We start from the raw sequence: 70,342 nt of genomic DNA, 5'->3' as shown, positions 1-70,342 counted from the left end.
CATGCTGAAGAATGGAAAGCCAAAACTAGCACTTACAGCATCATTCCACCGACAGATAGTAAAAACCCAATCGTGTTTGAAGAAGGTGAAGCTGCTGCAAGAACTTGAAGACCCGTTGAAGCAGCCTGATAGGAAAAAGCAGTGAAATGCAGAGTCATGTTATGCATGAAAGTGAATAGTGTTAAAATCATAAATGCATTAGGACTACTAGCAGCTGGGTATATGAATCATGCAACTAAAAAATGCTAGATATCATATCCATTAATATGCGGTAGCACAGGTATTTAGCAACAACTAATTACACAACTGCACAGGTATCCGGTACATAAGCTCTCTGCTACCTCTCAAAACCAGATGTCGTGTAATTCCAATTACCTTGCGTAATGGAATCACTGAGATAATATCTAGTGGTTCACTTTTATTAGCTTTGTTATTTTTATCTAGGTTTTTCAGACAACGGAAAGAGGGTTAAGAAACTGGGACTGATCAGTAAGAGAAGTTTAAGATGCAGTGAGAAGCAGTAAGTTCAATGGCAACAAGCTGAAACTCCCTCTTAGAAATAATAAGCAAAAAGTTTACATTATCTAAGCAGGCAAAGCAATGAAATCATAACAGCTCTGAGCATTTGATATTTTATTAATAGGTTCCTAGGAGATTCAAACATCATCCTCGAATCACATTGCTCAAAAAGCCAGATTTCAACCCAGAAATGTCAATCATCTAACCATGCCAAAGAAGCTCCACAGCAGGAGCGCCTTCCTTCCTAGCTTATCCATCAATGCCAGAGCGATAAAGGAGCCTGTAGAAAATACATATATTCAACATACAAGAATGTGAGTGAGAAAAATAAACTGAAAATGCAAATCATGATGTTGTGCATAAGAAAACACATATTACCTATTAAATTTGTGATCCCCACACAAACATTTGCTAGGTTCGAGGAAACTCCAGCACGTCTAAATACAGTAGAAGAGAAATAAAACACAGCATTTATTCCAGAAAGCTGTTGTAAAGCAAGTAGCGTTGATCCAATAAAAACAACTGCAAAAGAACTGAGTAAAAAACAACGCATTTTTGGGTAAAACTAAAACATAATGCTTCAGATATTATTCCTATAGCTTCAGCTATACGATAAGCAGGTCATCATATGTACCTCTTGAGTGCCGCCCACAGAGCAATTCCGCAAGCTTTATGGTATCAGTTTCATCTTCTCTCTGAGTCTTTGATAGCTCTACTATTGCATCTTTTGCATGAGAAGCTCCGAGAAGCTTCTCAAGTTCATTCTCAGCTTCACCATGTCTTCCTTGCTGCATGTCAAAGATGATGAAACTGATGATTAGAGTTACAAATCGTCTATTGATATCACAATGATAAAATACTTAATCTACAGGGCACTAGCCTGCTCTATATATTTAATAACCGAAGTTGTACTTCTAATTTTCTAAAGCAACTGGTCATCTGGAGACTGATTCTAGCCTACTGGATGATCGAGCATGAAAGGAAAAATCAGACCCCTCACCCCTTCCTAGTTCTTCAAGGTCAAAGTGTGTAGTAACTTTTGAAGTCACTTGAATCACACAACACATATAACTTGCATAAAGTTCAGAAGCATACACTAAAATAGCTTTGCATGAAGTATATTGGACAAGCTACAGCCAAAAGAATTCCTAGTGATAACATACATGGAACACTGCAACATAATAAATTAAAATAAAGCACAAAAGATTTCACCAACGACAAACCTGAAGCAGACTTGACAGAGGGACTAGGCTACAGATTACCATAGAAGAAACAACTAAAGCACTTTGGGTAAAGGGGGAAGGAACGTGATAGCATTTAAATACATGTATAAGTTTACTATTGATTTCTAAAATTCCAAATAAATTCCTAAATCAGAACATGGAAGCAATTCAATTAAGAATATTAAAATAGTTGAACCTTGTATAGCCAGTGTGGAGATTCGACACAAAACGCCATTAAAAGAGATAGCATTGAAGCAGGAAAGATCGATATCCAAAAGCAGATGCGCCACCTAGGCAAATACATGGTCAAGACCACATAGATGAGATTAGTTCGGTAACCTTCCTTTCCCATTAAACATAACGATCTTAACCAAAAACGAAAAATATTAATCATTTTTCCAGAATCAATCTCAGTAAAATCGTTTACCATCCAAAAATACTCCTTACTGGAATTCCAACCACTAGAGCGGCCATCAGCCCAATACAAGTGGCTATCTGAATAAAGCTGCCATAAGTACCCCTCACATGTGCAGGTGATATCTACTTGAAAGAAAACAAATAAGCGCATAAATAAATGTAGAATCCAAGAAGATAAGCCCATATCTGTTTTACAGAGCAATGCTAAATGCACATGAAACTGAAGGTGTTTGTACCTCAGTTATGTAAAGAGATGCAACTGGAGGACCAATACCCAAGCCAATGCCAACTAAAATTCTTCCCAAAAGCATTCCTGTCAAATTTCTAGATGTGGCACTGGAAATACAGAGTGTAGCACCTCTTTCAAAATCAAAGATAAATATGAAAATGGAAAAATTGAATAGTATATCAAGTTATACTATGAAATATGATCATACAGGACACCTGCAAGACCTTAGCGACTATGGTTTGAGAAGAATAATGCGCCCCTTCAGGTCATAAAGAAAACCACCAGAAAGAATATTTTTGGCAAAATGAAAAGAGGACTCTACTTCAATACTTGAATAATATATTTTTATATAGGCCAGCATTGAATATCCTAGTTTCCACTCTACCACATCAAGTATCAAATAACATATTCTGACGTAATGTGGAGATTCCACTAAAACATTGTCGATTTAGACTTGTCAATCCTTAGATAGCTTCCCATCTTGTTTTCAGCTAATGAGTTTTTTTTTCTTTTATTTCAGGGGAGGGGGGTCTCTGCCATTTTACATTGGTCTAAATTTTACTGTCCCACTTCTGCATATACCAGCACGAGTCAAAGAGAAATGCACAGCCTTTAGATCAACAAATTGCTAGACTGGTTTAATGCTGAATTAGGTTTTGTCTTTTAAGTTGCTTCCAAATTGCACCACTCAGTAGTTACTAGTCACACAGTTTTATGGGTGTTGCAGGGGAGAAATAAATTGTTACTCCCTCCGTCCGCCATTAGGAGTCCCATTTATCGGTGGCACGGGTTTTAAGAAATGTTAAGAAAAGTGGGTTGAAAAAAGTTAGTGGAATAGGGGTCCCACTTGTATATATTAGTTTTAAATGAAATGTGAGTGGAATGAGTTAGTGGAAGGTGGGACCCTATTACCATTTATCGTAAAAGTGAACCCGGACTCCTATTCGCGGGCAGACTAAAATGGAAAAACGGGACTCCTATTCGTGGACTGAGGGAGTAGTTCTTAAATCTGCTTACTGTTTATATGCTAGTTTGCAATAAAATTACTGCAGAAAAGGCTGGTCTACCGTAGCTTATGCATGAAAACTGGAGTACCTTTTTATCTAAGATATGTGCCATATGACTAGCATAATCTAAAAAAAACGGACCACAAGGAGGGAGCATTGGTTAACTTCTTCATACTCCATGATGTGCTTAGTGAAACACATAGTAAATCCACAATGAATACCCATATCACCAGAATCAAAGAAAGACAAATGCATATAAAGCACAGCAGCATATGGTCTTGAGGTCATAAAAGGGGGCTTTAAAGAAAACACATTACCATATCGGAGCACCGATAAGCATAGGCAAAGCACACAACTGAAAAGCTCTACGGCGTCCAACTTCATCAGCAATCCAACCACTTATCAGTGATCCAACAAAAGCTCCAGCAAGACAAGTACTAACCACCAAGCCTGTAAAATATATAGTATTAAAGTCAATGTGCAGTTTATAGCACATATATTAATAACAAGTTGTAAAGTTCAATCAACCTTCTTGCAGGATATTCCCATGGAAACCAAGATCAACAGAAATTGTTTCAAGAGGCTCATTGACAACTCTGAGGAAAAATAGTAGATATCAATTCAGAAGAAACAGAGATATCAGAGAAAGACGGAAGAAAAGCTGTAAGAGAACAAACCCAAGATGATAGCCAAATAAGAAGGGAACTATAGTAGCCACCAGCACATGTGGAATGGAAAGCTTCCAAGGTGGATTTTCAGTTTCTTGCTCCATACTACTCTCTAGAAGCTCTGAAACAACCACAAAGGAATCATTGTATGTCTAGAACAAAACCAATAAAATTGATCGAAATTTTTCTTAGCAACATCCTATAGGCTCATTCTGTTTGAACTTTGAAGGATTATGACAATCATTTTCAAGTCATGATAACGAGTCCACCAACCTGTTGAATGGTTTTTCACTTTGAGATAGTGATTTTGCCGGATTCAAAACTTATCCAATGTAGAGTAACTAGAAATACTTAATATGATCTCCTTCAATTCAGATTCAAAACATAGCCAATGTAACTTAGCAGTAAGCATTCTTTTGTTTAATTTCTATCAGAGAACAGAACACATATCTATGCAGCACTAAGAAGGACAATGTGGAAGTCGGCTCCAAGCTAGGGCACAATATTACTCAGAATGAATGGACTATACAAATTAATGGTAAAAAAACAAAAAAGATGTTAACATTTTAAGTTTACCAGTATCATCTACAAGATCAGTGGATTCATCGTAGTCCCTAGGGTCCATTGCTCGTTTATGCGCTGATGATCTTCGCAAGTCTGCCAACATATCTTTACTCCTTTTCTCAGATAGTGCTAGAAACTTCCCTTCTTCTCATATGACAATTGCTACAAACTTCCCGCCACAATAATAATTGATTAACGAACCATTGTCAAAGCACAGCCGAAAATGTATAATAAATCTTTAATTTCGTCCACACTATCACATGATTCACACCAACAGATTGAATTTCGTAACAGAATCATACTGATAAAGCAACAAACATCGTGTTTTTTCTCCCATTCTCCAGTACTTTTTTACTATCCCCTCATGCCTAAAAATAATCAATTAGCATTTGTATAAAAATTAAATAGAACCTGGTAAAGTGAAATTTCAACAGATTCAAGAAGTTACTTGGAGTGAGATCACAAAAGTAAATGCAGACGAATTTAGAGAAAGCCCGATAAAAATTTTTTAAAAAAGAAGGATAAAGACGACAGTAAAGCAGCGGAAGTGGAAAACCTACCAGAGTTGATAAACTAGGCGCTAATCTTCCTTAACTCTGGATGTGCAAAGGTGGTTCTACTTTTATCATGTGGGTTTGCTCAATTCGTACGACAGCGACGGGTTTTGCGTAATTAATTTAAATCAAGATATAACCAACAAATTTTGTCTGGAAAGTGCGAGTATTTATTTGGACCCGTATTCGTATGATGATGCCAGCTGTCGCCTCTTCCTGAAAACTGAAAAGTGAAAACACGACACAGCAATTAATGCCACAACGTATCGTAGAGGAAAATTTTCATTTTATGCCCATTATTCCATAGCCCAATTTTTTGTCCATAGCCCCAAAATTCTATTTCCGCCACTATAGTGGACAACTCCAATAGCCCCAAAATTTTATAATCAATTTTCATTTTTAAATATTTTTTAGTTTCAATCAATTATAATTTAAATAATCGCAGTGTAAATAACTAGAATACGAGGTAATTAGGCCGAATATTCGTTGTATTGCATACCGGTAAAATTATACAACGAATAATGAAAATAAAATACAACAACAAAACTCCGGCACCGTCTACTCGGTGTCGGAGTCGGCTTCCTCGTCTTCCTCTTCTTCTTCTTCTCCTCCTCCTCCTCTCATGCTGCTGCCGGCCGCGGTATCCCCAGGCGCATTATCAACCAACCCCAGTCGACTCCCAAGCCGATTGATGAGCCTCTTGTAGACGTTCCTGGCGTACGGGTCAGTTTCCCCTGCGTATGACCTGCATACGTCTTGCAGTTGTTGCATCAACGTTACGTCTATGCTATTGGCCAATACCTCGTGGGGTTGCACCGTGGGCTGTGGGATTGGGGCAGACTGGGGGATGCGCGATCCGGACGCGGCCGCCGTTTGGCGGGAAGCCCCAAATAGCTCCGCCCCAGCTTTTATCTATAGCCCCAATTTTTTTATTCACAGCTCCAAATTTTTGTTGCACCACTATAGTGGACACCAATAGCCTCAAAATTTTTATTTTAATGTTTCAAACAATTATGAATAAATTTATCGGACTATACGTAATTAGAAGAAAATGACTATACGTGAAGAAATTAGAATTAAAGTACAAATTTTCATCGTATTAAAGTACACGAAAAATTATATAACGAAAATTTAATCTGATAATGAATGGAATTGTGTGTATTTATAGGTGAATTAAATTGAATAAAAAAAATTTTGCCGCCTACCGCCGCGCCGAGCACCGCTCCACTATAGGAGCCCCGCCTATCCGCCGCGTCCGCCCCGGAGTCGCCGCCTACCGCACCCACACTCCTCGTCCGCCCCGGGGGCGGACGTCACCTCCACTATAACCGCCCCGAGATCGCCCCGGCGGGGGCTATACCATAGTGGACACTCTTAGCAATGGGGCGCCCTTAGGCGCGCCCTATGCAACACCACGTTATCATTTTTATCCTTCTACCATCTCACCTGCAATGAGGCGCCCTAAGGCGCGCCCCTATGCATTTTCTTTTATTTGAATATTTAAATAACTACAAAAATTGGGAAAAAACTTCATTTCATCTATAAAAATTAATACATTACAATACGAATTAAAAAAATACACAAACTCAGCGACGGCGGTTACGGGCCCACACTTCTTCAATCATGTCGTTCATGAGCTGAGCATGCTCTTGTTGGTTGTGCATTGAGGCATGTCTAGATAGAACCTCATTGAAGCCCGTCGGTAATCCTCTAGCGGTGGGCGCGGTCATCGTGCCGGACGAGCTAGATGCACCTTCATCATCGTTCCAGTCGGTGATGCTCTCACCTTCATGCTCGACTATCATGTTGTGCATGATTATGCACGCATACATGACACCGGAGATGACTTCCTTGAACCAGAGACGAGCCGGCCCTTTCACTATTGCCCACCGTGCTTGGAGCACACCAAATGCCCGCTCGACATCCTTCCGCGCCGCCTCCTGCTTGTGTGCAAATAAAACCCTCTTCTCACTAATTAGGCAGCTGATCGTCTTCACAAAAACAGGCCACCGTGGGTATATGCCATCGACCAAGTAGTACCCCATGTGGTATTGGCGCCTGTTGGCAGTGAACTCGATGGTTGGGTCGTTGCCATTGCATTGCTCGGTGAAGAGGGTGGATGAGTTGAGGAAGCTGATGTCGTTGTTCGACCCGGCTACACCGAAGTAAGCATGCCAGATCCAGAGCCGATAGTCAGCGACGGCTTCGAGGATCATCGTCGGGTGGCTGCCCTTGTATCCACTAGTGAATTGGTCTCTCCACGCCTTCGGACAATTCTTCCACTCCCAATGCATACAGTCGATGCTCCCTAGCATCCCAAGAAAGTCGTGCACCGTCTCGTGCATCTTCATCAGGCCCTGGCAATCAACAGCAGTCGGCCTACGCAAATATGTGTCCCCGTAGGCCTCCACAATTCCCCTACAAAATCTCTTCAGGCACTCCCGGCCTGTTGTCTCCCCGATGTGGAGGTACTCGTCGAAAATGTCCGTCGTGGTGCCGTAGGCCAACTGACGGAGTGCAGCCATGCACTTTTGCAATGGTGTAAGGTCGGGTCTGCCGACGCCATCTTCCCGATACGTCATGTATTCATCACGTGACTCCAACGTCCGGACAATGCTGAAAAAGGTAACGCGACATTCTAAACCGGCGGCGGAAAACAGTCGGGCCCCACCGTGGTTGCTCGGCAAAATAGTCTGCAACCAGACGTTGGTGAGTTGTCGCGTGGTCGCGTCGGACAACCGTCCGACGTCGAATAGGCCTGTGGATCCGATCCGCCGCCACCTCCTCGCGCTGCAGTTCGGCTAAGCATTCCGCCATGGCCTCTTCAACGGCTGCATCTAAGCCATCCCCGGTCGGACTACCTTCCTCCGAGGAACTAGTGGTGTCGTCGTCGTGGTTCATTTTGGTATGTAAGAGAGGTAGAAATGTGAGAGATGAGAGAAATGAGAGAGACGAGATATTCGTATGAACAAGTGAAGAGGTTTAAATAGACAAGATTCGGAAAAAAAATTCAAAACGCGTCTCGTCGTCCGTGCCTATCGTACGCGGAGCCCACAATGGCGCGGACGATGGCCTATCGTCCGCGCTTATTCCGCGCCCGAAGCTTAGGGCGTGGGCGTAGGGCGTGCCATCGTCCGGGCACCCATAATGGAGCCATTGGGCGCGCCCGAGGATGATGGCACGCATCGGGCGTGCCATCAGGCGCCCCATTGTGGGTGCTCTTAAAATGTCTCTTCTATTTCATTTTATATTTAGTACGCACTCACAATGGGGGCCGATGGCAAGGGTCAAGCGATCGGCTCCCATTGTGGAGAGGGAGCCGATGGCCACTCTCTTCCGCCTCCGCCCCAAGGCTGCTGCATCGCCCCAGCCGATAGGGTTATCGGTCGGCTCGTCTATCGACCTCCATTGCGAGGTCTTCAGACCGATGCTGGGTCGATATCTATTTTTTTAAATTTAAATCATCTCATCTACACACTATATATACGTCATTCCGCAATTCACATTTATCCCTCTCCAATCTCAATTTTTTAATTCTCTCTAACAAAATGAATTCCGATGAGTCCACTAATTCCAGCGATGGGAACCAGTTTGCGGGAAACCAATTTCCCGGGAGTAGCTAATTTCCCGAGGGCGGTCAATTTCCTACGGGAAACGTCTTCGGGGTGGGAAACCAATTCTCCTAGTTTGTGATGGGGGGAAACCACCTTCCGGACCAAGGAGGTCTCCCTTTTTTCAACGGCCCCTAATACGTCGGCTTTCCACAAAGCGGCTACGTCGGTGCTGGTAGACCGATGAACACACCGACTTTCGGCGACAATGTCTACCGCCCAACTATGAGCCCAAACGTGTTTGGTACTCCCGGGTCTGACGAATCCACTATTCAACCGACCGAAGTTCCGATGATAGACGCTAACTTCAGCACCGACGAGTACAAGGTGTCCGACATGGAGCCATCTCCTCCTAGGCCGAAGTCGAAGGTGGCGAAGGGGAAGAAGAAGGAGAAAGTGGGGGAGACGTCTGCGGGTGGGCGGACGAGGAGTACCTACTCTATATAGGAGTCGATTACTCTTGCTCGTTGTTGGGCAGATATCTCTGAGGACCCGGTTGTAGCTAACAATCAGGGCGAGGGCGGTTTCTGGGGGCATATCACGCAAAGATACAAACAAGTCAAGCCCAAAGAAGCCCCGACACACAAGCCCGACGATCTCGCAAGCATTAAAGACGCGTGGTGTTCGAGTGCGCTAAATTTAACTGTATCTACGATGGTAACCTGAGGGACATGCGTAGTGGAGAGAACGAATTTACTGTCAGAGAGTTGTCGCTGAAGGAGTTGTCGGAGGCGTTGCAGACAAGATTGGTGAGGACGCACCTGTCAGAGGACCCCTATCGACTTGTTAGAGGAACAAACGCGCAGTGAGCCTACTCCCCAGCGCCCAATTGGCGGGAAAGCAGCGAAGGCGAAAGCGAAGGGGAAGGTAGAGTCCAGCGGGGCAGATGCCCAATCCGCACCGGTTCAGGACGACAATGCATTGGGCAATGTCGCCTTCGCGCAATCGATGGTGGACCTCTACGGCATGCACATGAAGAGAAAGATGAGTCTTATCGAGGAGGACGAGCCGGAACCCTAGTCTGATTGATGTGCGTTCCCGTTGTTTTCTATGTTTTTTTATCTATCTTTATCTTGTGTTTTTTAATGTAGGATATTTTTTCTTTTTAATGAAATTTGATTTTTGTCGTATATCGTTGTCTTTAATTAACACCAATAATTAAAAGTGAAATATATAAAAATAGTGATAATGTGGAAATGAGATAGGCTCTAATATAAGCTTTGGGATGAGCTCTCATTGCAGGAAGATAAGCTCTAAGATGTGCTAGCTGATGTGGCAGGAGAATATGGAGATAAGGTTCTGAAAATAGAGATAGGTTTATTGTAAGGCTCACAAAGTCATAAACTGACTTTAAAAATAATTTCACGTGAATTTTGATAGTTTATTTAGTACTTCAAAAATAACTTTATAATATTTTTATTTATATTTTAAAATTAAAATAGTGGGTAACCAATCGAAATTTAATTCAGAATTAGGTTGCATTATTTTTATAACCGAGATAAACTATACTATGGTAAATTATTTTGTTAATTTCTTTATTTTAACTAAAAATTCTATTTTAGAGAAAAGTTTGTTAAGATTAGCTAAAGCTATTTACTTAAGAGCATCCATAATGGGGTGGACGATAGCCTGCCCGATGCATCGTCCGCCCCATCGTCCACCACTGTAGCACGGCGGACGATGGCTTCTCCTTCCTCCACGCCATATGCTTTCTCCGCGGACGATGGCCTCGGATTATGCATCATCCGACCTATCGTCCGCCTCATTGGGGTGATGCGGACGATAGGTCCGGACGATGCGACGCGTTTTTTTTTATATTTTCTTATCTATAAATATACCTCATTTCTCATTTCATTTTTCACACCAATCTTTCTTTCCCATCTCAATTCTCTCTCACTCTATAAAAATAAATCCCGAAGACAACTGGAGTACCTCGGGGGGGCATAACTTGGTAATGTGAATCTTAATGATTCAAGACACATATGTTTGCCTCGTACTTGCTCTTGCAAATATTTGAACAACCCAAACAAACCCAACAAGAAATGAAACAATAAAAATGGTGGAAAGGGAAGAAAATGAAGGTGTTAAGATTTAGATAGATGCTTGAAACCTATGGACCTTCTATAAAACAATGAAGACAACCCAATGCAACTTTTGCTTAAACAAAAATCTAATGGCTCCACAAAAATAACAACACAAGAACTAGAATTGCATACTTTAACATTTAATCCAAGCCCGACAATAGATTAAGTGCACCCACCAGGGATTTTGATATATCTTCAATGATGAAGAAGGATGGACAATGTTGAGGGTTTTTTTGTTTACAAATGAGTTCAACACTCCCCAAGAACAAACCCTAGTGTAGTGTTTATACTAAGGAGAAAAATAGTTCAAAAAAACTAAAAACACGGTAAACACGCCTCCAAACAAGTCCCGTAGCTGGTGACCTGTTGGTGAAATGCTCAAAAATCTCGTAGGCAGCTGGCGGGTCGCCATGGTCGCATGCTTGCGAATCTGGCCGGTCGTTGGGTTTGCACTGCTCCGCGCAGCCTTCGTCACACGGCCATAACTTTTTCATCCAGGCTCCGATTGTGGCGTGCAAGGTACCTAAGTGAAGATATTTCCAAGATGAAGATAATGGTGGTAAGATAAGTCCATTTGGACGCCGTCATGATAGATAAAGAACGGTTTGAATCAGACCCCAACTCCGGTTTGACTCATTGTATGTCTTCACTCCTTCTATTGGTTTGGCGTTTTCCGGATTCACATCATCCTCTCCTTCTTTTAGAAAGGATTTTTCCTCAAATCCGGTTCTTTTATTTTTCTTCAGGACACCCGGATTCACATCACTCGGGCCTTGACTCAGGCCTTATTCGATTGCGTTCATGAGGCCGCGACCGATTGCTTGACCGAAATGGAGAGTGAGCGTGAGCATGAACTAGTTGAACAGGTCCCGAGGTCAATCCGATGTCGGACCTTTGTCCCCCGTGAGCATGACGTAGCTCACCAACGTCTGTTCGCAGATTATTTTGCCGATGAACTACGGTGGGCCCGATAATTTTTCACTGCTGATTTAGAATGCGGCGAGATCTTTTTCTCCGCATTGTTCACACGTTGGAGGTACGTGATACATACTTCCAGTATCGGCCTGATGGCATCAGTAGACTCGGACTTACGCCGTTGCATAAGTGCACGGTTGCGCTCCGGCAGTTAGCGTACGGTTCCACGACAGACATGTTCGACGAGTATCTTTACGTCGGGAAGACAACTGGCCACAAATACCTGAAGAAATTTTGTGAGGGGGTTGTAGAGGCTTTCCGCAACACATATTTACGAAGGCCGACCGCTGCCGGAATCGCCAGGCCCTAATGAACATGCACGAGTGGGTGCACGACTTTCTTGGAATGCTAGGAAGTATAGATTATATGCACTGGGAGTGGAAGAATTGCCCGACGGTATGGAGAGGACAATTTACAAGTGTATTTAAGGGCAGCCACCCGACGATGATCCTCGAAGCCATCCATGATCATCGGCTCTGGATCTGGCATGCTTACTTCGGTGTGGCGGGGTCGAACAACGACATCAACGTCCTGAACACATCGTATCTCTTCACCGAGCAATGCAATGGCAACGGCCCGACCATCGAGTTCACTGCAAATGGACGCCAACATCATACAAGGTACTACTTGGCCGATGACATATACCCGAGGAGGCCTACTTTTCTAAAGACGATTAGCTACCCAATGGAAGAGAGCTTTATTTGCGCAACGGCGGGAGGCTGCGCGGAAGGATGTGGAGCGGGCATTTGGTGTGCTCCAAGCGCGTTCAGCAATAGTGAAAGGTCCGACGCATTTCTGGTACAAGGAAGTTATCGCCGATGTCATGTATGCGTGCATCATCTTGCATAACATGATAGCCGAAGACAAAGGTACAAGAGTCACCGATTATGGCGATGAGGAAGCTGGACCTAGCTTCGGTGCGGTGATCCAGCCCCACGTTCGAGGATTACCGATTGTCTACAATGAGGTTCTAGCGACACATGCCTCAATGTGCAACCAACAAGATCATGCTCGACTCATGTCCGACATGGTTGAAGAAATTTAGGCATGTAACCGCCGTTGAAATTGTAGTTTTTTTAAGTATTTTGTATTATACTCTTTCGACTTTCAATAAAATGATGTTTTTTTTATTTTGTAGTACTATTAAATTACAATTTTATTATATTCAAATACTAATAAAAAGTAAAATAAATACAAAAGATAAATAAAATGCTATAGGGCGGACTGTAGAGCGGGCTATAGGGAGCCCGATTGCAGGTGAATGGATAGGAGGATAAAAATGCTGAGACTATAGGGTGCCCCATTGTGGATGCTCTAATTACTATATCATTAATTGATGAAAAATAGTCTATATAAATATTACTATTGAATAAATTGTTAAAAATTTTCATGAATTTTGGTCAAATTCTAGTTCGTCTTATGACTTTAATCCGTCATAAAACTCATGAATTTTAATATTTTTCACAACTTCTTGCTGGTCTAATTTGGGTGACATTCGAGAAATTCTACGAGGACGAGGCTGTCCATAAGTTTATCATTTTTTCTAACACACTTATGCAAATAATTCAACCGCGTCACCAATTTGAACATGTACACATTAAATTAACATCATATTACAAATAGAAAATCATAATATTTCACCAGGAAGAAATTAAAAAATATATATTAAAAATCATTGTTTTTTTTATAAATTTTAAAATTATAAAATAGATCACAAGTTGATCAAAAGTCACAATTTTTCCAGCAATTTTGTTTTCATACTGTGTGTTACAACCACAAAGCAATGTAAAGTGATTTTTCACCAAATTTTAATTGGTTACGCACTGATTTGTATTTTGAAAATTTAAATAAATACATAGAGTTATGTTTTGGAATACAAAAATGAACTATCATAATTTGCGTGAAATTATTCATGAAAGAAAGCCCATGTGGCTTTACTAAAATATATCATCAAATATATATAAAATCATTACGTGAAATAGGAAAATATATCAAATAAAAGAAGTATTTTAAAATAAAATAACAAAACAACTGAAAAATGAATTAGAGCAACCACATTCATGCTATTTGGCAAGAACATGAAAGTGAGTCCCGAACCCACTTTTACTCCATGTTCTTTGGCAAGAGCACAACAACCACAGCATGCTCTTCCGCAAGAGCATGCTCAAGGGTCCCACCATTCTATTATGCAATTTAAATAAAACCATTTCCACAATATAATAATGCATTAAAAATACCCGAAATATTATTACAAATTACTAAAAAATTAAAATTTACATAATTAAAATCCTAAAAATTAAAAGTTATATAATTTAAGTCCTAAAAATTAAAAATTACATAATTAAATTCATAACATTAAAAAACCCACTACTCGTGGCCGAATTTCGCCCAAATCTGTTGGATTAGGTCTTCTTGTAGCTCAATGTGGGCTTTAGTATCGCGCATTGTGTGTCTTGTTTCGATCCTCTCGCGCAACGTCGTATGCACACCTCGGCGTGGGGGAGACCGCGGTTGAGCTTCCGGCTTCATCCTCATCGTAAAAGTTAGCCGCCCTCGGTCCTTCGTCAGCTATAATCATGTTGTGCAAGATAATACACGTGTACATGATGTAGGCAATATTCTTTGTGTACCACCACAGCCGAGCCGGGGTCTTCACAATGTTGAATTGGGCTTGAAGGACCCCAAAAGCTCTTTCGACGTCTTTCCGAGCGGCCTCTTGACGTTGCGAATAAAGAACCCATTTCGGGTCTTGCGGATTGTTGAGCTCTTCACGAAAGTCGGCCACCTTTGGTAGATACCATCGGCGAGATGGTACCCCATGTGGTATGGATTTCCGTTGATGGTGAAGTCGATCACCGGTGCTACACCATTCAAAACATCATTGAAGAGTGGTGAAGAATAGAGCATGTTCAAGTCGTTGTTGGATCCAGCAACACCGAAATATGCATGCCAAATTCATAGGCAGTAGTCGCCGACCGCTTCAAGGATAAGCGTTGGGCCGCCGCCTTTGTGGCCGCTTAAGTGTTGCCCCCTCCAAGCATTCAGACAATTCTTCCAATTCCAATGCATGCACTCAATGCTGCCAAGCATACCGGGAAATTCGTGGATTGTTTCGTGAAGATGAAGCAACTGTTGACAATCTTCGGTGGTGGGTGCCCAAAGGAATTCCCCACCGAAAGTAGAACGAACGTCGGTGCAAAAAACTTTGAGGCATAGGATTCCAGTTGACTCACCAACATGTAGATCCTCGTCGAAGAGGTCAGTCGTTTGCCCGGTAGTAAGTTGTCGGAGGGCACAGGTACACTTCTGCAACGCCGAGAGACTTTGCCGACCGATTGCATCTCAACATGATTGGAAGTATTCAACACGGGCGGACAATGTGTTGACAATACGCATAAACAACTGTTTTGACATGCGGAAATAGCGCCGGAAGTAATCTGCCGGAAACCGCGACTTGTCGGAAAAATAGTCGGCAACGAGCCTTTCGTGGGCTCCCTCCCGGTCACGAGGGATGTAGCAGCGATTTGATCTCGTTGGTCAATGAGGAGGGGCGGGGGAGCGACGGCGACATAGGCTTCATAGGCGGCACAATATTGTGGATAGTATTCTTTTTCTTCGCGCTCCGCTTCCGCAATGATATCATTCATATTCATTTTTGAATTTAGAGAGTGTTTGAGTGAGAGATGAAGATGTAGGTGATGAATTGAGAGATAATTTGATGTGAAAAACAAATGATGAATGTGTGTATTTATAGATGATTTTGGGATTAAAAATTTTTTTAAAAAATTCTAAAAGACGGTAAAAAACACGGCCATATTTTTGGGAATCCGAAAATATATTTTTTTATTTTTGGTATTATTTTCGATTTTAAAAAAAATATATCCAACGAAATTACGATTGGCCAATGCCGCCACATCACCCTGCTCAGCGGCACGGCGGTGCTCTATGCATCGAGCAGGGCCGTGCTGCTGGCAAGAGCACAGGGCCTGCTCGATGCTAAGAGCATCTGCAACGGTGGACGGACGACGTCCGTCCGTCCGTGCCAGCGGCACGGAAGACGTCGTCTGCCGCTGCGCTCGCGCCGCTGGCATGGCGCTGCTCGATGCATCGAGCACGTCCTTGCCAGCGAGCAGGTACATGGCCGGACGTGATTGGGCAACGGCATAACCGTTGCATTTGAATTTTTTTTTTATAAAAAATCGGTTTTTAATTAAAAAAAAACGATTAAAAATAAAAAAAATATTTTCCCACTTCCCAAAAAAAATATATCCATTTTCTACCGTTTTCTACCCACTTTTAATTTATTTTAATTTTTTTCCCCCAAAAATACATATTTTCATCTATAAATACCCTCACTTTCACACCAAAAAATTAACACCACACTATACAATTCTCATCTATATTCTCTCATTTCCATTCTCATCTACATTCTCTCATCTCCATTCTCAATCTTTCTTCCACTCATACAACATAACAATGTCCGGCCAAGGCGATCACCCTCCAGGCTCCCACGGTTGGAACCCCGATTGGTTCGGTTCACAACCGTTTCCTAGTCCGGAAATGGAATATTCGGGCCCTCCTCAAACCCAAAGTTCGGGCGTTTCAGGTGGCTACCGGCCTTACCCGATCAACGACCAAGATGCCCCCGAAGGGCTATACGTGTGGACACCCGAACCTAGAGCGAGGTCGACCGCCCCCTCCCAATCTCCGACTCCTCCTACTCGCGGTGTCCGCACACTGTACACTCCGGCGGAGATGGGGCAATTGTTCAAGGCGTTCTTGTCAATCTCCGAAGATCCGGAGGTAGGCACGAACCAATCCGGCGATCACTTTTGGTGGCGCATTTGTCGCTGGTATAATGAAAACCGGTCGGAGGGAACAATCGAGCGCAACGAGAGTATGGTGTGCAACGCCATCTACAGAGCCAACGAAGAAATCTAAAAGTTCCAGGGGTATTACCTCCAGGAAGAGCGGTCGGCGGGGAGCGGCCGGAGAGAGGTCGACATCATCAGTTTCACCATGTCGACCTACCAATCCATGAACTACAAGGCGTTCAAGTACCTCAACATTTGGCAGGAGACGCGGTCGCATCCGAAGTATAGGGGAGGCGTAACATCCTCCTCTAGCGGCTCCTCCAAATGGTCAAGGTCGGTATCCCTATCCGACGCCGGTTCCGAAGACATGGTTAGCCAACTCGCCGGAGCTAACTTGGGTAGCCCCGACGCTGGCCCGAGCGGTTCCCAACGCCGACCGCAAGGAACGAAGAAGGCGGCGGACAACCGCCGTCGCGCCGTGACTCCATCCGGCGATGCTCCTGAACCCGCTCCCGTTCCTGTTCCCGTTCTCATGCCCTATGCGCCTCCTCCACCCCACACCAACTCGTTGTGGGCGATTTTGGCCCAACTCAATATGGCTGATAGGTCAACTAAGACCCTCGCAACTTCGATCGCACGAGGCCATGATATTGGGCCTCCAAAAATAATTGGGGGTAGTGCCGCCGGATGAATAGTCTTCCACGGGGATATTTTTAGCTTTAATTATGTAAATTTTAATTTTTAGTATTTTAATTATGTAATTTTTAATTTTTAGGATTTTAATCATGTAATTTTTATTTTTAGGATTTTAATTATGTCTTTTTTATTTTATTTGTAATATTATTTCAGTTTTTTTAATGAATTTTAATATTTTGGCTGCAAATGTTTATGGAAGTGAATGTGGAGGTCAACATATAGTTCTTCGTCTGTTGTTTATCTACATATATGCACATTATAATTGCCGTAGTTGATGATTCAATTCTCGACGCTACACTTTCTGTAGCTGTAGCGTCCATTGTAACTGATTGTGCGAATTTTCCGAGGAAGAAAATATTAGTGAAAATAGTACTACTGATTTATGATAAGACTAAAGCCGGAAATTGGTTTGGTACATTTGCCAAAAAAAACTTTGATTTGGTCATATTTAACTCATCAATTGGATCAAAACACGGTTGACTGTTAATTTTAATGGAACCGTTAAATATAGATAAAAACCTATGGTTTAGATATAGAAGCTAAGAGCATCCACAATCGTGCTCTTACCAACGGCATGGTTGTAGGCCCGGGCGGTACTATTCATGCCTGCTCTCTGGCAAGAGCACAACACCCACAACTGTGCTCTTCCGCAAGGACGAGCACAATTAATATAAAATTCAATTAAACAAAAACATTTCCATAATATTAAAATCCATTTAAAAACCACAATAAATATTACAAATTACAAATAAAATTAAAAAATACATAATTAAAATCCTAAAAATTAAAAATTACATAATTAAACTCCTTAAAATTAAAAATTACATAATTAAAATCCTAAAAATTAAAAATTACATAATTAAACTCCTAATAAGACTACGCATCCGGCGGGATCAACCCCAATTGTTTTTGGAGATCTTTTATCATGGTCTCGTATGTTTCAAGTTGCGTGGGGGTCATAGATGACCTATCGGCCATATTGAGTTGGCTTAAGAGCATCCACAGCGAGTTGTTCGGGGGTGGAGGTGGCACATAGGGAGCGGGAGCGGCTTCGGGAGTCGAGCCGCGACGACGGTTGGCCGCCGCCTTCTTCCTTTCTTGGGGGCGGCGTTGGGAACCGCTCGGTCCGGCGTCGGGGCTACCCAAGTTAGCTCCGGCGAGTTGGCTAGCCACTTCTTCCGAGCCGGAGTCGGATAGGGCTACCGACCTTGATCGTTTGGAGGAGCCGCTAGAGGAGGATGTTATGCCTCCCTTATACTTCGGGTGCGTCCGCGTCTCCTGCCAAACGTTAAGATATTTGAACGACTTACCGTTCATGGATTGGTAGGTGCTCAGCATGGCGGTGATGATGTCGACCTCGCTTCGGCCGCTCCCGGCATTCCGGGACTCCTGGATGAAATAGCCGTTGAACTTGCCAATTTCTTCGTTGGCTCGGCCGATGCAGTTGCGCACCATACTCTCGTTGCGCTCGATCGTTCCCGGCGGCCGGTTTGCATTGTACCGGCTAGAGACGCGCCACCAAAAGTGATTGCCGGATTGGTTCGTTCCAACCACCGCATCTTCGGAGATTTCCAAGTACGTCTTGAACAATCTTTCCATCTCCGCCGGTGAGTACGGTGTGCGGACACCGACGCGAGATGGAGGAGTCGGCATTTGGGAAGGGGCGCGAGGCCTAGGCTCTGGTGTCCACCCGAATCTTGGGTGAGAGGAGGGGCCGAATATTCCGTTTCCGGACTAGGAAACGGTTGTGAACCGAACCATTCGGGGTTCCAACCGTGGGAGTCCGAAGGGTTATCGTCTTGGCCGGACATAGTGATGTTGTAGGGTATGAGAGAATGAAGATGAAAATGGATATGAGAGAATTGAGATGAGAATGGATATGAGAGAATGATGATGAGAGTTGTGTAGTTTGATGTGAATTTTTAGGGTGAAATTGGGGGTATTTATAGATGAAAGTTTGTATTTTTGGGGTAAAAAAATGAAAAAAAAAAATTAAAAAGGTGTAAAAAACGGTTATATTTTTTTGGGGAAGTAAATTTTTTTTTATTTTTTATTGGTTTTTTAATAAAAAACCGATTTTAAAAAAAATAAAAATAAAAAATGTTTAAACACAACGGCTATGCCGTTGACGAATGAGAGCGCGCCACGTGTGCGTCCACTGGCACGGACGTGCTCGATACATCGAGTAGCTCCGGCGCGAGCGCAGCGGCGGCGGATGGCGTCCGTGCCAGCGGCGCGGACGGCGGTGGCGACGGACGCCACCGCTGCGCATGCTCTAACACACTTAATGTCTAGGACTGAAAAGTTTTTCTGGGCAAATGTATGAGACCAATTTTGGGCTTTAGTGTTTTACTACATATGCTTAAAAGTAATACTTACATAAACAGATATCGTACTTGTTATTTATGTGAATATTATTATTAATTCTTTGGAAAACTTTCTTTTTTTCTTTTTAATTCAGAAACTTATTTCATAAATAGTTGAAATTATAACAAAATGAGATTTTTCTTCACTCAAAGTCAAAAGTCTTTCGAATAATCCAACTCAAAAAGCAAGGCGTGGAATCTAGTTTTTTTTTCTCATGATCTTCAAACTATCAAGTAAACCAGACCACTTATTTTCCATGAAGCATTTTTGCCCAAACTTTCAAGAAAAAAAAAGCAAAAAGATGAATATTAAAAAAAGAATAGCTATAAAATTTCTTCTTGTTGTTTTACTGTGCATGGAATGTTGTGATTTCCGGTTTGTTTCAGGCGAAGTAAGGTGCGTGGAGAGGGAGAGAGAAGCTCTGGTGAGGTTCAAGAAAGGTGTTATAGATGAGAGAGGTATTCTCTCATCGTGGGGAAGTGAAGACAGCAGGAAGGATTGCTGCAAATGGAAGGGTGTTGTATGTACCAACACCAACACCAACACCACCTCTGCTCATGTGATCGCTCTACTACTTGGTTATGACTACAAATATTATCGTTACACCAAACCTTTGAGAGGTAAAATTAGTGATGCCTTGCTGGAATTGCGTCATTTAACTAAGTTGGATTTGAGCATGAATGATTTTGATGATCAGTACCCACAATTTATGGGTTCCATGAAACAGTTAGAGCACTTGAATCTTCGTGGATGCAACCTTCATGGGACTCTTCTTCCTCAACTAGGAAACCTGACCAACCTGAGGACACTTTATCTCTGGGGTGATTATAATTTAAGGTCTGAGAATCTTGATTGGCTTTCTCATCTCTCTTTTCTGCATCGACTCGATCGAGCTTCATTGACTTAAGTCATACGAGTTGGCTACAACAAATACTAAAGCTTCGTTCATTGCAAGAATTGCACTTAGCTTTCTCCAACATTGGAGCTGCTATACCAGCTAGACCACCCTCTGCTAATTCTTCATTTGCATCTCTTTCCATCCTTGATTTGTCATTTAACGAGTTCGTGTCTTTCAACCTTGACTGTTTATTTAACACAAGCACGAGCCTTTCTAAATTATACACTCTAGAGAATAAATTAGATGGCCAAATCCCTCATGTGTTTGGGAGACCTTGAGGATCTTGATCTTTCTAGCAACATGCTTGAAGGTGGCATATCTGAATCATTGAGGAATTTGAGTCATTTGCAAGCCTTAGACTTGTCCAGTAATAACTTTAGTGGAGATCTTGAGGACTTTTTATTTGGGAATCTATCTACTAAAGCAAACATGTCAATGGGAAGTTGGAGATTGAAGAAATTTTCAGCATTGAAAAAACTCAATGTAGGAAGCAACAAGTTTGTAGGATTAATGCCTCAAAGTCTTAGCCAGCATTCAGTTCTTGAAGAAGTTGATGTATCTTTTAACTCATTGCAAGGTATCATCTCTGAGGCCTACTTCACGATACTTCACAACTTAAAGGTGCTTGCCTTGTCCTTCAATTCGCTGAGTTTGCAAATCGTCCAGGACTGGAGTCCGCCTTTTCAGTTGGATGTTATCAGGTTAGCAGGATGCAACATGAACCCTCATTTCCCCCAATGGGTTCAAACTCAGAGGAACGTTCGTTTCCTTGATCTTTCTTATGCCCATATATCAGATGAAGTACCTAGATGGCTGTGGAGTTTGTCTGCACTTTTGAGTTTAAATATATCTCATAATCATATTAGTGGGACTATCCCTCATCTCCTGCCCACTTCCATCGAATATTTAGATGTCAGCTCTAACAACCTTTCTTGGCCTCTACCATTGCTTCAACAAGACATGTTGACTGTTCAGTTGAGTCAAAACATGTTTTCAGGATCAGTTTCATCTATATGCTCAACATTGCTTGTGGAAATGAGGATCCTTGACCTCTCCAACAACCAATTGGATGGAGAGATACCAAATTGTTGGGAGAAAATAAGTAACTTGGAATATCTTAATATAGGTAACAACAGTTTTTCTGGTGAAGTTCCACGTACTTTGGGCAACATGTCAATGCTAAACTCTTTGAACTTGCATGCCAATAATCTGTCTGGCGAGTTGCCTTCTACTTTAAGCAAGTGTGGAGAATTGATGTTCATTGATGTCGGAGGGAACAAGTTAACAGGAAATATCCCTGCATGGATAGGTGCATATAAGAACTTGGTATATGTAATCCTTAGACGCAATAGATTTTATGGCAGCATCCCGCTAGAAATCTGCAGTATTACTCACATCCAAGTGTTGGACCTCTCCAGAAACAATATATCAGGAGAAATTCCTCACTGCTTCAACATATTTACCTCACTGAGCAAGAAGAATACAACTGTGCTCGGAGTTGCCATCACCTTCTACCCTACACTATACGAGCCTCTGAAAGTGTTCGAGTATGCATTTGTTGAGTGGAAAGGTGGGGAATTTGAATATCGGAAGATTCTTCAACATCTCAAACTCATTGATCTGTCCAACAATAGATTAGTAGGGAGTATTCCTAGATCATTTTCCAGTATGAGGGCATTAATTTCCTTGAACCTATCAAGAAATATGTTGACAGGGACCATAGTTTCAGATATTGGTGAAATGGAGATGCTAGAAGTGCTTGATCTGTCTAGGAACCAACTCTCTGGTCACATTCCCAATAGCTTAGCAAAACTAAAATTTATGGCTGTTCTTGATCTGGCAAATAATAGTTTGTGGGGCAGAATTCCAGCTAGTACTCAACTACAGAGTTTCAATGCATCTGCTTATGCCGGGAACGATGGACTTTGTGGACTCCCTCTCAAGTTATGCCCAGGAGATCATCCACTCATCACTTATCAAGGAAAAAACATCTAGAAAGATGGCAGCATTGTGAGCCAAGAATTTGGCATATCAATGGCCTTGGGTTTTATTATTGGATTTTTGGGAGTTGTTGCTGTTGAAGGGATCATGGGGAGCCGGAGAAGCATATTTTTACTTGTTGTGCAGATATTTTGATTAAAATATCTCAAGACTGGTAACTCTCTCACTCTACCACCTTATGTATCATTTTGATTAAAATCTGATTTCTAAAGTATATTAGGAAGGGATTGCATTAACTTTTTGGATCCTTCTAGAATGATACAAACACTCAATTTTCAAGCTAAGATGTCTACTTCAAATATGTACTGAAAATCAATCTTATGCTGTTGTAGTATTACTCACTGATTGAAAATTGGACCTGGGGTTAGCATTTTTAATTGAAAGGTGTTAAGCTGTGTACTATTTCTTGATTTTCAGCCCATAAAATCATCTATGATAGTTTCTTTTGTGGAACTTGAGAGTACTTATTTGTATTTCCTTTCTCCTTGCAGCCAGCAAAACAAGTAAGAACATATCCGAAACTTCTGAGTTAGTTTCAACGTTAGGCTAGCATGTTGCAGTATATTCTCTCTGTTTTTGTTTTTATGAATGAACTGGTGAAATAAATCCTTAGTGATACTAGTGTGACTTCACATAAGATGATGAACTTATTGTATTATGTATTTGTGTTGTTTCTTTCGGTATGAACTAGTTAAATAAATCCTTAGTGATACTAGGGAGTATTATGTAAGAAGATGAACTTAATGTATTATGTGTTTGTGTAATTGTTTAGTGCAGATGAAGGAAATTGGAGACCAAAGTGTATTATCAATTATAGAATGAATCAAGCAGTTAATACAGTAGAACTCTCTACATCTCTATGTTTTGTCAGGATATGTACTGATTAATCTAATGAAATTTTTACACCAAAAGCTCAATAATTTATTGCATAATTTCTGTAATCACATCAGCTACTATTTCACTCAAAACTTGCTCTTCCACTTCATGCATCACTTCATCAACTGCTTCCATTGCATATCCCTTCCTCCAGCCAGAATCCCAAGCACCTGTCACCTCTTCATTCCGCCTTAGGTCTTTGTCCAGCATCGGGTATATGCTGTCTATGACAACTATATTTCCACAAACTTCACTGTAGTTTTGCAAATCTTCAATGATATCAGCTATCTCCTCTACCAACTGCTCTATAGATGAATGGTATTTCGGCCTTCTCAAGGGGTTTTGTGACCAAAGATTTCTCGTGCCCCTGCAGCTTAGGCTCTTACGCTCTAGTATTTCTTTTGCACAGTCGAGGAGAAGAGCATCATAAAGCCCTTCACTATCAACTGAACTTTGAAAGACTGTAGAGTCATGAGTGCCTGTGTCGAAGAGCTCCTCTACATGATTGAGAAATGAAGCACTTCTTAGGAGTAAATATCTTGAATTCATTAGGATTTTGCAGCCTTTGATCTGATCTGAATCTAAACTTGGAAACAAAGTGTCATTTTCAATATGATGGGGATCATCCTTGGTAGTTACGTCCGAAGCATCTCTAGGAGAACTTGCTGCATTCGTTGAACTATCTGTATTGAATAGAGAATCACTATGTAGATACAAAAAATAGTTGCATCTATCTGATTAATGTCTTCGTGTAAATCAACCGCCATAGTTCTAACAATACTAGTATGCTTTGGGTGTCAACAATACAGAGTACCACTTTCTATCACCAAGAGAGACGATTCAAGGTTCCACTAGAATTCCACTAGTTTTGTGTATAAATAGATTGTAAGATTTTTACAATGTTTTGAAGAATATAGTTACTTATTAGCAGATGGCATTCTATGGTTTTCAAAATAACCAATAGTCCTCTAGAATATAATGAACACAGTTCTAACCATTATAGCAGAAACAAAAAGCATTACGAAAAATCATATTGATTGGATTTAGTGATTTACCAGACACATTATAAGCTTTAGCCACTTCCTCAGTAGCTTGTTTTGGTTCTGTATTCTTCAGCACGAACTCGCTGACGATAGTTTCAACCTGCATCATTTTGTTAGCTCAGTATTAGTATGCAGACTCCATTAATATAACAGCCTAAATGCTAACATAGAAAGATGAAACTTACTACATGTGGTGAGGGCTTGCTATTGGATTCACCTTTCCGCGGACTCTTCTTTGGAACAGTTCGACTAAGAGGTGTCGGTTTCATGTCCTTATCTGCGGCTGCAACCTTTCCTCTAGCAACCAGACTTTTAGAGACATTGTTTCCTCTCACAGTCTTCACTGCAGAAAGTTTGGTTACATCTTGAGTTTTATCAGACCTTTGAGGCTTAGCATCTTTTGGTTTCCTTATTTTGGGAACTTCTTTCTTCTGTATTTGTGGAGGAAGAGGCTTCGGTTGGCTCGTCCTCGTCGTAGAGAGGCTATCTAGTGCTGCTTTCTTTACTGGCCTCGCTAGAGTTCTCTTATCGAGCTTCTGTTTTGAAGAATGATCTACTGCAGATTTCTCATTAGGCTTCTTTGCCTTCAACTCTGGTCTAGGTGGAAGCTCTGCCCCCGTCTTTCTTGGCGTTTGTCGACTCTTGAGGTGCTCCCCACCATCGGTACACTGATCAGCACGAACACGAAGAGGCTCCATGATCACGATAGGCGGGGTATCAACAGGCGATTCATTCCTCAAGAACAACGCATTAGAATGCAACTTGTAATCATGTAAAGACTTTCTCCCCAAAATCCCCTTAAACTGCATAGTCTCAATGATCTCTTCTAACGTTCTTGTCTCTCTTCTAGCTAGCTTGAACTGAGGCTTGTTGTTAGGCCTCGGCAGATGAATATCAAGGAAAGGGCTTCTCCTTTCCTTCAAAACGCACCATCCCCTGCTTTTAAGGGCATTGCTTCCTCCAACCCCATGAGCTTCGCAATCAAGTTTGACTTCTTCTCGAGCCAGATGCTGGGAGACCCCGAGGAGCCCGAGTGGAGCAGCGAAGACGAGGTCTGGCTCGAGCTAGAAGACGGCAGATCGACACACAACTCAGAGTGCTTTCTATCAGCATCACAAACTAGTTTCTCCTTGGGCAATAAATTCAGCCTGGCGAAGCTCTCCCTAATTACATCCCTCAGCTCATCATAGCAATCTCTGGATGCAGAAACTCGAGGCTTATGATTATCATCTAGTAGATCAAGAGGCCTCTTCTCCTTGTGCAATTTCCCAAACATAACAAGGGAGTGCTGCAAATGCAGAGCGCCTCTCAGCAAGTCGGTGGCGGTGTGCGGCCTTTCCACCGCTTTGCTGAGCCTCTCTGCGCCTCTAGAAACCTCCATCACTTGAAAACACAAGCCGCCCTCCTCCTTTGAGTTTGATGATGTTGATGTTTTATGGAGTTTTTTTTGTCGGGCTTTGTTGGTGATGGGGTACGAACTAAACCCTAATGGCAAGCCCAATAACAGTGACGGCCCATCAGCCCAGAGCCCAAGAAAGAGTATCTGTTCGGCACGACCAAAGAGTTCGGCACGACCAAAGAGTTCGGACTCAGCCTACAGCTCGGTAAAAGCCGACCAGTCAAGCTCTCCTCTCAGATCGGCAAGAGCTGATCGGTAAAGTCCAACAGTTCGGTCTCAGCATTCGACCGAACTAGGAGTTGGTGGACTCACGAAAGGCCTCCACGACCTCCACTATACCCACGATCTATTTAGTGGTATGAAGCAGTTATTGAGCAGTTATTGCTCACCCACGATCTTGTTAGTGGGGCTGCAAACCACGATCCTAGTTCAATGTATAAATAGAACTTAGATCTGATAGAAAAGGGTTAAGCTCTCTAGAGATAAAATAGCATATAGCCAGTCTGTGTTGTAAGCTGTATTTTCGCAGATCAAGCAATACAAACCTGCCCTCATTTCTCCCCGTGGACGTAGATTTACCTCAGTAAATCGAACCACGTAAATTCATTGTGTCATAATTCTCTACCAGCATTTACTAACATCAATAATTCGCGGATCCATCACTGGCGCCGTCTGTGGGAAGCAGAGAACAAAATTTGTGATAAAGCGAATTTTTGATCCATTTTTTCCACCCAAAAAAAAAAAAAAAAATGCATACCAGATCGCAGAATACCCGTATTCCGGCCCGTGAGAACCAGGAGGAAGCCAATCCATCCCATAGGTCGGGAAAACAGCCTAGGGATAAATCCACCACCAGTTCTCATGGCGAAGGAACAAGCCGCTCCAAAAATCGCCCCACTGAGTCTTCCCAGCAGCCCGATTTGAATGAGGCTGTCAAGCAGTTTTTGGCTGAAAAGCAGGAGGAATTCTTAACCTTCCTGCGAAAAAGCCAAAAGCAGCCGGAGACGAAAACGACGGATTCTCCTTCTCCCTCCGCACAAGAAAGTCACTACCGCAGTAGTGTCGCATCTCCCAGGAGAAAGAATCCTCAACCCCGACATATTCCAGCTCCTCCTCGGTACCGGAATCACAGGAGAACTCAATCTCCTCCATACCGACGAGATATCGGATTCGCCGTGTACGGAGCACTGAAGACTCCGTTCTCGGACGACATCACCCGAACTCCCCTACCACAAAACTACCGAACTCCGTCGATGACTTACGACGGGCTCGTGGACCCTCACGATTTCTTGGGGCGCTATCAATATAACATGGCGAACCAGGGTCTCAACGAGGTCCACATGTGCAAGCTGTTTCCTGAGCTGCTCATCGGGAACGCGAGAAGGTGGTTCGATAGCCTCCCCCAGGGCAGCATCAGATCTTACCGAGATCTAATGGATGTCTTCCACAGGAGGTTCTTTCAGAAAGCGGAAGCCCGAATCACTTCGGCTCAGCTGCTTTCCATTCGTCAAGGTCGCGACGAAAAAATCAGCGACTTTATGACAAGATTCCACAAGGAATGCCTGCAAGTAGACGATCTCAACGATCTGCTTGTCATCTCGGCATTCCAAAATGGAATCCTGCCCGGAGCTCTCTACAGGAAGCTCGTTGAGTGCGGTCCGCAGACAGCTCAGGAAATGTGGGACATTGCGGACCAGTACTCCCGGGCCGATGAGGCAGACCGTCGCAAACGGTCGTTAGACAGCTCATCGTCCCGAGGAGACAGAAGGAAGCCCGATCATAGCGATCAGGGGCATCCTCGCCGGACTCCATTTGAAAGAATTCAAAGGGCTCCGGTGCAAGACAGATTGGGACCTCGTCTCAATCCCGAGAAGCCGCCCGCTCAGTTCGTACCGCTGAACAAGCCGAGAGCGGAAATTTTCGAACTGCACTCTGACCTATTCGAAAAGCCAAAGCGGATGACGAAATCAGCCGCGCGCCGACCACAGGATAACTACTGCTCCTACCATCAAGACCACGGTCACGATACTGAGGAGTGCAGAAACTTGGCTGCAGGTATCGATGTTCTTGTGAAGGCAGGGACATTGAAAAAATACCGAAGTAAGCAGCCAAAGAAGAATAAAAAGCAGAGTGGTGCAAACTGCGCTCCTCAGGATCCGAAAAGGCAGCCGGATCCCGAAGACGATGACGAGCCGCAATATGATGGAGTAATCCAGACTATTGACGCGCTCCCTGCCGGGAAGACCAAGTCGTCCCTAAAGTCAGAACGCAGAGGCTCCAATCGAGAGGAGCCAACGCATAAAAGGCTGAAGCAGGACGAAGTGATTACGTTCTCGGCTGCTGATCCCGTCCCGGCCATCTCTCCTCACCAAGACGCCATTGTCATCCAAGCCGGAGTGGCAAACAAACTGATCCATAGGGTGTTTGTGGATACAGGAGCGTCGGTTAGCATTCTTTTTAAAGAGTGCTTCGACAAACTAGAAGTGGACCCAGCTCGGCTCAATCCGGCTCCGCTTCCCCTGAAGAGCTTCACTCAGGAGGACACCCGCCCTGAAGGTATTATCAGCCTTCCGATCACGGTGGGGAAAGCGCCTACTAGCTCCAGTACGATGATTGAGTTTTTCGTGGTGAAAGCTCGGTCCCCGTACAACGTCATCCTGGGAAGAGACTGGCTCAACACAGTTCGGGCCGTTTGCTCCACCTATCACCTCACCATCAAGATCCCTACTAAAGGAGGGATAGCGGTCATCCGAGGTGACCAAAAGAGAGCAAAGGAATGTCTGCAAATTGCGCTTAGAAGTGCCGAGCAGTCAGATCGGCACCACCAAGCATAGCAATCACAGCAGCCGGAGTCAGAGGCGATGACCGAAGTCATACCGGAGCCGAACTCAATGACAGTTCAGCTGTACGAAGACGATCCCTCCAGAACGGTTAAGATCGGCTTCGCGGGAACGCCCCTACTTCGGGAAAAAACCATCCAGCTCCTCAAGGAGTATAAAGACGTCTTTGCATGGTCTCCGTTGGACATGACCGGAGTGCCCCCCGAGGTAATCACTCATCGGTTAAATATTGATCCTTCAGTCCGGCCGATAAAACAGAAGCAAAGACTCTTTGCGGCAGAACGAAGTCAAGTCATCCATGACGAAGTCCGTCAATTATTGAAGGCGGATGTGTTATTCGAAGTGAAGTATCCTTCGTGGGTGGCCAATCCTGTCATGATCAAGAAAAAGGAAGGAGGATGGCGGATGTGCATAGATTTCACCGATCTAAATAAGCACTGTCCCAAAGATTGCTATCCCCTTCCGAACATAGATAAAAAAGTAGAAGCTTTGATAGGCTTTGAAATTTTTTGTTTTCTTGATCTGTACAAAGGATACCATCAAGTTTTAATGGATGAGATTGACGCTTCAAAAACGGCCTTCATTACTGATTTCGGCATTTTCGCTTATAAAAAGATGCCATTCGGTTTAAAGAATGCCGGAGCCACTTATCAAAGGATGGTAGACAAGCTTTTTCGGCACCTGATTGGAAAGGAGGTCGAAGTGTATGTTGACGATATAGTCGTCAAAAGCAAAAGCACCTCGGAGTACGAGCACAACCTCAAGTCCACTCTCGACGTGCTCAAGAAAGCCAACCTCAAACTTAATCCCCAAAAGTGTACCTTTTTGGTAGATTCGGGAAAGTTTCTGGGTTGTTGGGTTTCAAAGGACGGACTCAAGGCAAACCCCTCAAAAGTTCAAGTCGTTCAGAACATGGCAATGCCGAAGTCCATACATGACGTGCAAAGGCTAACCGGATGTCTAGCCGCACTGAATCGATTCCTTTCCCAAGCAGCCGAAAAGCAACTGCCGTTCTTCAAGGTGTTGAAAAAGGCACCAAAGTTCAAGTGGGGAGCCGAGCAGAAAAAGGCCTTTGACGAACTCAAAAGTTATCTAGCCGAGCTTCCTATTCTCTCTGCTCCAACCGAAGCCGAAGTGATATTCTTATACTTAGCGGCATCGGATCAAACCATCAGCGCGGTGCTTGTACGAGAAGAAGGCCTAAAGCAGCTTCCCATCTACTTTACAAGCCGAGCATTAAGAGGTCCAGAAACCAGGTATCAACCTCTGGAAAAAATTGCTCTGGCATTAGTAAATGCAGCAAGGAGACTGCGGCCATACTTCTATGCTCACAAGGTATGCGTCTTAACTGATCTGCCACTTCGGCAAGTGTTGACCAAACCAGAAGCATCAGGCAGAATCGCCAAGTGGGCTATAGAGTTGGGAGAGCACACAATTGAATATCTACCTCGGAAAGCCATCAAGGGACAAGCCTTGGCAGATTTTCTTGCAGAAGCAAAGTTCGATCAAGCAATTCCTGTTATTGCCGAACAGAAGAATTCTGCCAATGCCGAACTAGCACAGCCCTTGGAATCCGAAGTAGAACCGCCGGACTGCTGGAGCGGATTCGTAGATGGGGCTTCAAACAAGATGGGAAGTGGAGCTGGCATTTTACTTGTCGCTCCCGACGGACACGAGGTAACCTACTCACTTCGGTTCCTATTCCCCACTACTAATAATGAAGCCGAGTACGAAGCCCTCCTGGCCGGACTCCAGTTAGCGCAAAGTCTGCTCGTCAAATCTCTCAAAGTCCATTGTGATTCACAAGTCATAGTAAATCACATGTTGGGTACAAGTGAAGCCCGTGACGAGAGAATGAAGAAGTATTTGGACAAAGCGCAAAGCATCAGCCGAAGTTTCTCCTATTTTCGGATAATCCGCATTCCCAGAGCGGAAAATAGCCGAGCAGATACCTTAAGTAAGTTGGCCTCAGATCCGAACTCAAAGGCGGAAGAATTAATGCATCGAAGCGTTGATGAAGCCGAGGTACATTCAGTATCCAGCTCGCCGAACTGGATGACGCCGATCTTGCAGTATCTGGATCAAGGACAATTGCCCGAGGATAAGAGAGAAGCTCGGAAGATCACATGCCGAGCACTTCGGTACGAACTTCATGAAGGAGTCCTCTTTAGAAAGTCTTACCTCCAGCCGTTATTGCGGTGCGTAGGACCAGAAGAGACGGACTACATCCTCAGAGAAGTTCATGAAGGATCGTGCGGTAGCCACATCGGAGCCAGAGCTTTAGCTAAAAAAGTTCTGAGATGGGGATATTATTGGCCAACCATGGTACAAGAGGCAGTGCAGCTCGTCAAGAAGTGTACGAAGTGCCAAATTCATGCAAATGTCCCAAGGATGCCGCAGACCGATCTATACACTATGCAAAGCCCTTGGCCTTTCATGCAATGGGGCATAGACATAGTGGGACCACTTCCTCAAGCTCCTCGGCAAATGAAATTCCTTATCGTTGCCGTGGACTACTTCACGAAGTGGGTGGAGGCTGAACCATTAGCTACGATAACGAGCTCAAAGGCATTGGACTTCGTCTGGAAGAACATAGTGTGCCGATTTGGCATACCCCACATCCTCATCTCGGATAATGGGACTCAGTTCACCGACAAGACGTTCAAGAATTGGTGCCAAGAGCTGAACATTCAACAGCGGTTCACTTCGGTCTCCCATCCCCAAGCAAACGGACAAACGGAAGTAACGAACCGGATTCTGGTGAAAGGGTTAAAAGCTCGGTTAGAACAAGCCAAAGGACAATGGGTAGAAAATCTCCCTCAAGTCCTGTGGTCCTACCGAACTACACCCAAAACCTCCAACGGTGAAACCCCGTATAGTCTGGTGTACGGCACTGAAGCCGTAATTCCGGTGGAGATCGGCGTACCCAGTCCCCGAACTCTAAATTTCTCCTCAGAAATGAATGACGACGGACTGAGAGCAGAGCTAGATCTCGCCGAAGAAAGAAGAGAATTGGCGTGCATAAAAGCAGCCAAGTATAAGGAGCAAGTAGCCCGGTATTATAACCAAAGGGTGAAAAAGCTTCAATTTCAAGTGGGAGATCTCGTCTTGAGAAACAACGAAGTAAGCCGAGCAGAAAAGCTGGGCAAACTCGAACCCACATGGGAGGGTCCATATCGGGTGTCAGAGGTCCTCGGCAAAGGGTCTTATAAATTGACTCACATGTCAGGAGAACAAGTACCCCGAACATGGCACGTCTCCAACCTCAAGAAGTTCCACTTGTAAGAGACAAAGTCCGGTCAGTCTGTCTTGTGTCTAGTTCGGTCATAGGGGTACATGTTTTTATTTGTTTGTTTTTACTTGTACTTTTTACTTGTCGTTTTATGAAAGGTTTATTAAAGTTTTTTTTCTTTCGTCTTTTTCATTTTTTCTCTATGTGTTTTGTCTCTATGTGCTTGTCGTCTCTTACAAATGGTACCAAGGTATATCGTTCTTTAAAGACTGATCCCCTTTTTAGATCGATTATTAAAGACTATTGTGAGTCCAAGCTTCCAAGGAGGATATAAGACCACAAGTCAGCTTAACAAGCAGTCCGTCTGAAACGAACTGCAATAAGCCAACGATTGTGAGTCCAAGCTTCCAAGGAGGATACAAGACCGCAATTCAGCTTAACAAGCACTTCGTCTGAAACGAACTGCAATAAGGGAAAGTCCGATCCACGCGATAAACCTCGCCGAATTAGGACGACCAAGTTCGGTCAAAGAAGTTTACCTCATAAGACAGGGGACGACCATGTCTGGTCAAAGAGGTTTACTGCATAAGACCACTTCGGTTAACTGGGAAAGTCCGATCCACGCGATAAAACTCGCCGAATTAGGACAAGGGAAAGTTCGATCCCGGCGACAAAAATCGCCAAATTAGAACACAAACCAAGTCTGGTCAAAGATGTTTATTTCATCAGACCAAAGACGAGTCCGGTCAAAGATGTTTATTTCATCAGACCAAAGACGAGTCCGGTCAAAGATGTTTATTTCATCAGACCAAAGACGAGTTCGGTCAAAGAAGTTTACTTCATAAGACCGAGGACAAGTACGATGAAATTTTTTCGCTAAGCTGTAAATACAGTGTTAGAAGCGAAAACAAAATTTCATTTTTCAAATCTTGTTCGGCATACAACTCAGCTACCTTACAAAATGGCGTTACGCTATTACAAAGGACTATTCTACTGTCCAGGATTGCTGAAGTTAAGCCACCTATCTGCAAAATCCTCTGGAAGCCGAGTTCGGTTGTTCCGAGCAGATGAAGAATAAGCAGGTCGACGAGATGCTATCCTCGACCCAGCGCCTCTTCCCCGAGCCCGAGAAGTCCTAACACCTCGGCGATGAAGAGTCTCTGCAATAATCATCTGCTGATCTTGCTCGCTCATAGTCACAACTCCTCGGCGAATGTCAGTCCGTCCCTGTCTTGACGATTCCGGTTGCTCCTGAGCCCGTTCTCGTCTTGACGTTTCCGGCTGTTCCGGAGTTCGTTGATGACTGGAAGTAGGATTTTGAACAAGGGAACCAGAGGCTTGATCTGGAGTGCGAGCATCTGTTGGCACTACATGCCGAAGGAATCTTTCTATGGAGGGGCGCCGAGAAAGAACAATGTCGTACCGAGAAGCCCAGCGCCGTAACGATTTCACAACTTGTTGGCAAGCCGAGCTCTCCAGCGCATTGTTCCTCCGGAGTACAAGATATTCCTCCCACAGTTCGTCAACTCGACTCTGAACATCTGATATGGTCAATCCCCCGCGCACACGGATGTAATCCTCGTACGCAGTCCTCTCAGCAATGGTCGTACTCAGCTCGGCCTCCAGATCCTTCTTATCGGACTCTAAGTCCTTATTATCGGCCTCCAGCTTCACTAAACGAGCCAGAAGCTCGTCATTCTTCGTCTGATCGGCTATAGCTCTTTTCTCAGCTTCGTCTAAAGCCGAAGAGTACAGCCGTTTCCAGTGAAGTAACTCCATCTCCTTGAGTACAAAGCAGCTATGTTAGTTCGGCAGCTGTACCGAGCAGATAGTAAAATACAACAGGAATAAAGGCGAGTACGAAAAGCTATACGAAGACAAGTGTAGAGAATTTTTCATTCACAAGGAAAATTTTTTACACTAGGAGGGCTTCAAGGCCATTTTACAAAGAAGAAACTAGACTAAGAGAAGGGAGACGAAATCATACTCCGCCAGCTTCGTCTCCGGCTCCTTGGTCTGTTTCAGCTTCTTTCTCCTGAACTACCTCAGCCTCCGCCTCGCCTCCTGCCGGCCTCGCCTCCGCCTCCTGATCGGCCTCCTTCTCCGGATGCCCGGCCCGCTCGACTTCGGCCTCCAGCTCCAGCGGCTCGGCCTCACCCTCTCCGTTGTAAGTCGAAGCGGGTGAAACGGGTCCCACGGAGGCAAAGATAGCCTCCAGGTTCTCGTCCCGATCAGCTCGGCAACTCCGAACTCGGTTTGCAGAAAGCAGGACCGAAGATGAGGCGAGCTCCTCAAGGAGCGGCAGATTCTGAAGCCGAGCTGCTATTTCTCGGCTGTACAGAGGCAGCACGACGTCGGCCCCCTGCTCGCCCTTATCGGCAATTAGCCTTACCAGGCTACCGACAAAGGCCGAGAACTGGCTGCTCAAAAAGAGTTTCTCCGTGTAAACACGGAGAGCCTCCCCTTGGGCAACCACGGCAGCAGCATCGCTCCGCTTCGTCTGCTCTCGCTGGATGACGAGCTGGTTCTTGGCAAACTGAGCTTCATCCTGGGCCGAAATCCTAGCAGCTCTGGCCTTCTCAAAGTTAGCCTCAGCCTGTTCGGCCCGATGACAAGCAGCCGCCAACTTCCTCTGCATCTCGGCATAGTCATTGGACGCTTTGGAGAGTTCGACGGCGACGAGCTTGGAGAGCATATCGTTCCTCTGAAAATGAATAAAGAAAAAAGTCAACAAAGGGGCCACAAAAAATACAGGAAAAAAGCAAGGCCAGAAAATCAAGAAGAGAATTCACCTCGGCGAAGTCCGTGGGCCATAAAAACGGCTCACAGATATGTTCCGAAGGAGGCGCCAAGACCACGTCTTTCTCTGGCGCTCTCGGGGGCTTCTGGGCCTTCCCCTTCCTACTTGCCGAAGTCGACTCCGGCTTCTTCGGATCCGAAGAGGTTTTTTGCCTTTTCGGAGTCCTCTCGGCATCAGACGCCGAGCTGGCGGTTTTCGGCCTCTCCGGCTCCTTGGACTCCGAAGATTTGCGGCTAGCCTTACTCAGCATGTACACTGCCAAAAAGCAAGAAAGCAAAGTCAGATTTTCTTCGTTAAAGCAGTAGAGCATAAAGATAATGAGAAATCCTCACCCTCGGCCTCTTCGTCCGAAGACGAGATGTCGAACACGACGTCGCCCTTGACGAGCTCAGACTCCGTGTATTGTTTCCTAACTATGGGAATCTTGTTGAGCTCGCCATCGAGCTCGTCCAACGGTTCAGGCCGAGGGTGACGGATAACGGACTCCGGCCCTCTCCAGGGAAAACTAGGAGCCGCGGTCCTATCATAGTAGAAGAAGCGATTTTGCCACTTCGGCCACTTCGTTTTACAAAAGGCCCTAAAGGGCTGTAAAGGGATCAAGTAAAACCAAGACCCCTTCCTCTTAAATTGAAAGAATTTAAGGATCGCCTTCAAAGACAAATCCCTTCCTAACCTACGGAGTTCGGCAGCGAAGGCCGACAAGTGCCTCCAAGAGTTCGGAGTCACTTGGCCTAAAGGAAGCTGAAAAAAATCTAGTAAATCTATAAAGGCAGAAGGGAGGGGGAAACGAAGCCCGCATTCTAAGCAGGCCTCGTACACGGTGGCGTACCCCTCCGGCGGGGAGTCAGCCCTATGGTCACCGTCAGGTACCACCGCCTTTCCCCCAGGAAAAAAGTATTTTTCGGGTAGGGATACCACAGTATCCTTACTCAAAATACTATGGAAATACTCTACGGTCTTCTCCCCGGACCCTTTCCGGCCAGAAGACCCCTTATCCCCTTTCCTACCGCTACCCGACTCCGAAGAAGAAGAAGACATTTTTCTTACTTTTTGAAGGTGAAGATAGTCTGAAAAAATTCTTGAAAGCGGAGAGGGAATTTTCGCAAGAAAGAGAGTATAGAAGACGCAACAGCAAAAGTGCTTCAATGATGAAGAAAGAGCGTATTTATCAGATACGGGAAAGATTTCGAAATCGTTGCGCCGTTTCGAATCCCACCTTTTCAGGAATCAATGGCCGGATTTTACTGTCGCATTTAATGCAGGCATGCGCTAGGCACGTCCCCTGACGTCAGCCTCCCCCTTACCGTTATCCAGAATGCCGAAGTGACTCACCTCGCCGAAGTGATCCACTTCGCTTTTCGGGGGGGGTAGTGATGGGGTACGAACTAAACCCTAATGGCAAGCCCAATAACAGTGACGGCCCATCAGCCCAGAGCCCAAGAAAGAGTATCTGTTCGGCACGACCAAAGAGTTCGGCACGACCAAAGAGTTCGGACTCAGCCTACAGCTCGGTAAAAGCCGACCAGTCAAGCTCTCCTCTCAGATCGGCAAGAGCTGATCGGTAAAGTCCAACAGTTCGGTCTCAGCATTCGACCGAACTAGGAGTTGGTGGACTCACGAAAGGCCTCCACGACCTCCACTATACCCACGATCTATTTAGTGGTATGAAGCAGTTATTGAGCAGTTATTGCTCACCCACGATCTTGTTAGTGGGGCTGCAAACCACGATCCTAGTTCAATGTATAAATAGAACTTAGATCTGATAGAAAAGGGTTAAGCTCTCTAGAGATAAAATAGCATATAGCCAGTCTGTGTTGTAAGCTGTATTTTCGCAGATCAAGCAATACAAACCTGCCCTCATTTCTCCCCGTGGACGTAGATTTACCTCAGTAAATCGAACCACGTAAATTCATTGTGTCATAATTCTCTACCAGCATTTACTAACATCAATAATTCGCGGATCCATCAGTTGGATTTTGCGACGGTCTTGCAGTCGGCGACGCCTTTGGGGTCGTCACACGTGACGAAGGATCGGTAAACAGGCATGTTTCTCTGAGCTCAATTGAAAGAGTCAAAGGAATTCAAGATTTAACATCCATTTTTGCAGTGATAAAATAAGGTGCCGTCTAAACAGAGAAGAAAGGAAACCATATTTCAATTTTTAAAGATTGACAAAAGGAGGAAGAAATGATGCCGAGAAACAATGGTGAAAAGGCATAGGGCTGAGGAAGAAAGTGAGAGAGACGGATGAACGATTTTCAGTTAATGAGAGACCTCAGATTCACGCAATTGAATTCAACACAGTAAGTATTTATGGGTGGTGACTTTTTTTTTTTTTTTTGGGATTGTGAATAGGAGAATCATTGAATAATGGGAATGGGGATCCGTTTTGATTGTTTAGTAATTAATAAGAGATGATGTTTTGTCATTTTTGGAATCCGAAAACCCAAAATTTAAGGTGAATGGTAGGGGTCACTTTGTTATACATTTTCCTTTATGAATTTGGATAGAGAGAAAAGGTGTAACAACAGACAATTTTAATGGAGAAGCCCTGTACCATGGCTGTGCAATTAGTCACCAGTGGAATTTTTTTGTGGATTTTATGTATAATTTGTACAAGTAAGCAAGCATGGTTTTTGTATAAATGAGAGAGGGACGTTGCCAAAAAATAAAACTTGTTTGGTGGGGATTATTTTAGTGAACACCTTCCTACCTCTTCACCCAACATGTGCAAATCAAACCGCCTTTTTTTTTGCACCATCATTTGTACTACAAAATGTGTTCAATTTGATGATTTTATAAAAAATAAAATCAAAAATTTGTTTGGTTGTTAAATTAGGGATCTAGAAGGGTGAAGAATCACTCTTACACTGAGAAGCCTCAATTTATTCTTTTGAAAAGTGTGATTTAATTCAAAAGGTTGCGATCACGAAACATTTTAAGGAACCAAAATACTACTATCAAACATTCAAACCTTAATTAAATGTTTTAGTTATTCAGCCCTACATGTACAATTTATTTCACTGGCTAAGTAGTTATCTTGGAGTATTTGAATAAAAGAAAATTTATTATCGTTTGCGCTCTAAGAAAAAAATAGTAAGCGTTTGCGTGTTGTGTTTTTCTTTTACTATAAAATGGATACAATTTGGGTTGACCACATATCTTGCTAAACAACTCCTTTATTTAATTAATACTTTTATCTTTACCCTACAAATAATTTAATATTGTCTTTCAGATTAATTATTATGCTTCTTCATATATTTTGTCACATAAAAATATTAAATTTCTGTTCACATATTAAAACATTTTTCTTTCCCTGTGACTGCAAATTAAGAGTAACAATTGTGTTTGCGAATGCCAAATGCCATCTACGTACATTTCAATTTGTGGTAGAATTATCACTTCAATGTTTATATATGTGTAAAGTAGATCACAGCAATGTGTGTAAATACATTAGAATTGTATAGTAGAACTCTCTACATCTCTATGTTTTGTCAGGATATGTACTGATTAATCTAATGAAATTTTTACACCAAAAGCTCAATAATTTATTGCATAATTTCTGTAATCACATCAGCTACTATTTCACTCAAAACTTGCTCTTCCACTTCATGCATCACTTCATCAACTGCTTCCATTGCATATCCCTTCCTCCAGCCAGAATCCCAAGCACCTGTCACCTCTTCATTCCGCCTTAGGTCTTTGTCCAGCATCGGGTATATGCTGTCTATGACAACTATATTTCCACAAACTTCACTGTAGTTTTGCAAACCTTCAATGATATCAGCTATCTCCTCTACCAACTGCTCTATAGATGAATGGTATTTCGGCCTTCTCAAGAGGTTTTGTGACCAAAGATTTCTCGTGCCCCTGCAGCTTAGGCTCTTACGCTCTAGTATTTCTTTTGCACAGTCGAGGAGAAGAGCATCATAAAGCCCTTCACTATCAACTGAATTTTGAAAGACTGTAGAGTCATGAGTGCCTGTGTCGAAGAGCTCCTCTACATGATTGAGAAATGAAGCACTTCTTAGGAGTAAATATCTTGAATTCATTAGGATTTTGCAGCCTTTGATCTGATCTGAATCTAAACTTGGAAACAAAGTGTCATTTTCAATATGATGGGGATCATCCTTGCTAGTTACGTCCGAAGCATCTCTAGGAGAACTTGTTGCATTCGTTGAACTATCTGTATTGAATAGAGAATCACTATGTAGATACAAAAAATAGTTGCATCTATCTGATTAATGTCTTCGTGTAAATCAACCGCCACAGTTCTAACAATACTAGTATGCTTTGGGTGTCAACAATACAGAGTACCACTTTCTATCACCAAGAGAGACGATTCAAGGTTCCACTAGAATTCCACTAGTTTTGTGTATAAATAGAATGTAAGATTTTTACAATGTTTTGAAGAATATAGTTACTTATTAGCAGATGGCATTCTATGGTTTTCAAAATAACCAATAGTCCTCTAGAATATAATGAACACAGTTCTAACCATTATAGCAGAAACAAAAAGCATTACGAAAAATCATATTGATTGGATTTAGTGATTTACCAGACACATTATAAGCTTTAGCCACTTCCTCAGTAGCTTGTTTTGGTTCTGTATTCTTCAGCACGAACTCGCTGACGATAGTTTCAACCTGCATCATTTTGTTAGCTCAGTATTAGTATGCAGACTCCATTAATATAACAGCCTAAATGCTAACATAGAAAGATGAAACTTACTACATGTGGTGAGGGCTTGCTATTGGATTCACCTTTCCGCGGACTCTTCTTTGGAACAGTTCGACTAAGAGGTGTCGGTTTCATGCCCTTATCTGCGGCTGCAACCTTTCCTATAGCAACCAGACTTTTAGAGACATTGTTTCCTCTCACAGTCTTCACTGCAGCAAGTTTGGTTACATTTTGAGTTTTATCAGACCTTTGAGGCTTAGCATCTTTTGGTTTCCTTATTTTGGGAACTTCTTTCTTCTGTATTTGTGGAGGAAGAGGCTTCGGTTGGCTCGTCCTCGTCGTAGAGAGGCTATCTAGTGCTGCTTTCTTTACTGGCCTCGCTTGAGTTCTCTTATCGAGCTTCTGTTTAGAAGAATGATCTACTGCAGATTTCTCATTAGGCTTCTTTGCCTTCAACTCTGGTCTAGGTGGAAGCTCTGCCCCCGTCTTTCTTGGCGTTTGTCGACTCTTGAGGTGCTCCCCACCATCGGTACACTGATCAGCACGAACACGAAGAGGCTCCATGATCACGATAGGCGGAGTATCAACAGCCGATTCATTCCTCAAGAACAACGCATTAGAATGCAACTTGTAATCATGTAAAGACTTTCTCCCCAAAATCCCCTTAAACTGCATAGTCTCAATGATCTCTTCTAAAGTTCTTGTCTCTCTTCTAGCTAGCTTGAACTGAGGCTTGTTGTTAGGCCTCGGCAGATGAATATCAAGGAAAGGGCTTCTCCTTTCCTTCAAAAACGCACCATCCCCTGCTTTTAAGGGCATTGCTTCCTCCAACCCCATGAGCTTCGCAATCAAGTTTGACTTCTTCTCGAGCCAGATGCTGGGAGACCCCGAGGAGCCCGAGTGGAGCAGCGAAGACGAGGTCTGGCTCGAGCTAGAAGACGGCAGATCGACACACAACTCAGAGTGCTTTCTATCAGCATCACAAACTAGTTTCTCCTTGGGCAATAAATTCAGCCTGGCGAAGCTCTCCCTAATTACATCCCTCAGCTCATCATAGCAATCTCTGGATGCAGAAACTCGAGGCTTAAGATTATCATCTAGTAGATCAAGAGGCCTCTTCTCCTTGTGCAATTTCCCAAACATAACAAGGGAGTGCTGCAAATGCAGAGCGCCTCTCAGCAAGTCGGTGGAGGTGTGCGGCCTTTCCACCGCTTTGCTGAGCCTCTCTGCGCCTCTAGAAACCTCCATCACTTGAAAACACAAGCCGCCCTCCTCCTTTGAGTTTGATGATGTTGATGTTTTATGGAGTTTTTTTTGTCGGGCTTTGTTGGATTTTGCGACGGTCTTGCAGTCGGCGACGCCTTTGGGGTCGTCACACGTGACGAAGGATCGGTAAACAGGCATGTTTCTCTTGAAAGAGTCAAAGGAATTCAAGATTTAACATCCATTTTTGCAGTGATAAAATAAGGTGCCGTCTAAACAGAGAAGAAAGGAAACCATATTTCAATTTTTAAAGATTGACAAAAGGGGGAAGAAATGATGCCGAGAAACAATGGTGAAAAGGCATAGGGCGGAGGAAGAAAGTGAGAGAGACGGATGAACGATTTTCAGTTAATGAGAGACCTCAGATTCACGCAATTGAATTCAACACATAAGTATTTATGGGTGGTGACTTTTTTTTTTTTTTTTGGGATTGTGAATAGGAGAATCTTGAATAATGGGAATGGGGATCCGTTTTGATTGTTTAGTAATTAGTAGGACCAATGAATGTGATGATTAGTTTAGTACAGTAGTTATCAATAATAAGAGATGATGTTTTGTCATTTTTGGAATCCGAAAACCCAAAATTTAAGGTGAATGGTAGGGGTCACTTTGTTATACATTTTCCTTTATGGATTTGTATAGAGAGAAAAGGTGTAACAACAGACAATTTTAATGGAGAAGCCCCTGTACCATGGCTGTGCAATTAGTCACCAGTGGAATTTTTTTGTTGCTTTTATGTATAATTTGTACAAGTAAAGCAAGCATGGTTTTTGTATAAGAGAATGACGTTGCCAAAAAATAAAACTTGTTTGGTGGGGGCTGAATGGATTATTTTAGTGAACACCTTCCTACCTCTTCACCGAACATATGCAAATCAAACCGCCTTTTTTTGCACCATCATTTGTACTACAAAATGTGTTCAATTTGATGATTTTATAAAAAATAAAATCAAAAATTTGTTTGGTTGTTAAATTAGGGATCTAGAAGGGTGAAGAATCACTCTTACACTGAGAAGCCTCAATTTATTCTTTTAAAAAGTGTGATTTAATTCAAAAGGTTGCGATCACGAAACATTTTAAGGAACCAAAATACTACTATCAAACATTCAAACCTTAATTAAATGTTTTAGTTATTCAGCCCTACATGTACAATTTATTTCACTGGCTAAGTAGTTATCTTGGAGTATTTGAATAAAAGAAAATTTATTATCGTTTGCGCTCTAACATAAAAATAGTAAGCGTTTGCGTGTTGTGTTTTTCTTTTACTATAAAATGGATACAATTTGGGTTGACCACATATCTTGCTAAACTAACTCCTTTATTTAATTAATACTTTTATCTTTACCCTACAAATAATTTAATATTGTCTTTCATATTAATTATTATGCTTCTTCATATATTTTGTAGATTTTTTGTCACATAAAAATATTAAATTTCTGTTCACATATTAAAACATTTTTCTTTCCCTGTGACTGCAAATTAAGAGTAACAATTGTGTTTGCGAATGCCAAATGCCATCTACGTACATTTCAATTTGTGGTAGAATTATGACTTCAATGTTTATATATGTGTAAAGTAGATCACAGCAATGTGTATAAATACATTAGAATTGTATAGTAGGAGTATAATAAATTTGAGCCGCTATGTATCGTTACACGCCCACCATACACCACATTAACTCCATTTTCTTCTAGCTAGGTTAAATTGGCCTATTTTTCAAAATGCAATTTTCCAAGATGCACATGTTTTGGTCATTTAAAGTTAAATAAACAAAAAAATAAATAAATGTTAAGTAGTAATTCCCGCCTCAACTATTAAAGTTAAATTCCAGAAAATTAAATGACTTATGTAAATATAGGGGTAGTATATACCTTGATTAAAATGGACAAGCTTTAAATGCAGTCACAAGAGTCTTGTCACGTCGGTGCCCACCATCATGCATTCATACTAGTATTATAAGTACGTACATTTTTTTAACCATGCTAATTTGATTCATCACATTCGAATTTTCAAATTAAAGGTGCACACATTTAATTCAAATACAGGCTTTGCCTCTCAACAAGCCCACATCATGTGTGAACTGATGAGGTTGTGCATAAAGATAAGCTACAATCTTGCTAGCTAATTACTAGTGTTGGGTCGTGATACCGCCGATCTCGCACACGCACGAACGAGGAAATAAAGCACGCAAACGATATAACGTGGTTCGGTGATAATTCACCTACGTCCACGGAGAAGATGACCGGAATCTTATTGATGGAACTCTCAATACAAGAACTTCACACTCACAATCTATCACTCTAAGCAAACGCTAGCTAGTGCAAGAATTCTCTTCTAATTGTGTGTGTAATCTGTGTTCTGCGTCTTTCACTACTGAGCTCTATCGAGCTATTTATACAAGATGCAATCAAGAAAATAAAATCCAACTAACTCTATTTCCCAAAGTTAGTTATAACCGCTGCTCGGCTAAAACCGAACTGCCATTCTTGGTTAGCAACCGAACTGCATTTCTCGGCTATCAACCGAACTGCCTTTCTCGGTTATCAACCGAACTGCCTTTCTCGGCTAGCTCAAAGCCGAGCTTTATTTCTTGATCTCTTCTCGGAGCTGCCGAGGCTCCACCACTCGATCACAACCGGACTCAAAGCCGAGCTTCATTTCCGAGCTCAGAAGCCGAGCTCCAGTAGTTTGCATGGACACACTTTCACAAATCTCCACCTTGTCCTTGCAAAACTCCATCAATATCTGGATTCCCTTCTCAATCCTTGTTACAAGCTTCAACACTCCACAATCTCAACCAACTTCAAACAATGTTTGAATTTCGAAGTTGGCAGAGATTTTGTCAACATGTCTGATGCATTTTCTTCGGTAGGAACTTTCACCACATTGATCTTTCCACTTTGAATCTCATCTCTGATGAAGTGTCTCCTCACATCTATATGCTTCGACCTCTCATGGAACATTTGATGTTTTGCTAAACATATAGCCGAGTTGCTGTCACAGTTAATCTTCACTGCTCCCAGCTTCATTCCTAAATCTTCCAAGATTCCTTGCAACCATTTTCCTTCCTTTGCAGCCTCAGTCAGAGAAATATACTCAGCTTCGGTTGTGGACAGTGCAACCACAGACTGCAATTTGATTTCCAGCTGATTGCTGTGCCATATAGTGTGAAGATGTAACCACTCTGAGACTTTCTGTTGTCTAAGTTAGCCGCATAATCCGAGTCACAGAATCCTTCTAGGACTTTCCCTCTCCTCAGACCAAACTCCACCACCAAACTTCAAGCCAACCATGACAGACCCTTTCAGGTATTTCAGAATCCACTTTAGTGCTGCCCAGTGATCCCTACCTGGATCAGCCATATATCTGCTTGCAACGCTTATGGCATGAGCCACATCCGGCCTTGTACATATCATCAAGTACATCACACTTCCCACTATATTTGCATAGGGTATCCTGCTCATCTCTTCTCTATCTTCAGCTGTCTTTGGCATCTGTTCTTTACTGAGTTTGAAGCAGCTAGCCAATGGAGTGGATACTGACTTTTCACTCCTTACCTGGTATTTTTCTACCACCTTTCTGATATAATCAGCCTGAACCAATTTCAGTTCTTTCTTCTTTCTGTTCCTGACAATATCCATACCCAAGATTCTCTTGGCTTCCCCAAGATCTTTCATATCAAATCTCTGCTTCAACTCCTCCTTGACAGACAGCAGCTCACTCTTGCTTGATCCTGCCAGCAGAATATCATCCACATACAGCAGTAGATAGGCCAGTATTAGATTTCCACTTCTCTTGACATACACGCAGCTATCAAAACTGGATCTCTCAAATGCCATCAATTCCATCTGCTCATGAAACTTCTTGTTCCACTGCCGGCTGCTTTGCTTGAGCCCATATAGGCTTTTCTTTAACAAGCAAACTTTCTTTTCTTCTCCCGGCTTCTCAAAACCCTTAGGCTGCATCATATAGATCGTTTCCTCTAGATCTCCATGCAAAAATGCTGTCTTCACATCAAGTTGATGCAGCTCCCAGTTGAAATGAGCAGTCATGGCCAATAAGATCCGAATGGAAGTGTGCTTCACCACTGGAGAGAACACCTCTGTGTAGTCAATACCCTCTACTTGTGTGAATCCTCTAGCAACCAGCCTTGCCTTAAACCGTATGCTTTCAACTTCCCCCACCTCTACTTTCTTCTTAAACAGCCATTTGCAACTGATCAGCTTCTGAGTCCCTGGATCAGTCACCAAAATCCAAGTCCCATTTTCAGCAAGGACTCTATTTCTTCTTCCATGGCCTTGATCCATTTCTGACTTTCCTTGCAACTCATGGCTTCTTCATAGGTTGAGGGTTCTGAAAACATGAGTACTTCTGCTACACATAGAGCAAAGAAGCTCATGTCATAATCTGAGAATCTGCTAGGTAGGCCTGCATTTCTTCTTGGATTTCTTCTGGCCCCTTGAGCTGCAGCAGCTTGCTGCACTGGTGACTCCTGCTCACCTGTGTTCTGAGTATGTTGAGAGCTAGTTGCTCCACCTTCTTCTTGATTTCCTGTGATCACAACATCCTCATCAGTGTCTGTTCCAGCAGATTCTCCACCAAACTCAAGGTTTTGCATTTCAGAGCTACTGCCACCACCAGAGGGCTTCCCATCATCTTTAAATGGCATCTCCTCTTCATTGAATGTCACATCTCTGCTCACAATGATATTTCTGCCTTCTCTATCCAAATTCCACAGTCTGTATCCTTTTACCCCATCTTGGTATCCCAACAACACACATTTCTTTGCCCTTGGCTCCAATTTACTCTGCTTAATGTGTGCATAAGCAGCACACCCAAACACCTTCAAGGCTGAGTAATCACCTAGGCTTCCATACCATCTTTGATCTGGGGTCTCATTGGATATAGCAGATGATGGACACTTATTGATCAGATTGGCTGCAGTAGAGACAGCCTCTGCCCAGAATCTCTTTGGCATTCCAGAGTAGAATAGCATGCACCTCACCCTTTCTAGCAATGTCCTATTCATTCTTTCTGCCAGCCCGTTCTGTTGAGGATTTCTTGGCACGGTCCTATGCCTTCTTATCCCTTTCACCTTACAGAAACTATCAAACTCCGCAGACAGAAACTCCATGCCATTATCAGTCCTTAGATATTTAAGCACTGAGCCCTTTTCATTCTCATATCTAGCATGCCATTCTCTAAATTTTTCAAAAGCTTGGGACTTCTCTCTTAGAATGTAAATCCACACTTTTCTTGAGTAATCATCTATGATGGAGATGAAATACTTACCTCCACCTATGGATTCAGTTTGGGATGGCCCCCACAAGTCACTGTGGGCATACACAAATGGGGCTGATGAAGTGTGTTTCCCACCAGAAAATGGCAGCTTCTTTGCCTTTCCTAGAATGCAAGATTCACATTTCTTTAGGCTGTCTGATGCACTTAACTTCATCACTCCTTGTTTAGCCAGCTCTCTTATGCCTTTCTCACCCACATGTCCAAGCCTGGCATGCCATAGATGCAGGTCTTCTGTCTGGGCAAGATTCACAGCATCAACCACGGTTTCACCCAGCAAATAGTATAGGCTGTTCTTTCTCTGGGCCTCCATCACAATTCTGGTGCCTTTTGTTACTGTGAGGATCCCATCACCAGAGTTGAATCTGCACCCTTTTGACTCTAGCATTCCAAGAGATATTAAATTTCTCTTGATTTGAGGAATGAATCTGACTTCTGTGAGAGTCTTCATACTCCCATCCTTCATCCTCAATCTGATGTTCCCAATGCCCTTGACATTGCACACTTGATCATTTCCTAGCATCACTGATCCTTCCCAAGCTGATAATTCTTGGAACCAAGATTTGTGTGAGCAAATGTGGAAGGAGCACCCTGAATCCATGATCCAGCATTCTTCAATCTTGGCCCCTGAGTGGATATTCAAAGCTTCATTATCTTCAACATCCTGAGCCAGATCAGCAGTCTCTATGTTCCCAGCCTTTTCTTGCTCTTGTTTCCTCTTCCAAGCAAAACAATGCTTCTTTAAATGGCCCGGTTTCTTACAGTAGTGACAGCTTCTCTTCTCCTTCCATACTCCACCTTCTTCCTTCTTCTGGAACTTCTTCTTGGAACCCCTTTTATTCTGATTATTTTTCACATGCAGACTCTCAGCTACTGGATCAGTTTGTTTGTTATTAGCCTTCTGCGATTCCTTCATCTTCAATGCAGAATGAATCTCTTCATAGGTGACCTTGGTTTCTCTTCCAAGAAGCACTGCATCCTTGAAGTGCTCATAACTTTTAGGCAGGGAATTGAGCAACATCAATGCCTTATCCTCATCTTTAATGACCTCATCGATATTCTCAAGATCATCTATGCATTTCCCAAACTCCTCGAGCTGTTCAGAAATGCTCTTCCCATCTGAAAACTTGAAAGCAAGAAGCCTTTGCTTCAAATGTAACCGGTTCGCCAGAGACTTGGTCATGTATAATGACTCAAGTTTCCCCCATACTCCTGCAGCCGTCTCCTCCTTGGAAACTTCCCTTAGCACCCTGTCCGTGAGGTTCAAGATCAGGGTGCTATAAGCCTTATACTGCATATCTTGAAGCCTTTGCTTCTCCTTTTCATCAGTATCAGGTTTGCCTTCTTTAGCGTCACCTTCATTCTTCAAGATATCCCATAGGCCTTGCTGCATCAAGATGGCCTTCATCTTCAGCCTCCACAGCCCAAAATCGTTTCTCTCCCGGTGAACTTTTCCACCTCGAACTTGGCTGTAGACATTTCTCAAAACGAGCGGTGGGCAATCGCCAAGATCAGCTTATACAACGGAACCTCTAGACACGAACTCACCCAGAAACCAATCAATCGGCAAATCGTGGAAGTCTTCCCACAGACGGCGCCACTTGTTGGGTCGTGATACCGCCGATCTCGCACACGCACGAACGAGGAAATAAAGCACGCAAACGATATAACGTGGTTCGGTGATAATTCACCTACGTCCACGGAGAAGATGACCGGAATCTTATTGATGGAACTCTCAATACAAGAACTTCACACTCACAATCTATCACTCTAAGCAAACGCTAGCTAGTGCAAGAATTCTCTTCTAATTGTGTGTGTAATCTGTGTTCTGCGTCTTTCACTACTGAGCTCTATCGAGCTATTTATACAAGATGCAATCAAGAAAATAAAATCCAACTAACTCTATTTCCCAAAGTTAGTTATAACCGCTGCTCGGCTAAAACCGAACTGCCATTCTTGGTTAGCAACCGAACTGCATTTCTCGGCTATCAACCGAACTGCCTTTCTCGGTTATCAACCGAACTGCCTTTCTCGGCTAGCTCAAAGCCGAGCTTTATTTCTTGATCTCTTCTCGGAGCTGCCGAGGCTCCACCACTCGATCACAACCGGACTCAAAGCCGAGCTTCATTTCCGAGCTCAGAAGCCGAGCTCCAGTAGTTTGCATGGACACACTTTCACAACTAGTATTTGAAAAGGTAGTAATTAAAAAGATCGTCTTTAATGATTCTTCAAATGTTATCACTAACTTTTTTTCTTAACAACAAAGTCCAACCTTTTCACTCATTGTGTAATTAGAGCATCCACGATGGTTTTCGTCCAGCCATAGCCCGACCATAAACTCCTCCTGCCACATCATCAGCACAAGCAAATAGCTCAGCAATAGCCTAGTCACATCACTCCTAATTATATAAAACAAATAATAATTGACAATCACACAAAATACGGAATTAAATTTACGACACAGATACGGGAAAATTCAATAATAATATTAAAATTTTAAAAAGTACATTAATTAAAAAAACACACTTCATTAAAATAAAAATAACATTACAACATCCTCATTAATGAGTTTGTCCCACATCGAAAGTGGAATATAAAATATTCAAGGATGTCTCTATAAAAGAGAAACAACCAAGAATGATTTTGTCCCAAAGTGGAACATAAAACATTCAAGGATGTCTCTATAAAAGAGAAACAACCAAGAATGAGTTTGTCCCATATCGAAAGTGGAACATAAAACATTTAAGGATGTCTCTATAAAAGAGAAACAACCAAGAATAAGTTTGTCCCATATCGAAAGTGGAACATAAAACATTCAAGGATGTCTCTATAAAAGAGAAACAACCAAGAATGAGTTTGTCCCACATCGAAAGTGGAACATAAAACATTCAATGATGTCTCTATAAAAGAGAAACAACCAAGAATGAGTTTGTCCCACATTGAAAGTGGAACATAAAACATTCACGGATATCTCTATAAAAGAGAAACAACCAAGAATGAGTTTCATAAAAAAAACATTAAATAAAAAAAATTAAAAAATCCGCTGGATGATGCGCTCGGCGATCCGGACCCTGCAATGGTGCCGAGCGGATCGCCCAGCGCTAGGCGATTTTTTTTCGGAAAACCGCTAGGCGGTTGCAATGGTTCGCCGAGCGCACCGCATAGCGCCGGGGCTCTGCTAGGAGGTGCGCTAGGCGCCATTGTGGATGCTCTTAAGGCGCTAGGCGGTGCGCTCGGCGCCATTGTGGATGCTCTTAAGGCAGAGATAGCTGTGGAGAGGTATTGACTTGATTGTTGACTTTTATTATTACCAACCAATACCCAAAACCATACATAGGCAAAAAAAAATTACTACTTGTGAATTTCATATTGTGATGTATTGGCTTATGGCCAATATACCATCTCGGCCAACAGTTACCTTTTGTGTAATAGTCCATCTCCCGTATTGTCGTCACATGTCGCTCCAGTCGGGTCGTGTATTTTGATTGATTGTAGCAAAAAAGGCAATTCCGTCGTCTTAGCGGCCCCCACACTCTGGTCCGACATCATGTGTGGGGCTTTAATCAGGATACACAGTAGCCCGTTAAGGGAGAGGCCTTAACCCACTAGTTGCCAGAAGCCCATCTCCCAAGGCCTCACACTTGTGCCTGAGAGATGGAAGCAACTACACGACAACAATTGAATTCAAACCCAGGCTCATTGCAACAAGATCTGTCCCTCCGTTGCCAATTGCGCTACGCCCCTTCGGGCTTGTGTATTTTGATTGATGATTTGTGAGATGGTTACCGAGGAGTCATTTTAATGACCTCCCTCTCATTCACTCTCACACGTTGTGGTTTATTTCTCCTCATCTCTCTCTCTCTCATATTTTTTTTCATTACACGATAACCCGGACGAACCCGCATGGAGTTATTAAGTTGTGACCTTTTAAGAACCTCCGATGATTTCAATTGGATTAGGGTTTGACATTATTGAATTGGGTCAAAATCGGGTTGACCGATTAACCAATCTGCATGATTTGTCGTATGAAGCGGGATAGATGTGTTACTAATTATTGTCATTACAAGGTAGAGATTTAATGGCAGGGGTAAGATTTTACATTTTATTGATATTTGGGAAATGTAATTGTTAAATTATCATAATCTAAATGGAATAAGGTCAAAAATACTGCTGTAATGGTCAAAAAGGACATGTAATTTGAGTAAATATTTATTAAATTATCATAATTTTAATGGAATAAGGTAAAAAGAATACTGCTTAGGTAATGGATCTACAACTTCCGAGACCTATACAATCAGGCAGAAGACCTCAAATCAATTGATTCAAAGTTAAACTGAAGAAAAGAAAAGAGGTTAGGTTCTAAAAATAACAAAATATTTGTTAAATTTGTAACTTTTGACATCACTTTAAATTGTCAATTATTTTTTGTATTAATAATACATCATTTATATGTAACAGCATGTGATATTATAAGCGTAGCATTAAAAAGTACTGTTATTAGCACATTCTTGCTGGAGTCCATTGCTTAATCTTACAATTTTGTTTTTTTTTGGAAGAATGAAATAGTATTAGCGTAAAAGAGCTGTGGTTGGGCTAGAGTTGAATTGTCAACAATCGTTGAATTCTCCGTCGAGTTCTTGTGATTAACAGCCAATTACTACTATAATTGTTTGGCTCTATTATTGGTTTCATCAATTTTATGCCTAATCTACATCCCCATAATGCTCATGCTCAATTTCTAGAGAGAGAGAAGCAGAGCACTGAATCTGTTAAGACTCTGGGAGTCTTCAATGACTGTGTGTGATGGGAGATGAAAAATCTCTCAGCGTGATGGGCGGCGGCAGAGACAGAGATCGCGAGCTTCTAATTCCGGTAGCTGATTCTGTTGACCGCCGCCTCGATTACGACGGCCCCTCCCCCGCCTCCGCTTCCTCCTCCCACCATCATTCTGGCCGTGAGGTATTTTCTGCACTTATATTTATTGTTTCCTTTCTTTTTCTTTTTTCCGTTTTAGGGTTTTAGGACTTCAATTTTCCACCTTTTTTCTTTCTCTTTTTTTTGTTGTATTGGAAGAGTGTATGGTTTATCGCTATTTGTTTCTTTAATTGCACATATATGAATTGTTAGTTATGTTTAGTTAGCAATTAAAAGTGATTCAGTAATTCTTCTAGTGAGGAAACAACTGATGAGTAATTGTGATGTGATGAGCTTTGCACCACAAGGAAAACGAAAATCAAGAATTCGATTATCCTTCTATTCTAGCAATTCCAAACCTTTTACAGAGAATTATCTGTAAATTGTCATTGTTCCTCTGGATTATGCCACTCGTGCAGAAGGCTTGTATTGCGATAGAGATAATAAGGGTGAGGCGGAGGCTGTTTTTGGATGAGAAACAAGGCACATGCATATCGGTTGTGGCCATTCTGTTTCTTTTTGTGTAGTGGAGAGGTGCCACTTTAGTCAGCTTGCAACCCACCCCTCACCCCATCTCCAAGTCCAAGCTGATAATGATCTGTGCATGCAAAGAAATTTTGTTGAGCTTGATCATCATATAATTCATGCAAACATATTGTGTTGTTCCTTTGTCGATGAAAACCCAATTTTGTGCTGATTTTAGATAGGTTGCTTAAGCTTTGTATCAACGAAAACATAATTCTTCATCTTTGTAACAATGCAGACATTTTACAAAGTTGTGAGGAGCTGGGCTTCGAAGAAGTTCATGACTGGATGGTGAGCACATATTTATGCTACATGGTCCTTACAATTCTTAGCTTAAGATGTGGAGTATAATACATGTAGGATCTTTCTAGATGTTGATTTGACTACTGTTATATTTTTTTCTCTTTGGCATAATTATTTCAGTGGGTCTGTTAATATGTTTGGTGATCTCTGATCTCTTCAGCTGGTTCTCCATTGCATAGACCTGCGATATATTTAGGCATAATAGTTATTACCTCCGTAAATTATGGAGTACATATTTTTTTAATTAGGAATGAAGCAGCATGAGGGCCAAGTGTTGGTATTAGTGCGAAAGTTCTATTTGTATCTTTTGAACCACTCTAGTTACCAATAACTGATACCTCACTCAGGGATTTTTGGTATATCATAAACTATTTGCATGCCTTCAGAAAGTTCATTGGTTTTGAGGAAAGGCTTGTACAATCTCTTTCCTCATGTGTGATCTAGCTTTTAGTTGCTCATGGATTTCTGCCTGGTATGTCACAAAATATTTGCAACTTGCATGCTTTATAGAGAGTTTAGTGGTTTTGTGGAAGGGCTTGACCAGCCTCATTCTTAATGTAGTAAGTTGTGTTAGAAGAGGTCTTCTTTAAAAAATAAACTTATTTATAATATACAGTCCTGTAAGAGTCTATAATCTATTACACATTTTAATTCTTTCGAGCCACGAAAATTAAAAGAACAAGATAGATCAGCGAAACTTGGTTGTAGGATTCCCATGCGATTCCAGATATGAAGCCTATGTGTCTCTAATTTTTGTATCATCAATTGATCAATAAGTTCGGACTATCTCAATTTTCTTGGAACTGTGTTATACTGTTATGGCTGTTTTTCAATTTTTAATATACTTTGAGCTACACACCACTTCTGCAATGTTACAGAGGAAAGAAGATTGATATATCTGTCCTCAACAAATAAATATGTATGTAATAATCTGTCCCTAACAGAATAGTTTCACCAACATTTACTTTTCATTAGTTTATGTGTCTGCTGTTCTGTTTGTATAACTTTTCAGTCAGTTGCACCCGTTAAATATGTTGGCAAAGTTATCAACACGCCGGGGTGTGTATTTATGCCATATATACATAAAGCTGTAGGCATGTCTTGTGGTTTGTTGTTGGTTGGGACTTGGGAGAAACACAACAAATGTCTTTTATGCTTAATCAATGCAAGGTTTCTCTCAGTGTTATTAAAAAGCGGAGATGGCGGCGCCGTGGCGGATGGCGGTGGCAGTTTCTAGGCTCAACGCCACCGCCATGCCGACCGCCATATCCCTATGGCGGTTTTTTGACTGACCGCCATAAGCTGCCATACGCTATTAATAACACTGGTTTCTCTCATGAATCATTCAAACATCAAGCTTTAATTGAGGTTTTTAAGCTATCCTGTCTTTGAATAAAGAATGTGTAGTTTTAACTAGGGGTGGGGCGATACGATATATCGTATCGAAAACGTTGTATCGTATATCGTATCGAAAATATCGATATGAAAGAATTTCATATCTTTATCGTATCGAAAGTTTCGATATATCGAATTTCGATATATCGAGCTTTCGATATGGAGGATATCTATATCGTTATCGTATCGATATTTCGATATATCGTACCGAATTCGATATATCGAAAATATCGATATATATCGTATATTCGATATATATCGTATATTCGATATAAACGATATATCGTACCGAAATTCGATATATCGTACCGAAATTCGATATATATCGAAAATATCGATATATATCGTATATTCGATATATATCGTATATTCGATATAAAACGATATATCGAAAATATCAATATATATCGTATATTCGATATAAAACGATATATCGCGATATAAGGAAATTCATATCGTTATCGTATCGAAAACTTACGATACGGTATCGTTTCGTATCGAAAATTACGATATATCGAAAATCCGATAATTTTTCGATATTTTTCAATACGATACGAGCGATATATCATTTTTTCGATATTTTTCCCCAGCCCTAGTTTTAACTTTTGAAATGGTCCACTCCACAGTGTTGTCAAAATGTCTTTCGGGTTGCTCGGGTCTCCCGGGTCGCCTGGGTCGAGACCATCACCACCCCAACATGGGTGGGTCGATCGAGATACAGGGTCGCCGCTGGGTCGAGTGGGTCGCCTGGGTCGAGTGAGTCGCCTGGGTCGCCCTAAACACATGCTATCTCTGATTTTCTCAAATCTCTCACATGTTTTCTGACTCTCTCAATCACAATTCTCTATATATATGCATGCACCACATCAAACTTTTCAAACCTACTTTCTACACTTTAGAATTCGGCCTCTTCACTCCTAAACAAATAAACAATTCAAAGATCTGTTGCCGCCACCCTTCATATATTCCTTTGTTTTGATATTTTCAGACAATGGTTTCAATTATTTATTGTGTTATGACTTATGAATTGTTTTGATATTTTGATCATTTCTATTTTCCATTTTATCTCTATTCACATGAATTGCGTCTACATTTATATTATTTGATATATTATAAACATTAGAGCAATATATTTATTTTATTTAATATTAAAAGGCAAAAAAATTAACCTAGCTTTGTGGGTCTCTCGACCCCGTCGACTCGTCGACCCGCGACCCGAATTTTCACCCCATCAACCCGGTGCGCCCCGCGACCCTAACAATGTAATAATCTGTCCCTAACAGAATAGTTTCACCAACATTTACTTTTCATTAGTTTATGTGTCTGCTGTTCTGTTTGTATAACTTTTCAGTCAGTTGCACCCGTTAAATATGTTGGCAAAGTTATCAACTCGCCGGGGTGTGTATTTATGCCATATATACATAAAGCTGTAGGCATGTCTTGTGGTTTGTTGTTGGTTGGGACTTGGGAGAAACACAACAAATGTCTTTTATGCTTAATCAATGCAAGGTTTCTCTCATGAATCATTCAAACATCAAGCTTTAATTGAGGTTTTTAAGCTATCCTGTCTTTGAGTAAAGAATGTGTAGTTTTAACTTTTGAAATGGTCCACTCCATGAGAAAACTACTGCTTCTTGTTTGTAACTTTGTGTGTATTGCCTCAGATTTTGAAAAATGCTACTCCAAGGATAGTAAAGTTTTGTTCTACTTTTGCACCTGAAACGAGAATTGCTGCTCATCTGCCCACATGTTATATGCACCTGCTTTGTCATTTTGCAGTGTTATCCTTCTACCAATAGCTATTACTTTCTATGTAACATGGTGGTTCATTCATTTCGTGGATGGATTTTTCTCCCCTATTTATGCTCAACTTGGAATTGATATATTTGGTAAGCATGCTGAACTTTCACTTAATGTCCACAAATAGGTAGTGAATTATTATATGGCTTAAAAAAGTGTGCACTATCAGTTAACAAATAGAATGATATCATAAATCATAATATTGTCTTCTGTGGGAAAAAAGAGAGAAAACAAGCATAGAAGTAAAATTTCTATAATTCAAAAGAAGTATAAATTAAATCTATGTTTCATATAACGGATTTTTTTTACATGTGGATATTTTAAGTTCATGCAAGTATGGTTAATTTTCAATGGATTATCTTTGCTAGTTAAATCCTACATTTTAAATGTTCCTTTTGGATAATTTTTATGGCACTAACACTGTATATTCTGTTGGTTTAGGTTTGGGATTTGTGACTTCCATTACTTTTATTTTCTTGGTTGGAGTATTTATGTCATCATGGTTGGGGGCTTCTGTTTTGAGCCTTGGAGAGTGGTTTATTAAGCGCATGCCGTTCATTCGTCATATTTACAATGCCTCGAAGCAAATTAGTGCTGCCATATCTCCAGGTGCACTTGTTTTTTCATGTTTTAGGCTCTTGAACAAGTTTTTGCCAGGTATGGATTCTGAGTTTGTTAGACAATTACTATTGCAGATCAGAACACACGGGCTTTCAAAGAAGTGGCTATAATAAGGCATCCACGTATTGGTGAATATGCATTTGGGTTCATCACTTCATCTCTCACACTCCAGGTTTGCCATGTCTGTCATTTCTTAGCTTATTATTATCTGGCACTTGGATTTATATCACTGGACTTGGTCCTGTCAGTCCCTTAAATTTGGGTTCTTTTGCACACTGGATGATCTACCTAGGCTGTGGAAGTGGAGCTGTAATATTTTGTTGCATTATGGTCACTTTGATAATTAATTGATGAAAAGAGATGTTCTCAAAATCATGGCTAGGTAGTTTTCCACCTGCACATATTAAGTGCATAACCCAGAGTCTTTATCTTGTCAAACTTTTGATGCATTAATCTTCATAAAGTTGATAACCTTCCTTGCATATGTACTTTTTGCTCCACCTTCCTGATACTTCTTGATACCGTTAGAGGGAAATTCGGTGAAGATAAATATTGTTTTGGTTGTGTTACTTGTGTATGAAATGTAACGATTGTTGCAACTGAGAAGTATTACTAATAAATTTTTCCTTCACTAAAGGCCATGGCTGCCTTTGTACAAACATAAACTTGAAAAGATAAAAACCCTTCTCTAACATCAATGGATCACATCATTACACTCCCAGCACCTTATCTTCTTTGTTGCGGCTGCTCGAACGTCCCACCATTGGTGATTGACAATAATGGCTGCTTCTAACGTCCAAAGCTTTCATCCCATCTTCATCAAGGTCTGCAACACCATCCAATGCCCATTAACAAACTGATCTAACGTCCAAACCACTGTAATCAATCACTCTTCGCCATCCGTAAACCTTCCCACCCTTCCAAGGATGAGGTTGGTCGGTATCAGATACACTATAAACCTTGAACAAAATATGTAGATGACTTGATAAGTCTGTTCAATAATCTGCATCTGCAGCTATTTGTTTGATTGTCGTGGTTAACTATTAAAGCTTGGACATATAGCCTAGTTTGAAAGCAACTATGTATCTCTATTAATATATTATAGTGGGTTATCTTGATCAATGTTAATAATTGAGAATGACAATCTGATGTGTTGGTGTATTTGCAAATGAAGGCTGATTTTACTTCTATATATATTTTTATTATCTTATTTAACTATTAGTATAATTTTTCTTCTCGTGCCAGAGTTATTCAGGAGATGAAGAGCTCTGCTGTGTGTATGTCCCAACGAACCATCTTTACATTGGTGATATATTCCTGGTCAATGCTAAAGATATTATTAGACCGAATTTGTCTGTAAGAGAAGGAATTGGTAAGATATGTTTGCAACTATTTTAGTATCATAATGAGGTAGTTCTGTAGCTGCATTTTTTTGCCTTTACTGACTGTTGGTTTGGCAGAAAGATTAAAAGAAAAGATATAAATCTTAAAGTGTCGGAAAATATTTTGTTAGGAGAAGAAGGTTTAGGGGGCTGGTGGGCAGTACAGGGTTACATTGTTTATTTCAAATCTTTGAATGTTTGATTATGCATGTCTCCTTCCCTTCTCCGAGGTCGTTCCAGACTTGTCTTTTTCTATATCTGTGAAACCTTTTCTTGGTGTCTCTTTATCTAGTAACTTTTTTATGCATAATATAGATTTGAGGATATGGGTTGAAAGTGTGGTCCAATGTAGTATTCGTTTTCTTTATGCAGAAATCGTGGTATCTGGTGGCATGTCGATGCCCCAAATCCTATCTACCTTGGATCCAAGAACTACGCAACTCGATAGAATCAGACCGGTATAGATCATAGAAGCTGGGAGGCTTTCAATTCATCAGTAATATGACATGTTGCGCATGCCTTCACCATATATGACATTCCCAAATTTCACTACTTGTGTGGTAATGATGGCATCTGACATGAATTCCTATTTTTCATTTTTGTCTTATAATTGTTAGAATACTATCTTCTTCTGCAGCATAACTATTACAGTTTACTAGGTAGGAAGCTGGTTTTCTAATTTATGGCGGCTTATGTTTCTCTTACAGTAATTTTATTGGGTTTCCAAGTTAGTATTTGCCCCTTTACTGGGCTTAATTTAGCTTTTTGTCTTTATTTTTTATTTTCGTTAGAAAAAATATATTAGTATTGAGCATTGTTTTAAAATCGGACTGAATCGGTCGGTTTGATCAGTTCAGCCATGAACCGGCTTTTTTACTGGTCCTGTTTGGCCTTTAAAACTGTTTATATATTGGATCGTTTTAAATCGGTAAAACCAAATGAAATTTTATTAATTGATAAAGTAATGGTACGTATATTTTATTTGCAGCAAATCAATGGTGGAGTTTTATTTATACCTACTATAACATATAACAACTAGGGCAAATTCTAAATATTATACAAACTTCAAAGTATGATCTGAATTATTAAAAAATATCAACAGATAATAAAATAATAGCAATAAAAAATGTCAACACAAAGTTAACGATTGATGCTGTGTTGAAATTATGTTGACATTTTTTTGTTGTTATTTTGTCATCTGTTGACATTTTTTAACGGTCCAGATCATAGTCTGTACTTTGTACAATATTTATAGTTTGCATTTTATCACTACCCATCTATGCTATAGTATTCTTATTTCATTTTAAAGCTATGTTTTTATTTTGAAAAAAATCATTCTTCAATTTTTTTGACAATATAATATATCTTTAATTTATGGGGTTTAAATAATTGAAGAATGAAACTTACAATTAATTTAGTTAATGAGTGATTCAATTGTTTCGTTTTATTTGATGATTTTATTTCAATTCTATAAAAAAACTAAAAAATTAAAGAATACAGATAAATTAACAAAAATTGTACATACAAAATGTCCTTGAAATTTGAATACGATAAGATCAAATTACTTTTAATTGATAGCATCATTAAATTTATATTTTTTTGACTAATTTGACCCTATTAATAATTATAAGAGGAAGATTATACTATTATAATTTTCCACTTATTTATGTCGTTTAAAATATGTAATTGATTTTCTTCTTAAAAATATTCACCATTATTAAAAAGATTCACAAAGATAGAACAACCATTCATAGAATATTAATGAAAGGTCATTCTTATCCACAGCCAGCACGGTCATCAACGTCCGCCAGGGGGACGATGAAGCTGAGTTTTAATGGAGAACAGCTTACATTCAAAGTTGATAAAGCTGTAAGAAAGCCACAGGACAGCGAAAGCATTCAAACAGTAGACGCTATTAGCCCTCGGAAACAAAAGTATCCAGAAAAGAAATCCTTCAAAGAACCACCCTCTGGTTCCACTGAAGGTGAACAGCTCAAGAGAGAGGCAGCAGAATGGTTTGATACGACGATGACTGGAGAAATGGACGATCAAGCCATTAGAAGGGCAATTATGAAATTTTGCCAACCGTCACAACCAACCGAGTCGAAAGAGGTTACCCAACTAAGAAGGGTCGAGAAACCACCTGACCAAGCCGCCCCATTGAAAGGAATGATGAAGGAAGATCCCTCGCCTACAAGGCAACTAATCTCCGCACCAGCATCGCCAATGACTCTCAAGAACCTTACCAACCATGCCAATAACAAACCAGTCAACCTAAATCTGCAGGAACAGGAAGGGAAATCGAGGAAAAAACTGAGGCCGGATCAAGGGGTAGTCAAGTGGAAAACGCATGCCTTGATAGAAACTCACCCGGAGCTATATATGCATCCCATGATAAAAAGGGAGGGACGCCCCACTTTAATCGACAATGCAGAATTAGCCCCGCCCTGAGATTAGAAGAGTTCATGGTGGGGGAGGAAGAGTTACTCTTCCAGTGTCAACCGAAACTGACACCCAAGGGGCGGAATTTGAACTGGGCAAACCCTCGAACAATCGAAGCAATGCACACACAGGCAGTGAAACTCCCATACTCTACCGACCAGGAGGAGGTCAGAACCTTTTTAGGACGCGCCAGGATCCATAGAAGATTCATCAAGGTTTTCGCAAAAAGAGCCCAGCCCCTGACGAAGCTTTTTCCAAATAACATGAAGTTTGAGTTCTCAGATGGCTGCAAGGCTGCGTTCCTAAAGGACTGATTGATAAACTTTCCAAAAATACGTGCCCCCGACTGGAATCACCCCTTTGAGGTGATGTGCGATGCTAGCAATCATGCTGTGAATGCAGTATTAAGTCAGAAAATCCAAGGGGAGAGTTACGTTTCCCTCTGCGTGTCAGAAACATTGAATCGGGGACAAATGAACTATGATGCGATCGAAAAGGAAGTGCTATCAGTAGTCTTTGCATTTGGAAAGTTCGGACGATACCTACTTGGTTCCAGGGTAATAGTGTATACAAACCAGGCGGCCGTCAAGTACCTCTTGGCGAAAAGGGCATCAAACCCGCGTTTGCACAGGTTGTTATTCCTTATACAGGAGTTTGAATGGGAAGCAGTGGATAAGAAAATATGTGAGGACAGAGAGGTGAATCACCTGCGCCGAATTCTGCGGGAAGGAAATAGGGAAACCATTCCAGCCGATTTCCCTGAACGGCACCTGCATCTAATCAAGTCAAAATTTGAAGAACAGCGGATCTGCCAAGAAGGAAAAATTGATCAATGCAAACAGAGAAGGTGGGGACAACACGCACAGAAAAGGGCAGTGTTTGCAGATATGACCGACTACTTGGTAGCAAGCGAGTCGACAGGAAGGGACGCAATGGAGGCGTTTGTAGTGGGCGACATTCCACTACTAATGCCTAGCTCGCACCAATGAACAGGTAGAAGGAGTGATCGGGTACTCATGGGAAGTCTGCTTGATCAAGCGATAAATTCCAAATCTATTAAACTGATCAAGTAACATCCCATGGGAACCCGGTCAAATCCTTATTAGTGTAAATAGTTTTTAATGTGTTATTTTTATTTCTTAGAAAATTAAAAGTTGGAAGTGGAGGAAAGAAACTGATCAAGTGGAACTATGTGAGTCGTCATCTGGATTTAATGGTCCACGTGATCAGTGCAAATCGAATTTAATCGGTAGTACAGTGACTGAGTTAACAAAGGCAGGTGATGATAAGACGTGTGCAGTAATTAGAGAGGTGTCAGGCGGCGCCAACTGTCACAATGAAGAGACGTCTTGGAGAGAAGGAGGAAGCGTATAGGAGAAGCTTTGCCACCTAGCACTCTAAAAAGGTGCTCCTGCACGTGAAGAGTCGCACAAGTCTGAACAGGCGCAGAGATCTCAAACTGGCAAGAATCTCAACAGTCGGGGTTGCAGTATAAAAAGGGTTTTTCGGATCTCACTTTCCATCAACTAACTTCAGAACCTTTGTGCTATCCTCATCTAATTCTCTTCAAGATCAAATCACCCGAAATCATAATCAGAAAGAAATGCAGGACAATCAACTCGAGACTCCCAATACTTCCTCATTTTCTTCAGGAGCCGGTAACAACAGTGATAATCAGAGATCCTTGTCACCACCCAGCCCACCAACCACCAGAACCCCATTATTGCCTCATAGATTCATCGGCCCACTCCAATATGTGGACCCGGTTGACATCAGGCGTATGGACTCCGTACTCAAAAAATTTCCCACCGGCGCTGACCCCGTGGAGGTTTACATCGCCCTCAAAGCTCGCCTAGGAATTTCTCGGTCTAAGGACCCCGCTTCGCCACCACCCGCAGAGGAGGATGACTCCATCAAAAGAACGCACCGCCGAACGAAGGACCAACTGCTTCTTGAAGCTGAGGGTTCAAGGCAGCAAGTGAACGAGAAGAGACAAGCGCACCAAGGGACCAAGACAGCCGTAGAAGCAAGCAAGACTGTGGAGGGCAGCCAGATGAGAGCAGAGGAAGAGAGCGAGAGAAAGAAGGAAGAAAGTATCCTTCCTCCTCCCAAGAAGGGCCACCATACCAACCAAGGTATGGGGCTTACTAACGCTGTCAGCATGCTTCTCCCAGCGAAGGAGAAAAAGAATAAAAATACCAAGGAGAAGGAGCTCCGATGAGCACAAACGCCATGAAGGCAATAAGGAAGGCCTGTGAAATGGAGGCTATTAGGAAGGCGTGCAACATCCCCTGATTCAACCATCTAGAAGGCAGTAGTATCACCCTTAACTCTGTTTCTTTGTGTAAACTGTGTTTTGACTCCATTCTCACACTTAGTCGTGTGTATGGACTAAGTGTGAGAAGTTTATGGAAATTATTGTCTGTTTTGCCTATGTGTTATATTTTTCTATATTTGTTAGCATGTGTTGATCGCTGGCACTGCCTCACACTTAGCCAGTAACTGGTCTAAGTGTGAGAAGTTTCCCTTGTTTGCTGTTGTGCCGTTGCCTGTGTATAACCCTTTTTTCCACTGCATCCAGTCCCTCGAGGACGAGTTCATATGCAGTGGGGAGGGGGGACGGGTTAGTTACAGTAGAATCATATATGCTAAAAATTTTAACAAAAATAACAAAATTCCAGTTAGTAATAAAATAGGCAATATGCATGAAATTGGATAATTGGAAGACTTGATTACTTTTTGGAAGAGTTAGAAAAAGGATTCAGTAAGCTCACGTGTAAAAACTTGATTGCAAAAATTTGATCAATTTAAACGAAGCAATGATGGAAACGCTCAATTTCTAAACCAACTGTGAAGCCTCTCTATATGTGAGTTATAAGCCAAAAGTAGAACACTTTCTACTATTTTTACAAAAGAAAACATTACGAGAGGCTGACTTTTAATATTGAGATGACAATTGCACAAGTAGTAAGGACTAAAGGCACTAGGACTTAGCCTTTGAGCTTTTTTCTTCCTTCATTCCACAAACCCGCCTCACTAATCAAGGCACCCCTTAGTTAACCACGTTGAGCCCATACACTCTTACCCATTCCTTGAAGCCTTAAAACCAAATTTAAAGTTTCATATCACATGAGGAAAGATGGTCAAAGAGATGAATTTTGTCAAGGGAAACAAAAGGGGATAGTGATAGAATGGTCGAAATGAAGGGTTGTCGGGTTGATCAAGTTAGACAATCGGGTTGATCATATAAAAAGAAATGAAGAAAAGGGTTTGAGAAAAAGAGGGCAGGAAATAGTTGTAACCTGACCCAGAAAATCAAAAGTCATGAAATAAGCCGGAAGTTATAAGGCTAAAGGTCAAAATTTGACCAAGAAGGAGCATCAAGCAGAGGAAGAAATAAATACCCCAAATCTGATCCAGCGAGTTTAGTCAAATCTTTGGCTTTTTGACTCATGTGATTTTTCTTTTTAATTTACAAATTTTATTTTAAACTTAGAACCCCTAGGACCCTACCCTAATACGTTACTACCTTTGAGCCCCGTTACAACAAATAACAAAGACCTTAAGGAACTGTCTTGTGCAGTCCGATTCAAAGTATTAAATTTATGGCAACACCGAGTGAGCAAGTCCTAACATCTCTGGTGAGAAATGAGTGACTGAGTGAATCCAACAGTGGTTTTTAAATTGAGCAATCTTGACAAGCTGACACCTTGATCAAGCAAAAGCGAAAGAGAAGGAACACAAGCTACTAGCAAATGGATTGACCTCGACCTCGGGTATGATTGTTGGAAAATTATTCGGTCTAATGCATACATGTGAATACGTATTTTTTTTATCTTGAAGTCTTGTTTTCGTTTTTTCTTTTACCTGTGAAATAAGTAAACCATGCCTAAAATTTGCCTTATCTTTTTCTTTTCTTTTTTTTCTTTATACTTGAGGAGAAATATGTTTTAAGTGTGAGCAGTTTGATAAGCCTCATTTCATGCATCGGTTTAAGGGTAAAATGTACGCTGCTTGATCGGTTTATCGCGCAATACAAGTGTTAAATGTGCAGGAATACCACTTGACCAAGGCAGCAAGGCCAAACTGATCAAACAAGTACAAAAGGAGATTGATAAGGCTAATTTCATGCATAGGACTATGGGATAAATTCATATAATTACGGGGTCTAACACACGTTTTAAGCCAGGTGTGTAGAAGAATTTCGCCAGGTTCAGGAAAGAGAGAGGACAATCACATGGTCCGAGGAAACTGACGAATGAGTGAGCATTGTGGAGCAAATTGCAAGACGGAGGAAATCTCGGAGCTGAAGGGTAGAATGGAGATTTCTACGAAGGCTTCTTGAAGATTATGTCCGCACCTATATAAGGAAGGAAGCATGCATTCTGGAGGGATCTTCTCGGTGGAGGCCTCATTAACAGTCTGTGGCTCGTAGCTCACTTTTTTCTTTTACACACTCTTTAGAGGGAAATTCTGGGGGTTTGCATTTTGGGTTCACTTTTCGCTTTCTCGCATTTCAGTTGGGTTGTAACACCGTCCTGTCGAGGGCGAAGAAACAAGTTCCATTTTATTTTCTCGTATTTTGTAGATTTCACCGAGCTTCGCTGTTCAGAGCTCGGCCCTCTATTTTTTTTACCGAATATTTCTGTGTTTAATGCAAGTTTAATTTTCCGTCATGTCGTTGATGTTGATTTCTGATTTCCTTTCTATGATTATCTGGAGTTTGAGTTAGTTTACTTGTGTTGGATGCGTTTCGCAATTGTTCACTAAATCTGTGCAGAGTAATGGCTGGATCGGGTTGATCAGAGTTTGTTGTTGGTTGAATCGGAGGTTTGAATTTGGTGTTGTAGCTGAGTTGAGTGGAATCGTTTGAATTCGGTGTTGATCGGTTTAGATCTGTTAGATCGGAAGTTATGGAGTTGATTGAGGTTGTTGTTTGGTTCGGATCGCTTGGATCCGGAGTGGATTAAGCATCCGACGTGAATCCGAGCAGAGTGGGTTTAAATTTATGCCTAGCCTTCATGTTTTCATTTCATTCCGTCGAGTATATGTAGATCATTGTTATTTCCGGTTTGTTGCAAGTTTTCGACGACCCAACTTTTATATTCTGTTCGAATCTAGGTACGTGCTCTGTTTTCTTCATCTTCGTTTTTTATTCAGTTAAAAAAAATGCATGTCGTTGTTAGTTAGAGTTTCAGTTTGTTATTTGCAGCCTTTCTGCCGTGCTTGCTAATTCTGGAATTATGGTCTCCACTGTTATATGCTTCCTGTCTGGTTATATTAGGTAGCCGTTTACACGGTCTAGGAAGGGAATTTAATATCCCGTAGTCTTGATGATGTTTGATCTCAGCATGTTTACAGTTTCCTAGGTCTAGTGTTTACATTTCTTGCCTAGGTCTAGTAGTAGTTATACCTCAACCCAGTTTGCGTGGCAGCAACCGCCTTTGTCAAGAGTCTCTAAACGCTTTCTTACGTGTCCATCTTCGTTGGATCGACCCCTGCTTCTCTATACTAATCTATAGTATTCGGGTTGAGGGATCTTTGAAGGGGAGTTTTGTGTGTACAACGACAGAGTATTCCGTGTTCCATTGAGTTCCTAGACCAAGTGATCTAGTGGATTCATAGGACTTGGTATCTCGACCTAGCATAGCACATCGCATTTTCACAACACGAACACACATCTTTCTCTCTCTCCCTTCAAATGGCGCCGTTGCCGGGGATGGATGGCGTAATTTGTGATTGTGTTTAGAGGATTTTGGTGTACATAGTTCTTAATTTTTCTTTTTCTTTTATTTCTAGTTTATCAGCAGGGGCTCACGGCTTGGATACTGTGGTAACTCATCTAAGTGGATGAACGATCAGTTTATTGGGCAAGTCAAGAACACAGCATCTACGGTCACCACCAGATCGGGATTATCTACACGAGATCCATTTCAGTTTGATTCGGAAAGTGAAGAGGATTGGAACTCGTCAGGAAGGGAGGATCCTAAATCATCTTCGGAAACAAGTACAGAGGAGGAAGAAACAGGGGACATGGCGAACATAATCGATCCAGATCCAGAGATCAGCTCGCTTACTGCTCATCTAGATGGAGAGCCAGCTCAAGCTATAGTGCTGAATCCGCGACATAGGTCCATTGAGATAAAGACAAACGTGCTCGGCATCCTACCCACATTCTCTGGGCGAAGGAATGAGTGTCCGTATGAGTTTTTGAATGAATTCAGTAAATTGTGTGGCATACAGAAAAGGCCGAATGAGGCGACTGAGGAGGATTATCGCCTGCGTGCGATTCCGTTTGCCTTGAAGGGAGAAGCCAACACATGGTTATTGAGGTTGCCCCCGGATTCTATCCGCACATGGAGGGACTTCAAGTTGGAATTCTTAGATTATTTCTTCCCGTCCAACAAGACGAATGCGCTGAAAAAGGAAATATTAGAGTGTAAGCAGGATTACGACGAATCTTTGAGTCAGTATTGGTCAAGATTCAAGGGGTTGTTGGATGCATGCCCGAATCACCGAATGATAGAGGCAGAGACCTACTCTCTGTTTTACGAAGGGGCGACCCCTGAGTCTACGGACTTAATGAATTCCTCGAGTGGGGGAATTTCACCAGGAAAAAAAGAAGTGAAGCAAGAGAGATTCTGGGGAAGTTGATATACGCTAAGAAGGCATATGATAACCCCAGAAATGTAGTAAGGAGAGGATCGGTAAATGCTATGAGAGAGCAAGAAGATGATAAAGTAGAAGCAAGGATCGACAGGCTCGAGAAAGCTCTTTTGAACGCTATTGAAAAGACAAATCCACTAGCTTCACAAGGAAAGGAGAAATCTCCTGGTCCAGGAGATAATCAAGTTCAGCAATATTACTGGACCCAGGAGGGAGATTATCAGGCCCAAGTTAATGCAATGGGAAGTTGGAATCCCGATGGGAGCTGGAACCCAGGGAGACAGAGAGATGCACCCTGGAGGAACCATCCCAATTTCAGATGGACTGACAACGAACAGAACCAGCCAGCACCACAACAGAATCTGCAGTTTGCACCTCAGCCCGAGAGACAAGGTAACTGGTTAGGAAGAAACCAAGAAGGGCAGGGCAACTGGATCAATCGGAACCAAGGAGACCACTCTAGCTGGGGAAACAGAAACCAGAATAATCAAGGGAACTCCTATGTAGCACCGCACCAGAGGAATTTTCAAAACAATTACCAAGGTCAAGGAAACGCTCGTCAGAATCAAGTGAGTGGACCGACTCTGAGTATAGGGCCAAGGCCCAGTCAGCCCCCGAAGCCACCAAAGAGTATCGACGATATGGTACATGACCTCGTCAGTTCCCAGCAGCATATGCAGAACAACTTGCAATCGAACAATGATGTAGTGCACAAGCTTCAAGACACTCAATAGGAGCAAAAGGCAGCAATGGATATGCTGGCAAAGCAATTGTCACAGATAGCCACTTCCTTGAGCGAGATGAGGGGAAATGAAGGCGAGATTCCCGCCTCAGTAAGGCCACCTGATAGAGCTAATATAAGTCAAATTACCCTGAGATCCGGGAAAGGATATGAAGGGCCGGTGGTAAGAACGAAGGAGACGACAGACCCTAAGGAGGGCATGGAGGGAGAAGATACAATTCCTAGACCCAGACACTTGAAGGGAGATAGTCCATTGGTTAAAGATGACCTTAAGGCAGGAGATTTGGAGAGACCATTGCCTAGACCAATTGAACCATTCTTCCTCGATCCAGAGCCGGAGTTGGGAAGTGAGGCAATAGGAAAGGAAACTGGAGAGTTATCAGCTGAAAGTTCTATAGGAGCGGGGAAGCGACTGAAACCCTTCCCAAGCCGGGGGGAAGGCAAAAAGAAGAAGGAAGAGCTGGTAGACTTCATGGATATTTTTGGGAAGTTGGAAATCAATCTACCGTTCTTACAGGCTCTGAAATTGCCAGTATTTAGCAAATTCATCAAGGAATTTATAGCTGGGAAGGCTAGACCTAGTGGAAAAATTTTGATAGGTGAGAACGTCTCCGCTGTGATTCAGAAGAGGAAGATGCCTTCGAAATGCAATGACCCAGGCATGTTTACCTTGCCCATCTCTATTGGTGATGTTAAAATCGAGCATGCTATGTGTGACCTAGGTGCGTCGATAAATGTGTTACCACTTTCCATATACAAGAAATTAGTGGGGGTAAGCATGGTGGACACGAAAGTTGTGATCCAACTAGTGGATAGGTCGTGTATCTGCCCTGAAGGAGTGCTTGACAATGTGATAGTCAGAGTACATGATTTCTTGTACCAAACTGATTTTCATGTGATAAAGATGAGTGACAATGAGTCTGCAGAGTCAGGCGGAGTACTTCTAGGGAGACCTTTTCTTCGCACAGCCAAGACTATAATTGATGTTTTTGATGGAACTATATGCCTTGACTACAATGGGGAAAAGTATACATTCAACATAGATGAGGCGATGAAGAAACCCCTTGATATGGAAAATTTGCATGCTATAGATGTCATTAACCCCCTGGTTCAGGAATATCTAGAGACAGAATTAATGCAGGTACAGATCGAGAATTTCGAGATGAGTCATGCCATTGATAGAGAAGTAGTCAGTTGGTGTGAAGCCATGAAAACGAGTGAATTATCAGATGAAGGGTTAGCTGAAGCAATTCTGGAATTCTGTGCAAAACCCGTACTAGCTAGGTCAAGGGAGGCACCTTATGTGGCGAGCGTGGAAGGTTCTGCTGGGTCGACAAAGGAAATGACTACCGAAACAACAGAAAAAAATCCTCTGCCCCAAGAAAAGAACATCCCAAAGAAAGAACTAAAAACACTTTCACCGGGCCTCAAGTATGCTTATTTAGGGGGAATGAAACCTTCCCTGTGATTATTAATAGCAGTTTGACCGGAGGACAAGAAGAGGAACTGCTAGAGGTGATCCGGAGAAACAAGAAAGCTATTGGATGGACTCTCTCTGACCTGGTAGGAATTAGTCCAGATTTGTGCATGCATCACATCCGCTTGGAGGAAGGAGCAAAAGCCTGCAGGGACCCACATCGTAAGCTTAATCCGAATATGAGAGAGGAAGTCCTGAAAGAAGTCTTGAAGTTACTCTCCTTGGGAATTATCTACTCTATCCCGGACAGTGAGTGGGTCAGCCCGATTCACATGGTACCAAAAAATCAGGGATTCAGGTTGTCAAGAATGACAAGAATGAATTGGTTCCCACTCGACTTGTTACTGGGTGGAGGATGTGTATTGATTATAGAAAGCTGAACGAAGCGACAAGGAAAGATCATTTCCCGCTTCTATTCATTGATCAGATGTTGGAGAGGCTGGCAGGAAAACAATATTTCTGTTTCCTAGACGGATACAGTGGATACTTCCAAATTTATGTGGATCCCAAAGACCAGGAGATGACTACATTCACGTGTCCCTTCGGAACGTATGCTTATAGAAGGATGCCGTTCGGTCTGTGTAATGCGCCAGACACTTTTCAACGGTGCATGATGAGTATTTTCTCGGATCTACTGGAGGACTGCATCGAGATTTTCATGGATGACTTCACGGTGTATGGAAATTCTTTTGACTCCTGTTTGGCAAGTTTGGATGTAGTGTTGAGGAGGTGTCAGGAAAAACATTTGGTCCTTAATTTCGAGAAATGCCACTTTATGGTCCCTGAAGGAATTGTCCTATGGCATGTAGTCTCGGAGAGGGGAATACAGGTGGATCGAGCAAAGGTAGATGTGATCTCAAAATTGCCACACCCGACGAATCAGAAAGAGGTGAGAGGATTCCTAGGGCATGCGGGCTTCTATAGAAGATTCATTAAGGATTTCGCGAAGATTGCTCAACCGCTTACTCATTTTTTGCATAATGAAATGGAATTCGTTTTTGATGAAGAGTGCAAAAAGGCCTTTCAGCTACTGAAGGATAAACTGGTTTCTGCTCCCATTATTAGAGCGCCCGATTGGAATCTACCCTTTGAAATCATGTGTGATGCAAGCGACTATGCAGTGGGGGCGGTGCTAGTTCAAAGAGTTGATGGGAAAAGCTATGTGATTTTTTATGCGTCGAAAACGCTTAATCAAGCCCAGAAGAACTACGACACCACTGAAAAGGAAATGCTGGCGGTAGTATACTCATTTGAGAAGTTTCGCCCGTACTTGCTGGGATCGAAGGTGATCGTTTTCACGGACCACGCAGCTATTAAGTACCTGCTGGCGAAGAAGGAGTCCAAGCCTAGATTAATCCGTTGGGTGTTACTGCTACAAGAATTTGATTGGGAGGTTAAAGACAAAAAAGGAACTGAGAACAAGGTGGCTGACCACCTGAGTCGTATTTTCCAGGGGGAGACCGAGGAAGCAATCCCAGATGCATTCCCCGAGGAACATTTGTACCATATTGAAGAATTTCCTAGACCTATCAGCTGGGAGGAGATTGTGGCGTTAATAGGTCCAGGGGATGCCGAAAAAGGGAAATGCCGGATAAATGCTGAGCCGTGGTTCGCAGACCTAGCAAATTACTTGGTCACTAAAGAGGTGCCCAGTTCACAAGAAATTTCCCGAGCTCAGAAGATGAAACTGAAAAGTGAAGCCAAGTACTACTTTTGGGACGACCCGTATCTATGGAGAATGGGAGCCGACCAGGTAATTAGAAGGCGTATTCCAGAATGGGAACAGAGAGATGTGCTCAATCACTGCCATGCCCTAGCGTGTGGAGGTCACTTTGGACCTAGGAAGACCGCGAGGAAAGTGTTGGACAGTGGTTTTTACTGGCCAACATTGAATAAGGATACTTTCGAATTTTGTCAAAATTGTGAAAGATGTCAACAGACAAGGAGAATTTCCAAGAGGGACGAAATGCCGCAGGTCCTTGTGATTGTTTGTGAGATCTTTGATGTATGTGGAATGG

At 42.1% G+C, this 70,342-nt stretch overlaps 6 protein-coding genes across 8 annotated transcripts in view; 2 read left to right on the top strand and 4 right to left on the bottom strand.

The window, feature by feature from the left end:
• Positions 1–5,314, bottom strand: part of LOC121742461 (probable plastidic glucose transporter 2) — a 6,195-nt gene extending 881 nt beyond the window's left edge. The window contains exons 1-12 of one of the 2 annotated variants that reach the window (XM_042135597.1): positions 5,188–5,314; positions 4,640–4,796; positions 4,073–4,184; positions 3,924–3,991; positions 3,713–3,845; positions 2,396–2,495; positions 2,170–2,282; positions 1,939–2,032; positions 1,154–1,307; positions 898–1,041; positions 726–799; positions 37–125 (exon numbers count right to left, since the gene is read on the bottom strand). In XM_042135597.1, the coding sequence (XP_041991531.1) occupies positions 37–125; positions 726–799; positions 898–1,041; positions 1,154–1,307; positions 1,939–2,032; positions 2,170–2,282; positions 2,396–2,495; positions 3,713–3,845; positions 3,924–3,991; positions 4,073–4,184; positions 4,640–4,730 (1,172 nt within the window). In that variant the 5' untranslated portion in view covers positions 4,731–4,796; positions 5,188–5,314. Of the gene's footprint in view, positions 1–36; positions 126–725; positions 800–897; positions 1,042–1,153; positions 1,308–1,938; positions 2,033–2,169; positions 2,283–2,395; positions 2,496–3,712; positions 3,846–3,923; positions 3,992–4,072; positions 4,185–4,639; positions 4,797–5,038; positions 5,167–5,187 lie in introns of those variants that run through there. The other variant, XM_042135598.1, reaches the window with a different exon arrangement.
• Positions 5,315–19,997: 14,683 nt separating this feature from the next.
• LOC121811401 (receptor-like protein EIX2) lies at positions 19,998–23,489 on the top strand. 2 transcript variants are annotated; one of them, XM_042212255.1, is made up of 2 exons: positions 19,998–22,781; positions 23,400–23,489. In XM_042212255.1, exon 1 carries the CDS (start codon positions 20,870–20,872, stop codon positions 22,619–22,621), a length of 1,752 nt encoding a protein of 583 aa, XP_042068189.1. In that variant the 5' UTR covers positions 19,998–20,869; the 3' UTR covers positions 22,622–22,781; positions 23,400–23,489. The 2 variants fall into 2 exon arrangements, with proteins under 2 accessions (XP_042068189.1, XP_042068188.1); XM_042212254.1 differs by lacking the exon at positions 23,400–23,489 and adding an exon at positions 23,119–23,346.
• On the bottom strand, positions 23,490–25,465 carry LOC121811402. The gene is made up of 3 exons (XM_042212256.1): positions 24,732–25,465; positions 24,559–24,646; positions 23,490–24,186 (listed from the first exon to the last, which is right to left on the bottom strand). Exons 1-3 carry the CDS (start codon positions 25,353–25,355, stop codon positions 23,549–23,551), a joined length of 1,350 nt encoding a protein of 449 aa, XP_042068190.1. The 5' UTR covers positions 25,356–25,465; the 3' UTR covers positions 23,490–23,548.
• Positions 25,466–37,064, bottom strand: LOC121810664. The gene is made up of 2 exons (XM_042211416.1): positions 36,790–37,064; positions 25,466–26,009 (listed from the first exon to the last, which is right to left on the bottom strand). Exons 1-2 carry the CDS (start codon positions 36,861–36,863, stop codon positions 25,466–25,468), a joined length of 618 nt encoding a protein of 205 aa, XP_042067350.1. The 5' UTR covers positions 36,864–37,064.
• A 1,140-nt stretch (positions 37,065–38,204) lies between these two features.
• On the bottom strand, positions 38,205–41,182 carry LOC121740903. The gene is made up of 3 exons (XM_042133556.1): positions 39,549–41,182; positions 39,376–39,463; positions 38,205–39,003 (listed from the first exon to the last, which is right to left on the bottom strand). The coding sequence occupies exons 1-3, from the start codon at positions 40,899–40,901 to the stop codon at positions 38,366–38,368; spliced, it is 2,079 nt and encodes a 692-aa protein (XP_041989490.1). The 5' UTR covers positions 40,902–41,182; the 3' UTR covers positions 38,205–38,365.
• Positions 41,183–50,555: 9,373 nt separating this feature from the next.
• LOC121742538 (protein LIKE COV 1-like) lies at positions 50,556–57,757 on the top strand. The gene is made up of 7 exons (XM_042135699.1): positions 50,556–51,016; positions 51,735–51,787; positions 54,974–55,083; positions 55,436–55,603; positions 55,690–55,787; positions 56,861–56,987; positions 57,370–57,757. The coding sequence occupies exons 1-7, from the start codon at positions 50,861–50,863 to the stop codon at positions 57,459–57,461; spliced, it is 804 nt and encodes a 267-aa protein (XP_041991633.1). The 5' UTR covers positions 50,556–50,860; the 3' UTR covers positions 57,462–57,757.
• The last annotated feature ends 12,585 nt before the right edge of the window (positions 57,758–70,342 follow it).

This window comes from Salvia splendens, chromosome 7 (assembly GCF_004379255.2).
Source record: "Salvia splendens isolate huo1 chromosome 7, SspV2, whole genome shotgun sequence".
NCBI classification, from domain to species: Eukaryota; Viridiplantae; Streptophyta; class Magnoliopsida; order Lamiales; family Lamiaceae; genus Salvia; species Salvia splendens.
Note: the sequence above shows the minus strand (reverse complement) of the source record. Positions and strands in the feature narration are given on the sequence as shown.

What these genes read in the sequence shown, in the direction of transcription:
- LOC121811402 (XM_042212256.1), bottom strand. Translation starts at nt 25,355, where the DNA reads ATGCAGTTTAAGGGGATTTTGGGGAGAAAGTCTTTACATGATTACAAG. An exon ending in GCAAGCCCTCACCACATGTA is followed by an intron (nt 24,647 to 24,731) that starts GTAAGTTTCATC and finishes AAAATGATGCAG; the next exon opens with GTTGAAACTATCGTCAGCGA. An exon ending in TAAAGCTTATAATGTGTCTG is followed by an intron (nt 24,187 to 24,558) that starts GTAAATCACTAA and finishes TATTCAATACAG; the next exon opens with ATAGTTCAACGAATGCAGCA.
- LOC121811401 (XM_042212255.1), top strand. Translation starts at nt 20,870, where the DNA reads ATGGCCAAATCCCTCATGTGTTTGGGAGACCTTGAGGATCTTGATCTT.
- LOC121742538 (XM_042135699.1), top strand. Translation starts at nt 50,861, where the DNA reads ATGGGAGATGAAAAATCTCTCAGCGTGATGGGCGGCGGCAGAGACAGA. An exon ending in AAGAAGTTCATGACTGGATG is followed by an intron (nt 51,788 to 54,973) that starts GTGAGCACATAT and finishes GTCATTTTGCAG; the next exon opens with TGTTATCCTTCTACCAATAG. An exon ending in CTTCATCTCTCACACTCCAG is followed by an intron (nt 55,788 to 56,860) that starts GTTTGCCATGTC and finishes TTCTCGTGCCAG; the next exon opens with AGTTATTCAGGAGATGAAGA.
- LOC121740903 (XM_042133556.1), bottom strand. Translation starts at nt 40,901, where the DNA reads ATGCCTGTTTACCGATCCTTCGTCACGTGTGACGACCCCAAAGGCGTC. An exon ending in GCAAGCCCTCACCACATGTA is followed by an intron (nt 39,464 to 39,548) that starts GTAAGTTTCATC and finishes AAAATGATGCAG; the next exon opens with GTTGAAACTATCGTCAGCGA. An exon ending in TAAAGCTTATAATGTGTCTG is followed by an intron (nt 39,004 to 39,375) that starts GTAAATCACTAA and finishes TATTCAATACAG; the next exon opens with ATAGTTCAACGAATGCAACA.
- LOC121810664 (XM_042211416.1), bottom strand. Translation starts at nt 36,863, where the DNA reads ATGCCTGTTTACCGATCCTTCGTCACGTGTGACGACCCCAAAGGCGTC. An exon ending in TGCAAGACCGTCGCAAAATC is followed by an intron (nt 26,010 to 36,789) that starts CAACTGATGGAT and finishes GTACCCCATCAC; the next exon opens with CAACAAAGCCCGACAAAAAA.